Source organism: Zingiber officinale, chromosome 2B (genome assembly GCF_018446385.1).
Source record: "Zingiber officinale cultivar Zhangliang chromosome 2B, Zo_v1.1, whole genome shotgun sequence".
Taxonomy (NCBI): Eukaryota; Viridiplantae; Streptophyta; class Magnoliopsida; order Zingiberales; family Zingiberaceae; genus Zingiber; species Zingiber officinale.
Genome location: NC_055989.1, coordinates 105,269,258 through 105,329,126, shown reverse-complemented (window position 1 = coordinate 105,329,126; position 59,869 = coordinate 105,269,258). Strand labels below are relative to the sequence as shown.

General features: G+C 41.1%; 3 protein-coding genes, 1 non-coding gene and 1 pseudogene across 5 annotated transcripts; 1 reads left to right on the top strand and 4 right to left on the bottom strand.

The window, feature by feature from the left end:
* Nucleotides 1-1,686: 1,686 nt before the first annotated feature.
* Nucleotides 1,687-1,843, bottom strand: LOC122049776. Its single transcript, XR_006131033.1, has one exon. It is a non-coding gene; the product is annotated as a U4 spliceosomal RNA (small nuclear RNA).
* A 17,922-nt stretch (nucleotides 1,844-19,765) lies between these two features.
* Nucleotides 19,766-20,652, bottom strand: LOC122048519 (swi5-dependent recombination DNA repair protein 1 homolog). The gene is made up of 2 exons (XM_042610078.1): nucleotides 20,531-20,652; nucleotides 19,766-20,429 (listed from the first exon to the last, which is right to left on the bottom strand). Exons 1-2 carry the CDS (start codon nucleotides 20,650-20,652, stop codon nucleotides 19,766-19,768), a joined length of 786 nt encoding a protein of 261 aa, XP_042466012.1.
* On the top strand, nucleotides 20,541-22,321 carry LOC122049382 (syntaxin-81-like). Of its 2 annotated transcripts, XM_042610766.1 has the most exons (5): nucleotides 20,541-20,894; nucleotides 21,217-21,300; nucleotides 21,397-21,501; nucleotides 21,604-21,736; nucleotides 22,217-22,259. In XM_042610766.1, exons 1-5 carry the CDS (start codon nucleotides 20,863-20,865, stop codon nucleotides 22,256-22,258), a joined length of 396 nt encoding a protein of 131 aa, XP_042466700.1. In that variant the 5' UTR covers nucleotides 20,541-20,862; the 3' UTR covers nucleotide 22,259. The 2 variants fall into 2 exon arrangements, with proteins under 2 accessions (XP_042466700.1, XP_042466702.1); XM_042610768.1 differs by lacking the exon at nucleotides 21,604-21,736 and having other exon boundaries at nucleotides 20,542-20,894; nucleotides 22,217-22,321.
* A 1,633-nt stretch (nucleotides 22,322-23,954) lies between these two features.
* Nucleotides 23,955-25,982, bottom strand: LOC122046644 (galactoside 2-alpha-L-fucosyltransferase-like). Its single transcript, XM_042607429.1, has 2 exons — nucleotides 25,616-25,982; nucleotides 23,955-25,542 (listed from the first exon to the last, which is right to left on the bottom strand). Exons 1-2 carry the CDS (start codon nucleotides 25,770-25,772, stop codon nucleotides 24,080-24,082), a joined length of 1,620 nt encoding a protein of 539 aa, XP_042463363.1. The 5' UTR covers nucleotides 25,773-25,982; the 3' UTR covers nucleotides 23,955-24,079.
* Nucleotides 25,983-27,809: 1,827 nt separating this feature from the next.
* On the bottom strand, nucleotides 27,810-46,795 carry LOC122048518 (annotated as a pseudogene).
* Between the last annotated feature and the right edge of the window lie 13,074 nt (nucleotides 46,796-59,869).

The window sequence follows — 59,869 nt, the reverse complement described above, 5'->3', positions numbered from 1 at the left end:
GTTTCAATTTCTTAAACCTCTCTGGATGGTAGCTAGCGAATGGAAGTTGATTAAGAAATTAACGAGCGAGATGGTCGCAGAGCATGTAATAGGGCTCCAGGTCCCGAGGGATGCTTGCTATCGATTCCTTTTCAGTACCCAATCGATGTGATGTTTGTTTATATTCTGAAGATTTGAGAGAGAGATATACGTATATTAAGAAGAGTTGCTTTTCCAAGGCCTACTTTTTTCCTTCTTCCGTTCAGCTTCGTCCTCCTCCTCCTCCGTTGTGACAGTGGCAGAAGCAGAGCTCGCGCATTTAAGAATCTGACATCCCTGTTCAGTATTTGACTAACCAGAATCATATGATGAACGGATATAAAAAAAATCTTTTGATCTTTTTCTCCTCCCCGATATTAATTGCACAGACATGCAGCATTCACGTTCATGATCAAAGGGCATGGAAGTTGAATTCCTAAGAAGGAATCTCGTGTAGAATGGCAGGTAGCAGGACGATGGATGGTGCAATTGGCAGTATGCGGACGGAGTGAATAATTTCGCCTTGTCTCCAGTGCGTAGAAGACCAACGCAGCAGTGGCAAAGAAAGAGCAGGAAGAAGGGCCCCACGGGCAGCATGTTCCCAGAGCCGGCGTCCGTAGCGTTGTCGTCCACGTGAGGCGAGAAGAAGATTTGATTCTAAATTCTAGAAATCCAACATCATCTCTTTTTCCCGCGCTCTCATTTTTAAATTTTATTAAATCATATAATTATGATAATATATATTTTTAAATTATATTTGTATGTGTAAAATTATAGTGCACTGTAGCAAGTTACCTGGGAGAATTACTATCACGTGAGAGGGCAGTGATAAAGATGGGGAGTGTCCATGGCTCGGTAGCCGAGAAGAGGGGCAAAGGCTGTTGCCATCACATGCTCATCACCTTCTTCCTATTTCCGCTTCCCCGTCATTTATTTTATTCTGCCACGCATATGCACTGGAGACAACAGTGGAGGTGTACAGGGTGTTGACCATCATACATGGCAAATCCTGGCTAGCAACACCAACCCTAAACCCTATTCTAAACCCCAAATCAAACATGACCTAGTTGGTGGCCACTAAACTTGGGCTCATTAATTAAGAGGTTTAGGATCAGACCTGGCCCAATTCAATTTGTTGCGGGTCAAAATGGCCCATCGTTGTAATATGCATTTGGTGACTTTTTTCTTGAGTTGAAACAAATTTGCAGGGAAAATATTTCCAATATATAAATTTTTCTACAATCGATCAATAATCGGATTTAAAATATTGACAAAAGAGATCTAAAGTTAGATGCATCTTTAAGTCAACTCTAATCAATTACTGTAAAATTTTTAAGCAACGTCAACTCTAATAAACTATAAAATTTTTACTCAAAGTCAATCGAAAGATCTAGAAAAGTACATATTAATGCGAATTACCTTTTTACTAGCAGAAAAGAACAAGCCTTAAAAATACTTCTAACGCTAACAAACTTATAATATAATGAAGACCGCCAGAAACTCCCTCCTCGCGTTTCTGCCTCTATCCTCCAACGCCGTCTCTTGTCTCCAGCGAACAACTTCATAAAATTTACACTCATTAAAAAAGTTACTTTATACGTAGGACAATTTAAAAGACTTGGTAAGCTTTAAATTAATTTTAAAAAATATTTATTATTTAAATTGTAGGGCTTTTCCCTTTGTTAGAGGGAACCCTTCCAGAAATTCTCAATGGCGCTGGGCCAAACCCAGGCCAAAGAGAGGGTTTGGAAATAGTTTTCAACCAGCAATTGTCGCGCCTCGGTTATAACCTCACTAGCTGCGACATTGCCCCAAGCGCAAAGATGCTTAATGTAATCAATCTGCTTTCTTTTTATGGATGCAATGCTTCGTGGCCACTCCAATTCTATCGATGTGGGACTAAACTTCAACCAAGAGGAGACCGCGACGGCCAAAATGGGCGGAGGCGCGGGAGAAGGCCATAAAGAACCTCCGGAGCTCCGAACTGCATCCATACCTCGATCTCTTCCCCAGTGGCGGAGACATCCACCTTTCCCATTGACATCATGAAGACCGCCAGAAACTCCCTCCTCGTCCCCGCCGAGATCTGGAGGATGAGCGACCGTCTTGTATTTCTGCAGCGTCCTCCCCTTGACCCTCCTCCACTGCCTCTTCTACACCCCGATGCTGATCGTCGGGCAAGATTACCTCCCGGAGAACTCCAAAGAAAATGGGAATGGAGATCTGAGAAAAGGTAGAGACGAAGCTTCTGAGGAGCCAACTAACAGACGAAACAACATGGGCCCGAGAACACAGTGAGAAGCAGGACGGGCGCGGATAACTCGAGCATCAGCAATGGTTTTCTCCCTCTCAACCAATTGCTTGACTTAAAAATTGAAAAACAAATCACTCTGTTTTTTTTATAATTTCAATTAATCTTTTCTAGCACATGGTGATGACGCTTGTGGTCTGGACGTTTCTTATAATTCATCCCTATATAGATTATGTGAAAAAAAAAATTAAATCACATAACAACGAATCTGTCGCGATCGATTCAGATCGACAAAGGTTTTCCATCCATCATTAAGATAACTCAAAAAGTGTTCACAGCAGACAACTCAAAAGTTCATCATCATGTAATTGCAGTGTTGCACACCTCATTTTGAGAAAAAATTTCTATAAATACGTCTTAGCTAAAGATCGAATTGTGAATGTATGGATGACAATTTGACACTCTTTCAATATGTTGTAACTATTTCTATAAAAAGAAACTTTGGATAAAGATATCGGTCACTGTAATTACTTAATCAGAAGTTACAAGAGAAACTTCTAATTGCAAGTGATTAAATATTTTTCACAGTCCATCCCAAGTTATACGAAAGGAGGGAGATAATTCATTAAAATATCTCTAATATTTCAATTGAGTCCCAATTATATCCCTAAAGTTTTTGCGGAGCCATTTATGTCCCTCATGTTTTACAAAATATCTCAAATCTATGCCCGTCAAGTCTACTGTTTTCTCTAATAAAATCTCTCACGTGAGATATGCGTGACCATTTTTAGTGTCCACCATTTTCAATGTCCAACTTGCTCGCTTGCTCACTTCTAGGTCGGGGAGGGAGGCGAAGGCAAAGTTCTTGTGGCCGACGATGAGCTAGAGGAGGAGCAGCCAAAGTTTAAAACATCGAGGACAATATGCATGGCGTACTCAGGGCCCATGTAGTGATTGGTGTCGATGATGCGGGTGTAGATGTTGGTCTGATCCTCTGAGAACATACGTGCAATGTTGAAATCAACGATATTAGGCGTCCGTTGACTGTCGAGCAGGATGTTGCTAGCCTTGATGTCGCGGTGGATGATGGTGGTGTGCATTGACTCGTGAAGATATAGTAGCCTTTGCACCACCGGTACAAGAAAGACCTATTACGATATTTTCTTGATGACACTTATTAAAAAGCGTACTTATAAAAACTTTATAATAATACTTATTACAATTGATTAATTTTAAAAATAAAATATTCAATTAGACCCCTTTTAATGACATATTTTATAAATAACATTATCTATATAAATTAACCAAAGTTATTTAATTTGTTTAACCTAAATATTCCTAACTTCTCCAGTTGCCCTATATCCTCTGTCGCTCCTTCCCTCTCTGTAACAAAATCTTTTCTCGCTTGACGAGGGAGATGTTGGATATTAGGGCCTTCAATGGACCAAAACGATTTAGAGGAAGGAAGTCATCAATTGTTGAAAGTTGTAATTGACTTCAAAATTGAAATCTACGATTCGCGTAGATAGATTTAGACTATTAATTTGCTCAAAACCGATTAAGGGTGAATGAGAAATTAATGTTAAAAGTCAACCCAAAATAACATTTATTATTCATTAATAAAGTGCATGGGAGAATAGTCCCACATCGGAAATTCTCAATGTGTATTCTCTACTTATTAATGAAGATGTGTTAATGGAGTTAACACAAAAATAAAAGGACAGGTGACCCCTTAGCCCAGGGCGAGCAGGTGCTCGCACCTGTGAGCCCGCCACCCGCCACGTGCGCAATGGGCGCTTTGTAGGCGCACTTTGCACTTCGCGGCACTCGGGTGACGTGTCATGCTCATACCTGACGTGGCAGTACCTATGCGGCATCCTCGTGGGCAAAGGGAGATGACTGGACAGTTGACTTAGGGAATGGATGGCTACCGTTCCGACCGCCATTTCGACAACCATTCCGCACGGAGAAAAGCCGGAGAAATTCACCGGAACCGACTTCAAAAGATGGCAGCAGAAGATGTTGTTTTATCTAACAACGCTAAACCTTGTACAGTTTTTGCACGAAGACACGCTAGCCGCTACGGAAGGTAGTAAGGCTGCTAGCGATGCGTGGTCTCATGGAGATTTTCTGTGCCGCAATTATATACTCAACGCCTTGGACAACACGTTATATAACGTATAATGTTCTCTGGAGACGGCGAAATCTTTGTGGGAATCCCTTGAGAAGAAATACAAGACCGAAAATGCTGGATTGAAGAAATTCATCGTCGGTCGGTTTCTGAATTTCAAGATGGTGGACTCAAAAAGCGTCTCATCTCAAGTCCAAGATATGCAATTAATACTGCATGATCTGGATGCCGAAGGCATGAAGCTGAACGAAACATTCGCAGTTGCTACGGTAATTGAGAAGCTCCCTCCGTCATGGAAGGATTTCAAGAATTACCTAAAGCACAAGCAAAAGGAGGCAAGACCTGATCCTGAGGCTACGAATAGAGGAGGATAATCGAAAGTTATCCGACTCCAGAGGAACCAAGCGGACTATAGACGAAATGTCCAACCTGGTCGAGCCGAACGCCAAAAAGCCGAAGCAATTCAAAAAGAAGGCTCAAGCAAAGAAGTTCAAAGGCTCATGCTACAACTGTGGAAAGGCAGGACACCTATCTAAGGACTGCAGACGCCCAAAGAAGCCAACCAAGGGGCCAAAGGATGTTGCGAATCATGTCGCAACCTCTCTTGAGGACTTGGATCTCACTGCGGTTGTATTTGAAGCCAACTTGGTGGATACCAACCCGAAGCAGTGGTTCATTGATACTGAAGCAACTCGTCATATCTGTTCCGATAAAGCGATGTTCTCCAAGTATACTCCGATAAATGGCAGGAAGCTCTATATGGGTAATTCCACGACGTCGCCAATTGTTGGACTCGAAAAGGTTGTTCTGAAGATGACGTCCGGAAAGGAGCTAACACTCATTGATGTACTCCATGTTCCTGACATCAGTAAGAACCTAGTTTCTGGAGCGGCATTGGTCAAGGCCGGATTTAGGCTAGTGTTCCGGTCAAACAACTTTGTACTCACGAAGAATGGTGTCTTCGTAGGAAAGGGGTACCTAGAAAAGGGTCTATTCAAAATGGTTGTAATGCCTGTACTCCGAAATTTTGATGGTAATAAAATAAATGCTTCCAGCTATGTTGTTGAGTGTTTTAATTTATGGCATGATCGACTCAGACATGTGAATAATAATACTCTCAAACGTCTCGTCAAATTAAATTTATTACCAAATGTCAATGTTGACGGAACACACAAATGTGAAGTGTGCGTGGAAGCGAAAATGACGAAACTACCTTTTCATTCGGTGGAAAGGACAACAACTCCTCTAGAATTAATACATAGTGATCTATGTGACTTGAAATTTGTGCAAACTAGAGGAGGTAAAAAATATTTTATTACTTTTATCGATGACTGCACAAAGTTCTGTTATGTCTTTCTTTTAAGAAGTAAAGGCGAAGCCCTAGAGGCGTTCAAAACCTATAAAACAGAAGTTGAAAACCAACTTGACAAACGAATTAAAATAATTCGAAGCGATAGAGGTGGAGAATATGGTGCACCGTTTGATGAATTTTGTACAGAATCTGGCATTATCCATCAAACAACGGCGCCTTACTCACCTCAATCAAATGGTGTTGCCGAACGTAAAAATCGGACACTAAAAGAAATGATGAATGCCTTGTTGATAAATTCAGGCTTACCTCAAAACTTGTGGGGGGAAGCAATATTATCGGCAAATCATATTCTCAACAGAATCCCTCATAAGAAAAATGATAAAACTCCATATGAACTATGGAAAGGCCGCGAGCCATCGTACAAATACCTGAAAGTGTGGGGGTGCTTGGCAAAGGTCGAAGTACCTAAACCAAAGCAAGTAAAGATCGGACCTAAAACGTTCGATGCGATATTTGTCGGATATGCCCATAATAGTAGTGCATATCGTTTCCTAGTTCACAAATCGACATTCCTGATATACATGTGGGAACAACCATAGAATCTCGAATGCGATTCTTTGAAAACGTATTCCCAAATAAAAAGGGAAAGTGATAACAACGGAAGTTTAAACAAAATGACGTTACCGAACTTAGTTGTTATAAAAGGACTATCGACGATCAAAGTGAAGAGCCACGTCGTAGCAAGCGGGCTAGAGTTGAGAAATCGTTTGGGCAGATTTCATGACTTTCATGTCGAAATGGAACCAAGAACATTAAGTGAAGCTCTCTAGACCCGATGCTCCATGTGGAAAGAAGTCATCAATAGTGAAATTGAGTCTATCATGAATAATCATACTTGGGAATTAGTAGACCTTTCTTCTGGTAATAAACCATTAGGTTGTAAGTGGATACTAAAACGTAAGTATAAAGCTGATGGATCAATTGACAAGTATAAGGCCAGACTTGTAGCCAAGGGGTACAAGCAAGAGGAAGGCCTTAATTACTTCGATACATACTCACCGGTGACAAGAATTACGTCCATACGAGTGCTAATAGCCATTGCAGCACTGTATGACCTTGAAATACATCAAATGGATGTTAAGACTGCGTTCTTAAATGGTGAGTTGGAAGAAGAAATTTATATGCGGCAACCCGAAGGGTTCATGGCTCCTGGAAATGAGAAAAAGGTGTGTCGACTTGTTAAGTCGTTGTACGGACTTAAGCAAGCGCCTAAACAATGGCACGAAAAATTTGACAAAGTAATGCTGTCAAACGAATTCAGAATAAATGAATGTGACAAATGCATTTATGTCAAAAACACACCTGAAGGCTATGTAATTGTCTGTCTATACGTAGACGACATGCTAATAATGGGCAGTAATCATGATATAATCATGACTACAAAGAAAATGTTGACCAGAAATTTTGATATGAAAGATATGGGTCAAGCAGATGTTATATTGGGAATTAAAATTCTCAGGACATCAGAAGGGATAGTTTTAACACAATCCCATTATGTAGAATCTGTATTGAAAAAATTCAATGCGTACGATCTCTCTTCAGTGAAAACACCCATGGATCTAAGTCAACACTTAGCGAAAAACCATGGTGAGACCATATCGCAGTTGGAATATTCTCGGATAATAGGCAGTTTGATGTATCTCACAAACTGCACACGTCCGGATATTGCCTGTACGGTCAACAAACTGAGTCGTTTTACGAGTAATCCAAACGACACCCATTGGAAAGCATTGATGCGAGTTCTCAGATATTTGAAATATACTATGAACTATGGATTACATTATGGAAAATATCCCGCTGCTAATTGAATATCAGATACAAAAGACTCCAAATCCACTAGTGGATATGTATTCATGATCGGTGGGGGAGCAGTATCTTGGAAATCCACTAAGCAGACTTGCATTGCTCGGTCAACTATGGAATCCGAGTTTATAGCACTAGACAAAGCAGCTGAGGAAGCTGAATGGCTGCGGAATTTCTTGGAAGATATTCCTAGCTGGGTGAAACCTGTGCCTACCGTACTAATCCACTGTGATAGTCAATCGGCGATTGGAAGGGCACAGAGTAATATGTATAATGGGAAGTCACGACATATACGTCGTAGACATAATACCATTAGGCAGTTGATCTCGAATGAAGTGATTGCAATCGACTATGTTAAGTCCAAAGATAATTTGGCAGATCCTCTAACGAAGGGGTTGAGTCGAGATCAAGTATACTGCTCATCAAGAGGAATGTGATTAAAAATCTACAACTAAAACGACTGTAGCGGTAACCCAACCTTGTTGACTGGAGATCCCAAGATCTTGGTTCAATGGGACAACGAAGTTACAGAAGTTATGGTCCAGCACATTAGATAGTTTATCTCTATCCCAATCCTAGGATGAATTTGTGCTGTCCTACCTCATGTAGTGAGGTTAAGCTTATGCTTTTAGTGACTTCTATACCTGATAAGGTGAAGTATGGTAGGATACTTTTGATAGAAGTGTCACCTATGTGAGTGTGAAGACAGGCCGCTTCAATGAAACACTCATGAATCCAAGATGGTATCCATGGCCGAAACGGAACCAACCATGAGAACCTAAAGTAGGTGAGATAGATCTCTGTGTGGGTGTTATTGTCTAAGTATACACCAACAGCTGAGCAGTTCAAGACATCACGTTCACTGCGCAGCCTAGTATACTCGATAGCATTTCACTACGGAAGGTTCAAAGCCACAAGCTACCTCTCCCGATGCAGTGACTTATCGATTGGACTCTTGTAAAATGTCAGCATGCATACACGCATTGCATTAATTTCCATTCATGTGGGGGATTGTTGGATATTAGGGCCTTAAATGGACCAAAACGATTTAGAGGAAGGAAGCCATCAATTGTTGAAAGTTGTAATTGACTTCAAAATTGAAATCTACGATTCGCGTAGATAGATTTAGACTATTAATTTGCTCAAAACCGATTAAGGGTGAATGAGAAATTAATGTTTAAAGTCAGCCCAAAATAACATTTATTATTCATTAATAAAGTGCATGGGAGAATAGTCCCACATCGGAAATTCTCGATGTGTATTCTCTACTTATTAATGAAGATGTGTTAATGGAGTTAACACAAAAATAAAAGGACAGGTGACCCCTTAGCCCAGGGCGAGCGCCCGCCACGTGTGCACGTGTGCAAAGGGAGATGACTGGACAGTTGACTTAGGGAATGGATGGCTACCGTTGATCAACGTTGATCAAATAGGTATGATGGATCGCTTGTGATGCGATCTAGAGCGTTAGATCGCAAAGAGTAACGATCTGACGGCCTGGGATGAGACTTGATCTGAAGCATCGAATCAATGGATCCAGATCCGATGGCCGATGACAATAGGCGGGATCTGAGGGTCACAACTCCTCAGATCTGATGGATGAGATTGAAGTGGGCTTGGTGAAGGGTTACAACCCTTCAGAATAGATGATCTAGATCGATCCAGCCCAAGGAACACATCCACTCACCCAAAGGACACTCAACCTATTCTTTCAGTATAAATAGAACCCTCCAGATGATGGAATACTTACTCAATCCTCTCTTCTCTTCCTCAAGCATTCATCTCATCTTGTGCATTCAAGAGTCCAAGAAGTCTACTAAAAGGTTCGCTGGTCTCGGAAGTCGGAGTGCTACGATTCCGAGACGTTCGTCGTCGTTGTATCTTGGGAACGAATTGCAACAATCCGTTAAGCACCGTAGCGGAGCAATATCGTTTACGGAGATAGTGTCGAACACTAGCCTCGACGATCAATTTACATACTCCAGAAGTTACCCGGAGATCAACAGGAGATGTCATAAGGACCGTTCTTAACATTTTGTAGGTACACAATCATAGTTCGCATTTCTTTAATTATCCCTAGTACTGCATGATGTATAACCTTGCAATTTTCATATAATTCAGGCCAGAAGTAATTGCTGTTTGATTCCAACATTGATATCCACTATTAAATATCCATTAAATTTGTGATCTTTCTATATAAAGAAACTTTTTGGGCAATCCTTAATTCTTGACATTTTATTTGATAGTAACATGTATTTTTCTAGTGGGAATTATAATAGAACTGTACTTATGCATTTTACATGTAGAAAATGACTATTTTAGTTGCATACAAATTATTCATATATAATTTCATGATGCTCTTTAAATTTTGTTATTGCACAATTGATGTTCATATCACATGGAAACTAATCCTATTTTTTTGTTGGTGCTTAGCAGACAAATACTAGTGCTGCTAGTTCTCTTGGAACATATTTCTTCCCACAAATTTTCCTCATATTTTTGGATATGCTTAAAGCCTACATGTGCATTTTAGTGTTTTCACTTTTCTATTTTTTGAGGTCTTTTGTGTTTTACCATACAGGGATGAGTATTATAATCATTTTTCTTCTTAAACTATACTAATATGTTCATATCTAACTCTTCTCCACAGAATGTACAATGAAATAATATTTAACAGTATTGCTAGGTGGTCCTTTTGCTTCAAAAATATCTTTTGTTAAGATTTGATGATAAGATATGGGCCAATAGTTTGCTTGTCTCGTTGGATTAGATTTCCTAATCATTCAAATTCCGAAGAATAGTCTTCATTTTCGAGTATGTACTGTCAATATATAAAACGGGAGACCCTCAATCTGATTGAGACATTTATAGACAAAGCTGAAGATCATCCAAACATTGGCAAACAGTTTGGGCCACCTATGATAGATCCTGTCCTTAGTGACTATGCCAGAAACTTGCCAGATGCTAGGGAATCTGATGTATTATCACTCTTTGCAACCATTATGAACAAGTATGCATAACTTTACATTTTTATCTGCATTATTCCTTGTATGTTATTTGATTTTCTTTCAATGGGCAGTTCTACTTCATATTTTTTAACCAATGATACTCGAAGGTTTAGCAATGAACTGTAGAACTATTTCTTCTTTCCTCATGTGGAACTACTTTGCTATGTTCTAGTTTGAGCAGGGCACTCTTTTATGCCTGATAAGCTTCTTATTTACAGAACATTGTTCTCCATGGGGTTTGTTTAGTTTTTTAGATAATCAAGATAACTTGGAGTTGTGAGGCCGCTTTACCTTTCTAAAGTTTGTATATAACCCTGTTCATTGGTGAAATAGTTAGCTTCTATATTCTTTGATATTTTAATTCGTTTAACTACAATCAATTTAAAAGGCATTTTTCTTTTGACCTCTTGATGGTAGTCTTTAGTCCTATAGATGAGCTATTTTCATCCTTTCATCATCTTCATTTATAGAAATTAATAGGGGTGTAATCGAGCCAAGCCGAGCCGAGCCGAATTTTTGAATATTTGAGCTTGACTCGTTTATAATTGAGCCGAGCTCGAGCTTTATTTAACGAATATATTCATGACTCACGAGTTTATTCGAGTTTTTATCGAGCCTAAACGAACTTAATAAATATAAATCATTAATTTAAATATTCATTAAAAACTAAATTATATATTTAGAGAAAATTATAATAATATTATTAAAATTTATAATTTTATTCTAATAAATAAATTTAATATATTTGTCTATATTTTTTATAAGTAGAGTGTAAAATTTATAAATTCAATACCAAAACTATTATTATTTTTATTTAAAAGTTACTTAATGAGCTTAACGAACGTGTTCACGAGCTAACGAGCCGAATATTGCGAAGCTTGAGCTTGAATTGTTTATCTTAATTACGAACCTCATTAAACAAGCTTAAACGAACTTTTATCGAATCGAGCTTCGAATAACTCGCGAGCGGCTTGATTTATTTACACCCCTAGAAATTAGTCTCTAGCTCTTTGGAAATGAAGTAACCGAGTATCTTTATCTCTGAAGTTGGATAATTTAACTCTGTTATTTTTTTTATAAGCTAAATGGATACTTTCATCATTTCATTCATGGCTGACAGTTCTGTAGAATTTTAAATTTCCCATTTGAATGTTTTAATCCTTCAAAGATGTTCTCTCTCTTTCTTATGACTTTTGTTATATAGTTCTCATTTTAACAGTAAATTCTTATTATTTTGAAATGCAAAAATGAAGAAGCTCGTTAGCCTCTTTCTAGAAAAATATATATTTCATCTTCTACGATATGGTTTATAGTTCTCATTATCGAATCAAAAATCTTATCCGTAATGCATATGCTTTGTGGTTATTATCTGTAATATGTGACATATGATTTGCTATTTCTTAGATACTGGATTAGGTCCCTAAGTGGTTCCTTGTGAATCGTGAAACTTATCTTGACAGACTGTCCATAAGATAACCGGTGCTATCACAAATTAGTAATTTTTCTTATTCATGTTAACTTTGTATTTTAATTGTTTTATTTCACTTACATAAATATATGTATTGTATTTGTATGTGACAAATACTTAGATTTTTGTGAATCAATATGATGATTGAAGATGATCCACTTAGTTAAGTTTTTATTTTATAAAACTTTACTAGTTCTAAAATTTAATATTTTGCGTATAGTATGTATTTAGTTTTGGATGTAAATTTGACTTACCATTTGTATTGTATTTGTAAATTTAACTCAAATTATTGTTAAATGAATAAAAATATCTAGCATGTAAATTATATTTTAAAATTTTTTTTCTAAATGTTGGATGAATTATGATGATATATAAATATTAAATTCAGATTATATATTTTAAATAAATATTAGTAACATTGATTTTATAAATTATTATAGTGACATTTATTAATATCATAATATATATCTTAAGTTAAGATGACATTTTTAAATGAACTTATAAATTAGTATATAAGATAATTATACATGTCAAAATAAATGAATTTATGTGACATTTATAAACATCCTTAAAATATTTTTTTTTGCCATTTTAGACTATCGGTATATACTTATTATTGTGACGCTTTTGAAGTTAACATTGATATTATATAATAACATTGTGACGCTTTTGAAGTTAACATTGATATTATATAATAACATCGTAAAATGTCATGAATACGAAGAGAGTCTAAGACGATATCACTATATAAGATGTTTTTCAGTAATGTTATTAATACTTAAGTGTCACAAAAATACTATAAGGATATTTATGTGTGCCCTTAAAAATCATTTTTCTTGTAGCGACGTACCTAAGGATTACCTTGTACTGCTACACCCAGTCCAGCTCTACCTTCCTCTTCCTCCGATTGACTCCCTATTCTCCTCTTGCTCACTTCTATCAACAACAAAAGCACTTCAATTTAAAGTTGTTGATCGAAGAAGGGTTGCATCTTTGATAACCAAGTCTCAATTTGATGAAGTCATGAAGAATAATAAAAGGAAGAGGAATCCTAAGGGAAGAGGGCGAGGAAGAAAGGGCATTAATGGTGGTGGAGCTTACGGGATAAAAGGAGCTTGTCAAGGCTCTCGTTAGGGATATACTCATAGACGAGGAGCTTGTTGTCGCCATGGGTGCAGTAGCCATAGAGGTTCACCATGTTCATGTGTTGCACCCACTATAAGTATCCCATGTTAGTTTTGATGTGGTCAATCGAGCTAAATTAGGTCAAATATCTTTTTGATGCCTTGTGTTGATGCAATTAACATTAATGGTCAAACTTAGGTTTTGATGAATGACAAATGAATTAAAGTTGAACGTTATGTTGTCTAACATTGTTATCAAGTGTGCAGGAATTGATGGGTCTAGAGGACCTAACACTAGGCTGAAGCCCAGTTAGGTCGGAGGACTTGATAACTGGCACGAAGTCCAGATAGATCAAGGAGTGACCTGATATCTGACAGGAAGTCCAGATTGATTCAGAAACAACTAGTTTTCAAACCTTAAGTGATTACCCCAATCACTTAAGTCATGCTAAAACAATTATCCAGATTAATTTAGCAACTCATTATGCTTCGCGAAGAACAACTCTTAAGCGATTAACTTAATCGCTTACAGAGCTTAAGTGATTACCCTAACCGCTTAAGAATTCTGTAATCGATTACCCTAATTGATTACGGTCCTCTTTGTTCAATCACTAAAGGCTCGTAAGTGATTAAGTAACCTTCCTTAATCACTTACCAACCTTTTTGTTTCCTCACAGAAAGGTTCTTAATGTTAGGACCTTGACGTCCGCTAGAGGGGAGTGAATAGCGTCTCACCCAAAACGTCACTTTCTACACTCGTTAATACGCAACAGAAATACAAAAACAATACTAACAATAGAAAGCTAAACCTTAAGCACTAAGCAAGAAGAAAACAAATCAAACCATAACACGTTTGGTTACGTGGTTCAAAGATAACGTGCTCATACTCCACGGCGTGCTCGTAAGGTGGAAGAAACCTCAATCCGTCGGTGGATCAATCCTCGGAAAACCTCCGACTAGCATGATTTCCTTGTGGGTGGAGAAATCTCACTATAACCTTGATCACGTACACACGGATCACACACAAGAGCTAGGAAGACTACTAATAGGGGTTAACCACCTATATTTCGTCAATCATGCCCAAGTACCCCGAGCTCTATTAAATAGAGTTCGGGAGAAAAATACCAAGCTATTTTCCCACCACCAGTCGATTAGTACAACCACCAGTCGACTAGTCCTAAGTGAAATTCGACCGTTGAAAAATACCAAGTTAGGTCTTATATCTTTTTGATGTCTGTGTTTAAGTGTGCAGGAATTTAAGAGCACAAGAAGTCAAGCAAAAGATGCAGCGAGCGAGAATGGTGGCATGGAAAATAAGTCAATGGGCTCGGTGCATCCGAGGGACAAACAAATGTAGAAGAGTATACTGGTGAACGAGAAGGACATGCACGACACTTCCAAGGGACGAGAAGCCGCAGAGGAAGCCTACATAAGAAGAAGGTCGGAGTTAAGTTCGAGTGAGCTCAATTCCAGACTGTTGGTACCTCGTGATAGTTTTGATGTGATCAAACCAAGTCAAGTTAGGTCATGTTAGTTTTTAACCCTTGTGTCTAAGTATGTAGGAGATTAGGAACACAGGAAGTCGAGCAAAAGACACAACTAGCGAGAAGGATGGCACGGGAGAGAGCAGACGGGCTTGGTGCATCCGAGGGACGAGGTGCTACGGAAGAGTACATCGACGGATAAGAACGATGCACGCGGCGGTCCGAAGGACGTGAAGTCGGGGAGGAAGTCTGCTTGAGGAGAAGACCAGAATTGGGTTCGGGTGAGCCCTATTTTGGTAGACCGACATCATCCAGGCGATCGGAGCAACAAGAGAGCAAAAGAAGGCTGAAAATGCTGCTGGAGGCACCTTCAAAGGGAGTTGAAGGCGCCTCCGAGGTGCCTCTGAGCGCCTCCACACCTTCACTATGGAATGTGCCTTCAATGAACAGTACGAAGGCGCTTTCGACCAAGCTGGTTTTAGCCGTTGCCAAAGGATAAAGCTTTATCCTTTGGTGCCTCGCTGGAGGTGCCTTCCAGCCATATGGAAGGTGCCTTCAAGCCACGGATAAGATTTTTCAGGGGTTATAAAAAGACCCATGGACATAGGAAATGGAAAAGAACTCCAGTATTCTTTTCCTAGCAATAGTCTGAGCAATTAACGAGTGTAAGAGGCTTCTCCGCCTTCACCGAAGGAGATTTTTAGAGCTTTCATTTGTCCTTGGATTAACAATCACCTACGTTATAACCAAGTAAACCCTACGCCTCTTCCTTCATTTTTTTGTTATTTATTTTAATTATACTATTGCCGCTAATCTGAATTGAACTATCAAGAAAGGTGTTGTTTTACTTTTTGACAGATAAAATAATCTCCCTCTTGTCGGCCCTACCTGGTTCAACAAGTGGTATCAGAGTCAAGTTCACTTCAAGAGGACTAACCGTCGAACGAAGTATACGAGATGGTCGGATCAAGCATCTACCCACTAAAGTTCGAGGGGGATTTTGTCAACTGAAAGAAGAAGATGAAGGTATTTTTTCAAAACTAATTTCGATTTACTTTTAATAATGGAATTTGATTTTGTAGCACCAGAAGACAAAGAAAAATGCCACTAGGCCAAAAAGGAGCAGACCAATTTCGTGACAAACAGCAAAGCTGAGTTCTATCTGCTAAGCGTCTTACCACCACAAGAAGTCAACCGGATCGGAGCCTACGAGTCTGTAAAAGAGCTCTGGGAACTACATGAAGGAATCTTGGAGGCGAAACTCGCGAGACGGGATCTGCTTAGAAACCAGATCAGCAACATCAAACTGGAAAAAGGTAAAACCGTTGCGCACCTTCACTCAAGGATCAAGGAGCTCATCACTGGACTCACGAATCTCGGAGAAAAAGGTAAGTAATCAAGATTCGCTAAGGTACACTCTTAACGCATTTCCTAGAAATAATGAATGAGCATCATTAGTAGATACTTATTATATATCTAAGGATCTAGATTCAACTACTTTAGAAGAATTATTTTCAACTTTTGAAGTCCGTGAAACAAGATGTGCAGTTCCAAAGAAAAAACATAACATTGCCTTAAAGGCAAAGGAGGACGAACAAGATTCAGAATCTTCTTTCGATGATAGTGAAACATCACTGATGGTACGTAAATCTAAAAAGTTATTTAAAACTAAAAGATTTAATCAAGTGCAGGGTAAAAAAAGAAGGATAAGATGTTACCATTGCAATGAATAAGGGAATATGAAAGACAACTGTTCTAAATTGAAAGATAAGGATAAGAGCAAGAACAAGAAGCCGATCCAAGTGAACAAGTACAAGAATATGAAGGCGTCATGGGATGAAACGTCGTCCGAATTAGAAATTGAAGACATCGCCGGACTTGCGCTAGTGGTAAGTCACCAAGAAGAAGGAGACGAAGCAAGCTCGTCCGAAAGGAGCATCGAAAGCATCGATGAAGGGGGAGCGACATCAGAAGAAAGCAGTACTTCAGGGGGAGCTTTGGATCACGGGATCGACAAGGTAAGTCAGATACGATCTCTTCCTCCTGACAAGTTATTTCAGTTTGTTAAATTATTAACAAAGAATTATTGTAAATTAAAAAAAGAAGATAAAGAATTAAAGTCAACTCTAGCTAAATCTTGTCGATTAGAAGATTATGATAAAATAAAAAATGAAAATGAAAGCTTGAAAAATGAAATAGAAAATTAAAAAAATTATGCATGCTCAAATATTCAATATATTAGAAAATATAGTTAATTGAATTAGTACCTTAAATACCATAAGAGTCAAATTAAAAAATTTTCAAAGAAATACGTACCTAAGAAATTTTTAATTAATCCAATAGGAAGGAACCTATATTGGGTTCCAAAATCATATTTGGACTGAATGTTTTAAAATTATGACTTTCAGAATAAATTAAATATTAAATTTCTTTAAGAGACTTTGTCTAGAAAATGGTTGTTGTTCCAATATTCAAGAAGTCCTAGTACTTCGCCACAGCCTGGAAGCCAATTATTGAAATAAGTATTTAATTGACTAACTGTTAAGTATTTAGAAGTTATAAAAAATGTCTTAATTTTTTGTTAAAAATTAATTAAATATTTTTTTATTAATTCTTATCTTTTTAAAATAGTTAAAAATTCTTTTTCTCTTAGACTTTTAAATGAACCCATTTTTAATGTGATTAAAATGGGGAGTAGGGAAGAATAGTCTAGAGGTCTAGAGGGTGCTTGCAATTTTTTTCAAATGGTTAAAAAAATTTACTTGAAAATTGTTTTTAAAATTTTTTTTTATAAAAAATTTCTAGCAAATTTTACTTAGAAATTTTTTTTCTTACTTGTAAATTTTTTTTTGCAAAATATTTTTATAACTCTTTTTTATTTGTGGTTTACCCTAACTTAACTTGGGTTTGATCATATCAAAAAGGGGGAGATTGTTGATACCCCGTGATAGTTTTGATGTAATCAAACCAAGTCAGATTAGGTCTTGTTAGTGTTTAACCCTTGTGTCTAAGTGTGTCAGAGCTTAGCAACACAGGAAGTCGAGCGGAAGATGCAGCTAGTGAGAAGGACGACACGGGAGAGAGTCGACGGGCTCGGTGCATCCGAGGGACGAGGTGTTGTGGAAGAGTACACCGGCGGACGAGAATGACGCATGTGGCGGTCCGAGGGACGAGAAGCTGGGAGGAAGTCTGCTCTAGAAGAAGGTAGGAAATTGGTTTCGGGTGAGTCCTATTTCGGTAGGCCGACATCACCCAGGCGATCGGAGCACTAGGAGAGCAAAAGAAGGCTGAAAATGCTGCTGGATGTGCCTTCAAAGGGAGTTGAAGGCGCCTCCGAGGTGCGAAGGCGTGCGCGCGCCTTCGCACCTTCACTGTGGAAGGCGCCTTCTATGGCTAGAAAACGCCTTCAATAAACAATACAAAGACATCTTCCAGTCCTATGGAAGGTGCCTTTAACCAAGCTGATTTTAACCGTTGCCAAATGATAAAGCATTATCCTTTGGCGCCTCGCTAGAGGCGCCTTTCAGCCCTATGGAAGACGCCTTAGAGCCACAGATAAGATTTTTCAAGGGCTATAAAAAGACCCCTGAGCCTAGGAAATGAAAAAGAACTCCAGTATTCTTTTCCTAGCAATAATCTGAACAATTAACGAGTGTAAGAGACTTCTCCGCCTTCACCGAAAGAGATTTTTAGAGCTTTCATTTGTCCTTAGATTAACAACCACCTAGGTTGTAACCAAGTAAATCCTGCGTCTCTTCCTTCATTTTCTTGTTGTTTATTTTAATTATACTATTACTGCTAATCTGAGTTGAACGGTCGAAAAATGTGTTGTTTTACTTTTTGACAGATAAAATCATCTCCCTCTTGCCGGCCCTACCTAGTTCAACACAGACGACCGGAGCATCACCCATCTTGGAGTTGTTCTTTCTCAAATGAACAGTGATTGAGACACCTCCTAGATGGTTGGAGGTGCCCTCGTTCCTCTCTTAGAGGTGCCCTCGCAAGGAAGCCTCACTTGGAAGCACCCTTGCACTTCTCTTGGAGGCGCCCTCGTGCCTCTCTTAGAGGCGCCCTCGTGCCTCTCTTAGAGGTGCCCTGGAGCTTCCATAGAGGTGCCTCCAATGAACAGTAGTCGTTGGCTAACTGTTGAAAAGTGGATATAACTTTATCCACTTTGAGGTGCCCTAGATGGCTTTGGAGGTGCCTCCAAGCAATGGTAACTTATCCTAGGAGACTATAAAAAGTCTCCTAGAGCTAAGAATTAAATGACAATCATTGCACTAATCTTCCTAGCTATTTCTGAGCTTTTCACTACAAGAAAATTGGGAATCTACAACACTTAAACGACAACGTTTTTTATAAAAAGCGTTGTCTATTTTTTTTTAACAACGCTTTTAGTGAAAAGCGTTGTCTATTTCATTATTTTCTTATTAATAGACAACACTTTTTTAAAAAGCGTTGTCTATTAGTGATTTTTACGGGTCAAAGACAACGCTTCGTAAAAAGCGTTGTCTATTAGCCTTTTTTTTAGTGTCTACGACAACGATTTCTAAAAAGCGTTGTCTACTGTCAAGTTATCATCTCAATCTTAAATGATCTAGACCGCTTATCTCAAGATCTGACGGCTGGATCTTCATCCATCTTCATCACAATATGGACGGCCCAGATTAAAGGAGGAGAAAACTTGTTTCCTTTTACCCATGGGACGACAAAGTACTTTCGCGACATCTCCTCTCGCGCGGCTAGGGCACGCGACCTCCCACTGCCAGCCGTCTCTTCTTCCTCACCACCGGCCGACAGCTCTTTCTTCTCTTCACTGCCGCACAGACCCCTCTCAAGAATCGGGAAGTGTGGTGGTGGATTTCGCTGGCGATGACGACACCCAACAACCTTCCCAACGGCGGCCACCACCAGCGCCCACACCCTCCGCCCGACCCTAGGAAGCAGCGCCACTACCTTGGCACGTCCATCGCCACCCCTTCCTCCTCTTCCTCCGCCGCCTCCTTCAAGAGTTGCTGCTGCTACCTCGACGGCGCTCGATGTGATGTTTTAGCAATCGCTCCTTTCTTTTATGTACAAGCGTGTAAATTGCTATAGTCACCTTCTTCACACGACTTGTTGCTTCTTGTTACTTCGCTGCTTGGTGGATCTCTTGATCGACTCGATCCTCTGAAGTCTGATCTGTTCTCTGAATCTTGCTATGAACTCATCCGCCTTCTTGTCCACCTCATTCGCTTCCCCTCCTCCCGCTTCATGGTTTGACGTTTCTTCTGTGGCACCACCAGACGCCTCTGCAACGTCCTCCCCGCAATTATCGGCCTGCTCATTCCTTGGACTTGTTATGTCGTTGGTGGCATCCCGACATTCTCTCCTGCTCGAGTTCTTCAATTCCTCTTTGAGCCTTCTGGCCGTTGCGTGATTTCCGTGCTCATGTTTGAGGTAGTCGGGTGGAGGCGGCGGTGGCGACGGCGGACTGGCCTTGCTTTTGTAGATAATCTTCGGCTTCGACGTGTCGGATGAGAACGACGGCGAAGGAGAAAGATGCCTTGGGGAAGGCAAAGTGGGGGACGCGGGAGTTGAGGGAATGATGCTACTGCCTTTTATGCCGGCCACCTGTTCGACCTTATTCCCCTTCGACCCTGAGCGTGATATCCACGGGATTGGAGAGGGGAGTACTGCGGACTCGTTCTCTGAATCAAACAGGTGATCTTCAATTCCATAGTTAGCTAAGGTAGGCTGCTCATCGTTCTCCTGGTTTTGTTGTTTTATGCTTCGAACGGGCAACAGCAGATGTGATGTTTTAGCAATCGCTCGATGTGGTTCGGCACAAGGATCTAAGCAAGAGCCTGCGGCCTCCTCCCTGCTGATCACCGACGCTTCTGCTCACTACGGTCGACACACTGCCGCCTGGATCTACTTCCGGGATCTTCCCTGTTTTGTACAAGGATAGCGCCTGCGGTCTCCTCCCCTCTCGGGTTGAGCAGAAGCCACATCGATCTACGGCCTCCTCTTGTCTTGGGCTGATCAAAGGTCGAAGCATCACCATAGGCCTCCTCTCCATTCGGGTTGAGCAGAAGCCCAGCAAGCAGCGTTTCTCCTGCGAACCGCTTCCAACCGTTGATGAGCAGGTAGAGATTAGGTGGTATAAGGTTATGTGATGGCTAAGAGTAGGGACAGAACCGAAGATTTTAGGGAAGCTACCCATGCGACAGCTCTCTCTTTTGGCTACGACGAGGTTGGTTATTGGATTGAAACTATCTTAATTTTCTTCTTCCTATTGACGTGTTAGTGTTCCTTGCATTCATTTGAATATTCATGGGAGTTTTTCTTCTTGCTTCACTCTAGGCTATGCATATCTTAAATTGTAATTGTTATTTCTCAACAGTAAAGAATTCCAAGTTTGTTCTGTTTCAGAGTTTTACAGTTTGTGAGTTTGTTTCAATTGAGAACAATTCAACATATGCTAGAAACTGCTACAATGATACATGTAATTCATAAGATTTTAATGGCACCATGCTATAACAGTACATTTTTTGGCTTGTCATTGTCTTTGACAGGCCAAATTGGTTGCGCTCTTGGCATCCTTCATTTTGCGCAAACCCTTGGAGAAACCTCCATTTGAAAAAGCTGCAATTAAGACGGTACATCAGCTGCAGAGTCTCTTGCTTTGATATTCTCTAGATACGTGATATCTCTATCATATTTGATAAATGTTTTGACAATTTTCTTATTTTTAGCTTGAAAGTATTTCAGAATTGGAACACTTCATCACTAAGCATCGGAAAGATTATGTGGATCTGCATCGAATCACTGAACAGGAGAGGGACAACATTGAACATGAAGTGAGTTAGCCTAAGCTTCTGTTTGCAAAAAAGAGAGAAGAAAAAGTGGGGATTTAGCAAATCCAACCATGATGACAATGGTTCCTTTATTCAAATGCATAGACAACAAAACATAATTGAGCGAATACTGGAGGATGTTCAACAATTGAAATCGTCTGCAAGAAAACCAAGGACTGTTCCCTACTATGCCCACATTTTAGCAATCAAAATCCAAGCAGCATATAGAGGTTACAGGGTAAGATCAATCTGTTTGTTTCAATTTGCACACATTATGATTTCATTGACTCATGCCCATCAAGTATTTGATTAAATGTCTTTTCCATTATATTAACTACTAAGAATTCCTACGAGTTTCATCCTATTTCTGTGATGCAATGCTTTATATAATCCAATTCAAGTTCAATTAATAATTTATGATGGTCCTGAAATTATTGTTTGGTATCACATTAACAATGACTCCATTTTAGATTGATTCTGAAGTTATGAGAGTGGAGTGATCAAAGAGGAAGACAAAGTAGAATTATCACAACTAAGAGTTTAATCTCTGTAGCTTATCGCGCTTAGTTTCCTATTGATGTGATGAATTTATTCCATGAAATTAAGAAATTCTCAGTACTCCATGTGTCATTTATGGACTCAATTCAAGTTGATGGTTTTTTATTCATGGTATTATTTTTCAGCTTATGTACCGATTTTGATGTTCGAATTCTTTTAGGTACTTGATCCAACCATGAGGCCGAGTATAAAAGAGCTTTAAAAGGCTTCGAATCGAGTGTTTCTAAACATGTAACCATTATCGGTTGGCTATCAAATGGCTGTTCTTGCTGTTTAATGCCTATATTTCTCCTTAAACTTTGCAGTGTACTACTATTAGCATTTTGTAAAAGCAAGTAGTGTTGTATTTATACACTTCGTTTAGGAATACTTTTATAATGTCAGAATTCTATTATTTTGGTATGAGTTTGAAATCATTAGCTGAGTTGATTATATATAAAATTCGAATCTAGACATGGTAAAAGAAAAATAATAGTTTCGTAAATATAAAAATAATGATTTTTAAATAATTTTTTTTATTTTTTTCTTTAAAATGACAACGCTTTTAAAGCGTTGCAAAAAGTGTTGTCTTTGTAAAAAAAACAACAACGCTTTTTAAGCGTTGTAATAGAGTTGCAAAAGCGTTGTCTTTGCTACAAACGACAACGCTTTAAAAGCGTTGTCGTTGAGCAGACTTTTAACAACAGTGCCTTTAACAACGCTTTTTCAGGCACAAAGACAACGCTTTAAAAGCGTTGTCTATTAGCTTTTTTCTTGTAGTGTTTAAAGACCGTAAGAGGCTACTCCATCTTCACAAAGGAGATTTTTAGTAGAGCTTCCAATTACCTTGAATTGATAACCACCTATGTTGTAACCAAATAAAATTCATTAGCCTTCTTACTATTTGTTATTCTTTTTTATGTTTTCTATTTGTTTTAATTAATATTGTATCCTTACTATGTTAGAAAGCAAGAGATTCTTCTAACTCTTTTTCAGGACTATTCACCCCCTCTAGCTGGCCTACTAGGACCTACACCTGTGACGTGACAACAGCAATGCCTCGTTCTCGAACTCCCTCGCGCTCTGCTGTGACCCTCGGCCCAGCTACTTCACCGCCACCTCCCGCTCATCCTCGAGCCATCCCTACTTCCACATCAACCACAACCCTTATCAACACCCAACTCATCTTCTCCTGAATCAATTCATCAATTGTCTCTGCCACAATACCTTATAGACTGGGTCGAATCCCCCTTCGCTAAGCTTGTGCTTGGGCTAAAGTTGTTGGTGACCACCACCAGCATCTCGTATCAGAACACCCTTTGCTTCGTCGCTGTGATAGCTGCCAAGTCCTCCTCCTCCCCATTTGCAACCACCACTAAGAATTGAGGAATCAGATGGTGACGCAAGCTCAAAAATCCAGTGCGATAAAGGAGGAAGAACAATAACAGATTGACCTTTATAGCGGCGATCTCTGAAGAAGTGCTTCACGATGCCGTTGAAGAACTTCTTGTTTCTCATGGCCATACAAATCGAGAAGGAGAGAAAGTATCGATGATTGACATGGAGATGGAATAGGGAATCTCAACTCGCTCGTTTGATCTTGTAGGAGGGGGTGACACTGAAAATGGTGGGCATTGAAAATGATCACGCGTATCTCACATGAGAGATTCCGTTAGAGAAAACAGAAGAGTTGACGGTGGGGATAAATTTAGGATACTTTGTAAAATATGAGGGGCATAAATGACTGAGTAAAAACTTTAGGAACATAATTGGAACTTGATTGAAATATTAGGAATATCTAATGAATTATCCAAAAGAAGATAAATTACGATGTCAGTCTATAATCAACCATCAAGTGATCAGAAAATGAGAGAATTTTTTTTCTAAAAATATGTATGAGTTGAAAATTGATTGATCCCTTCTATGATTTGCTCGTATTGATTTTGTTAAGAACAAGAACATGAATGAATGAGTTATGCTTCTTATTCACCATCTCACTATGACATTTAACAACAAATAATTAAGAATTGCTCACTGCATTAATCTAATCGAAGAGTTTAAGGCCCCAATCGAAGTTCAAATCCTCGCAGTGGCGGACGTGCGGCACCACCTTCCCCTTGTCCACGACCCTCCCCGCCTTGCAGTCGTACGTCGGCGCGAAGTGGAAGCACGGCTCCATCGACGACGCCCGCCGGCACGCCTCGCCGCTGCCATTGTCCGGTCGCAGCAAGATCCACGGCCGCAGCCCGCCGAGGGCCTGCGCCACGTACCCGAACGTGGAGAAGGCGCTCGTCACCAGCGTGTCGCTGAAGCTCAGCAGGTAGATCTCCGCCAGCGCCTTGGCGTTGTGCCCCTGCCGCTCCGTCCGCTGCAACTCATCGTGGCTCGGCTGGAACACGCCCACCACCTCGCCGGTCGCCGTCGCCCGCTCGTAATACATGGCCTGCAGCGTATCGGAGTACCCAATCTGGAGGCTGGTCACTAGCACAGCCTTTGGCTTCGTTCCCATCGCCGGCGTCGTCGAGGAGTTCGCCGGCGCTTCCAGTTGAGTCTCCGGCAAGATGCGTTCTTTCATCGTGCAGTTGATGATTTGGTCGAGCATTTGCTCGAATTTGACAGGCGCATTGGGAAAATTTCGAACTTGAATCCCCACTCGATCCTTCGCGTTGGCTAAATAAGCCTCGTAGTACCTCGTCACGTAGCCCCAAACGGCGTTGGTGGGGTGAAGAAGGTACCTGCCCAAGTGGTGGAACACCGTTTCTTTCTCAGGGAACAGCTTCGACAGCTCCTGATCGTATCGGGACATAAGGAACAGAGCAGGCGTGAAGTACTGGTTCGAGCGGAGGAACAACCAGGCGAAGTTCTGTAGCAGGGGCTGCGCGTCGTCGCAGTAAAACATCTTGTCGTAGTCGCTGGCGTCGTGGGAAAGATGGAGGTAGAGGTAGGGCGGCAAGGAGGCCACCTTGTTCTCGAGCAAGTAGCCGTAGCTGCGCGGCGACTTGCTGTAGAAGTCATGGGTGTCCAAGTTGTAGATCGGGAAATCGGACGGCAGAGCCCATGAGCTATCGGGGAATGGCTCGCAGAAGGTGCCGTGGAGGCCCATGGGGATGCTGAGGAGGAGGACCCTGTCATTGAGGAGGGCGTAGAGGAAGGTGGAAACGAGGGCGATGAGTTGGTTGCCGAGGCCGTCAGACGGAAGCCAAACAAGGTACTTGCACTCGGAGTTTCCGGCGGCGGCAGAGCTGGCAGTGAGCTGTTGGAGGCTCCGGTTGAAGGGCTCCGTGTTGGGGCCGCACTTTTTGTGGAGGGCTTCGTAGCTTCGTAGCTTATGAAGGAGATAAGATGAAGGTGTGCGATTGGATTGCCAGAATAGGGAAGATTGGTAGCGGCTCACGCAGGAGGCTTCCTCGAAGTCAGGGCTCAGGAGGCCGCCGAGGAGCTTGTCCGGTTTCGCCGGCGAATCGCCCGTAGATGCTACTGCTGCTTCCGAAGAGCAGTTCTTGGGATCTGCGGCGCACGAGAAAACAAATCTAGCGCATGAAATTTCACAAAGATGTATTGAATTCGATCAACAAACTACCTTGTTCGAGTGCCGAGTAGCTGCCGCTGCGGATGAGCAAATCTAGCGGCAGATTGCGAGTAGCACCGGAGAGAACGAATAGGAGGATGACGAGAGTGAGGGAGGCGGCCACCAGGAACGGCTGCGTGGCAGAGCCGCGGACAAATTTGTCGGCCATGGCTGGGAAGACGAATTGTGACTAGCAATTCTTTCGGTGGCGCTGGCTGTATATATCTAGTCGGTTGTCCACGGTTGTGGCAGGAGGGTGGGCGAGCACGAACTACCAACCGCAAGAGACTAAAAGCCAGGAATAAGAAAAACGAACTACTGACCTAGAAGCCATTCTGAAACGAGGACGAGGTTGCAGACGATCGAATTGGAAATTGATTTGCACATGTCGCGTTTTGGAAACGTTTAATTTATGGGGCCGCCTTCTGCACGTCGATGGTCCAATGATGGGAAGTCGATTGCATTTCGTGTGTGGGGATCACGTTGAGACAGATCTATATGGAGTCAAAACATATCAATCCCTGGACGCATTTTAGTAAAGAAATGACGCGTTATTCCAATCTTACAGCCTTCCCCTTCCCTACGATTCCTCATTAATTGCATGCGTATGGATTCAGAGTTGTACGATATTTCATTCCCTCGTTACCAGCCAAGGGAGATCTCGACGCCTAATATGAGGTGCCAAATCCCTCTGACCCCTCTTTACAAATTGGAGGGACAAGTCGCGAGGATACCGAGAGAGACCGCCCGAACAATGGCGCGACCTGAGCCGTGTTGGATCGGAGAACATGGCGAGAGGAGGGTGACCAAACAATTTTAAGTTCTGAAAAAGATACATCACCAGAACAATGGCAGGGCGTGAGCCAAATTGGAGGGTCAGGCCACATGCTGTCAACCAGAGAACATGGCATGAAGAGGACTCATGGATCCTGCTTGCCCATGACCAGACATTTAATTTAAAGTTCTTGAAAATATAAATTGCAAATTCGAGCCACTCCATCTCAATAAAAAAAAAGAGTTAAAATTGCCCATGGCTTCGATGGCTCGTGGATACTCGTTACAATTAGGATTATAAATAAGAGTCAAAGTTAAATTTTATGATATTTAAACTCATTTGATAAGATAATCAAGTCAAACCAAGCATAAACTTGTCTTGAGTTAATTCGTTTAAATATTATTTAACTCTAAATTTAAATTTGTTTGATTAGTTATTGAGTTTAGTTATTGAGTTTGATAATACAAATCTATTTATTTATTTTGAAATTTTCTTTTTTATTTAACCGGCTGATAAAATTTTTATTGATGAATATAATTCACAAATATTGAAGGAGAGCCTTGGCGCAATAGTAAAGTTGTTGCTTTGTGACCAAAAAGTCACGGGTTTAAATCCTGAAAACAACTTCTTGCAAAAAAGTAAGATAAGACTGCGTATAATGGATCCTTCCTTGAGACCTCGCATAACGGGAGCTTCGTGCATCGAACTGTCCTTTTTTTTTTTTTTTATGATTCACAAATATTATTTATGAATATTGTTCACAAACATTATTGAGCTGAAGACAAATAGTTCAAGATTATTTATTTAGTTTAAAGAGTTATTAAAATTTATTTTGATTTTATATATATTGAATAAGCATAAATAACTTTTACAAAGTCAAAACTATGTTTGTTCACGAACGTTTAATGTATTTACGACCCTACTTATAAATGACTAGACATTTGAAGTCCTTGAAAAAAGAAGTCAACCCCCCAACTAAAGCTTCTTGGATTCTAACGTCAGTCCTGCTTATGGAGCAGCAGACTGAAGAATAATTCTGAATCATTTTGGTGCAGCAGAATGTAAAAAAATTAGCCTGTTGATTAGCAACCCAACTAATATACGAATACTCTCGTGCAGGGAGGGAGCTAGCCATGAAGACATACTTTTATGCAGAAGAAAAAATGAGATTGAAGCCAAAAGTTTGCATAAAAAACCATGTAATTGTGATCATTAAGGAAGAAAAATAATCATCATAATGGCATCCATAAGCCAAAGAAACAGAAAAGGATGTAATTTACTCAATCGATACCCTCTGGATTATAAATTCCCTTTTGTTCTTTCTTGAACTCTCAAGGCACGTTTAAAAACTTCCCAAGCACCCTAAACTGTTGTCGAAGAACAATTTCTAACCCTCACTTAAAAAAAAAACCATATGAGTGCCAAAAATCATAGCCGATGAATGAGCTCGTATGTTAAGAGTTGGGAGACGAGTACAGGGGACTTACACTTCAGGATCCCAGCAGCACCTAATCTATGCTTGTTAGATCACCACCTCTTTGATGTTTTGTGTGTAGCTTTTCCCAGGTGGAATGAAAATCAAATCATCCCATCCAGAATTCTTGTCATTTATCTGTGATCAGTTTGAAGTGAAGTTAGATACAGTAAAACCTTAACCGAAGACGGCTGTAGAAAGACTAACTTTATGGTCTTACCTCCATCTTTTTCAATACGTCTTCGAAACTTCCGACCTGCATAGGAATATTGCAATATGCCATGTGGCTTCTTTACACGACCATAGAACAGACATAATATTAAGAAAACTAATAAGTAGAAGCCTAGAAGGGAAAATTTCATATGTCGGTCACTGTCCCAAAACTATCACTTCACCATTTTCACATAATATGTAAAGAGTTTCAATATCGAAAAAATCTACAGCCTAAATCAATTTGTCCCTCCCACCAACTTCATTAGGTTTTCAATGGCCATTGATGCTATGAAATTTGGTGTCTTCTATTTTGGGACATAAGTGTCTCTGGTGTGATTCATAACCCTGTGAGTGCCTGCACCATAATATAATCAGGGTAGATCCCACATATATAGGACAGAGTGTTGCATATGTTGGGAATAAACCCGTTACAATCTTTTTGTGATCGTCTCAGAAGCTCTGTTTCACACTTCTGAGTCCATACCAAATGCACAAGTACTTACAATCAAGAAGGTTTGAGCAGATAATCTCAAACTGTCGACTCTATTGAGTCGATCCAAGCGCTGAGTAAGTGAGTCGCGGACACCGTGAGTTGTCGAGCAACGCCAAGTTGCTACCGAGAGTTGTTGACAGGATGTCAGGAGCTGCAACACGAACTCAAAGTGGATGCCGAGTCCAGCAGAGCGCTGTCTCCTTAAAACAGATTCGGCCCCTCCACGGTGCTCAGAGGATTAGGTGGACGTCTGTCTCCCAGGATAAAACGGCAGGATCACGAACACAACCGAGCACTGGTTGTCGTAACGATCTGAACTAGATCCGAAAACTATCACGATTTCTGTTGAGCAAAAGAAATGCCCAACAAAAAGGAAGGAAACATAGGGATTCAAAGAGGAAGGAAAGAGCACATGCACACAAAGCTTAGTTTTCCACACGAAACTCACTGAAGCTGTGTTCTTCTTCATTTCTGTGCTCAAGGTCTTATATAGACCTTATGCAAGCTTGGCTTGCAAGCACAGCAAGCCACAACGTAGCTTGCTGTTGGCTGCAAGTTGCCAGCAAGGCCACAACGTGGCTTGTTGGTGGCTGCAAGCAAGCCACGTTGTGGCTTGCATGCAAGTCACTTGGCTTGCAAGCTTGCTTGCCATGTGGCCTTGCTTGCCATGTGGCACAAGTAAGCGTGCCACGTGGTGTGTAAGCAAGCTGGCGACCTTCTTTATCTTGTATGTTGGTCAACAAGTTGTCTGACTGATGTAACAAACAATGGGGTTCACAAAAATACCCCTCGGGTTGATGTCATCCGGGCCCTGGATTTCCAACCCCCTTTGTTCCGAATCAGTCGGAAAGCCTTGCTTTCAATCGTTGTGGGAGTACAACCCACACGTCGCGTTTTCATTCAATTTTTTCCAACAATCCCCCACATGAATGAAAACAAGGATTTGTGAGTCTTCGACAGTTGAGTCGAATATAGGATAGGTAGGTGTTACCCTTTGAACCTTCCCTTGTAAACTTTGTTTACTCACTGGCTGATTAGTGTTGGTGCAACCTTAGGTCAAGGTTGACTTGGTTGACCTGACTCGAGTTGACCTGACTCGAGTTGTGTTTTGATGTTTGACGATGTTTGACGAGAAGAGAGTTGTATTCTTGATGTTTGACAAGAATAGGTGTTCGGGAGATTGTAGGTGCAACCTTAGGTCAAGGTTGACCTGGTTGACCTGATTCGCGAAAAGTCCAAGCAGGGAGCTTGGCATTGGAAAAGTCCAAGTATGGAGACTTGGCACTGGAAAAGTCCAAGCAGGGAGCTTGGCACGCGAAAAGTCCAAGCAGGGAGCTTGGCATTGGAAAAGTCCAAGTATGGAGACTTGGCACTGGAAAAGTCCAAGCAGGGAGCTTGGCACGCGAAAAGTCCAAGTATGGAGACTTGGCACGGGAAAAGTCCTGGTGAGTGAAGCCGGGCAGTGAGAAAGTCCTAACTGGGATGTTAGGCAGTTGGAAAGTCCTGGTGAGTGAAGCCAGGCAGTGGGAAAGTCCTAACTGGGATGTTAGGCAGTTGGAAAGTCCTGGTGAGTGAAGCCAGGCAGTGGAAAAGTCCTAACTGGGATGTTAGGCAATGAGAAAGTCCTAACTGGGATGTTAGGCAGTGTGGAAAGTCCTGGTGAGTGAATCCAGGCAAGGGAAAATCCAGATGGATCAGGGATGATCGGACATCTGGTGTTGAGGAAAGTCCAAGTAGGTCAAAGGGATTGACCGGACACTTGGCAGGGAGTTCTAGCAGGTCAAGGGAGTGACCAGATGCTAGGGATGAAGTACCAATAGGTCAAGGTTGACCGGATATTGGTTTGGAAGTCTTGGGACTTGGTTTGGGCAAAAACCAAGCTCTGGATCGGTCACCAGACCGATCCAGTGATATCTTGTTTTCTCTGATCGGTCCGGTGACCGATCAGATACCGAACAGAAGCTCTCTGTTCGGTGATTGATCGACTCAGTGCATATTATAGAAAACAAGAAAAACCTGATCGGTCCCACAAGCCCTTATTTCCCTTCCTCCCGATCTCTTCTCTGCGTCGAACTCTCCTTCTCTTCCCAACCGAAGCGCCGACGCGGACCACCTCTTCACCGGTCGTCTTCTCCTCTTCTCTCGCACGAGCACCCCAGACGTTGACCGACTCCCGATCCTTTCTTCTTCGAGCTCTCACGCGAGCATCTCCTTCTCGCGATTTCCTCCTCAAATCGCCTCTGTCCACAGCACGGGATCGCGACAGCATTGCTCATCCCGACGTCGACCGAGCCTTCTCCCCTCTTCTCCTCGCGAGATCCCGCAACCACAACCGCTTGCTCTCCTCACGTGAGCACCACAGCACCGCTGTCCTTGTGCCCTAGCGGGGACTCATCCACCGACGGATTGACTGGACTCGTCCACCTTACGGACACGCCGAGGAGTAGGAGCCCTAATCTCCGAACCTCGTTACATCGACGCGTTGAGGTTTGATCCTCTTGTTTTCGTTTCCTTGTTTGTTTTTCCGCTGCGCTGACAAATTGTAGGAAGAAACGCGAGACTTTGGGGTCGGCTATTCACACCCCCTCTCTAGCCGTACGAAAGATCCTAACAAGTGGTATCAGAGCGAAGGTTCGCTCTTCATCGGATCAACACCCGTGGGAGCAAAGCTAGAGAATGGATCTCTATGGAGAAGACGTCACCATTCCACCCTTCTACGAATGCAGCGATTTCGCGTATTGGAAGGTAAGGATGAAGTATTTTCTTATGACTAACATAATGAATTGGTTTTGTGTACAAGAAGGATTTACTCCTCCGGTGGATAAGGAAGGAAAACCACTTGAGAAGAAGGAGTGGACAAGAGAACAAATTCACAAATCCGAAATCAACAAAGAGGTAACGAAAATAATTGAATTTTCATTGCCTACTAACATCTTGTGTAAGATAGGTTACAACAATGCCAAGGAATTATGGGATAACTTGGCCAAATACCATGAAGAGAGCTCCACTTCAAGCCATGAAGAGGAGCCTAGTGAGCCAAGTAGCTCACATCATGAAGAGAGCAAATTGGAAGTTGAGGGTTACTCAACATCTAAAGAAGAAGAGGAAGTGAGTTCTTCTTCTTCAAGATCGGAGCACGAAGAAGAAGCTTCTACCTCCGGGAGGGATGAAGAAGAGAGCATCCATTTATCCTCAACCCTAGGTAACTCAAACACTTTAAGTTCAAGTAAATTGCATATAATGTGTTTTGAGTGTAGGGAATTTGGGCACTACAAGAGTAAGTGTCCAAAGAGGGTAAGGAAGACTCCACCGGCGCCAAAGGTCAAGGTAGCCGGAGTCCCGACACGCAAGGGCAAGGAGCACGTGGTGTGCTTCCAATGCAAGCGAAGGGGACATTATCGGAGTCATTGTCCGAGGGGGAGGCAACCTCACAAGGGCAAGAGACCGAGCACTTCTATAGGGGGAGCTAAGGCAAACCCTAAGGTATCATTTAAGTCTCATTCGTGCAATACTAGTAAGATGCATGCTAGAAATTTTATTGCACTAGTCAATAATGATAAGCATGATAACATTAGAAATCGATACACATGCTTAGGTGCCAAACATGTGAGCCTAGATAAGGATAACACTAGGAAAGCCAACCCTAGAATTACCCCATCTAAGGTTAAGGAGAACCTAGGTAGGAATCCCAAATCAACTAGACACATGCCTAGGAATGCCTCAAAGAAAAATGACAAATCAAAAATTGAGGTACTAGAGAAGGAGAATCAAGTCTTGAGGTCAAGACTTGATACTTTGGAAAATGCTCTTAAGAACTTGGAGAAGTCATCTCTAGGGTTTAAGGGTCAAAAACCAATGTCCAAGGACAAAAAGGGTTTGGGTCACAAACTTAAGTCCCAAGTGGTCAAGCCCACTTATCATAATGTTCCATTCGATTATGGAACAAAACCTAGGGCTAGGAAGACCACCAAGGTCACAAGGGGAGTCACCCCTAGAGTTGACCTTGATGAGACCCAAATGACCAAGGCGTTAAAGCCTAAGAGGGTCATTAGGAGGGTTGCTAGGGAAGTTATCCCTAGTGAATTTTTAGTGAACCCAATGAGCTCAAGTAGGTATTGGGTTCCTAGGAGCATTTTCTCTACCCCATAGATGGGTTAGAGAGTGTCAACTCCAATAAGAAGGGTAGTTAACCCAACTTTGAGGAAATTGACACTCAAGGAGCATTTTCAAGGTTTTGATAACCTTTGAAAATGAAAAAGAATTATTATTTACTCCTTAAAGAGTAAATTGTGCCATATTTGAAAAATATCGATTTCAATCTTATTTGGCACAATTTAAGAAAACCTAGAGAAATACCATAATTGGGATTTTGGTTTTTCTCTTAGGGATATATGGGCAATCTAGGGTTAGATTTTAAGTTAGCAAAGTGGTTAAGGATACTTAGATAGGTAATCTAGGTATATTTATCTATGCTAAATCTTGCCATGATTGTTTGCCCTCACATGTTCTCATTTATGATACCATTTTATGCCATGTCATCATCTCTTGCATTAATAATCAATTGAATTGATTTAAGGATGAAAAACACATTTTGATATTGAGATCAAATTTGTGTTTAGAAAATGCATGAGACCTTAGTCTAAGATACCTAAACCCATATCTCACATCAAAATTGACTTGGATGTGTTTGATACACTTTAGATGTGTGTGAGATATTAGGATCATGAGTTAGGATCAAGGTGCATAGTCCTTGTACCTAGATGACCCTAATTCAAGAAATTAAGGATCATAGGGAAAGCTTGTGTACAAGTCATGTACATCTAGCCCTAAGATTATGGTCCTAAATTCAAATGGTTTTAAAATCATTTTAAAATTGATTTGGAAAACCTTGATGAAGCCATCTTAGTGATTGCATTCATCATTGAACATTGTGATACAAAGTTGACTTAACTTTGAACTATTTCAAAGTTTTTGAATTTTGTATCAAGATTGAAAAATGGAAACTATTCTCATAGAAAACTATTTTTCCATGATAGTATATGTTATGAGGAATGTATCCTCAAAATTTAACATTTTTTCGAATTTTCTGGAATTTTTTAGGAGTTTCTGAATTTCCGGGAAGGGAAATCAGAAATCTCTGATTTCAGAGTGTGGATCGGTCACCGGACCGATCCAGTGATGATCCAGAAAGAGGATCGATCTGGGAATCGATCCAGGGGTTTCTGATCGGTTTGGGGACCGATCAGTGCGTGCCAGTTTCTGATTTTTCAGCTGTTGGTCTGAAATTTCAGCTGGAAGTTGGGTTTTGTGGATTTCTAAGGTTTGGAACTCTCAAAGACATTGTTGGTGCAATGGTCAAGGGGGAGTTGACCTCTAGGGGGAGTTTTACCTAATTGTCAAGGGGAGTTGACTTTTAGGGGGAGTTTTTTACTCCAAAAGACTCTTAAGGATTAGTGATATGGGATTATCACTAAGTTGATTGTTGGGTTTAGTATCAAGGGGGAAATTAAGAGTTTCAAATGAAAGGTATGAGACTTTCATTAGGAAGAAACTCTTGACCTTGATACCCTCCTTTTTGATGTGTGTCAAAAAGGGGAGAGTGTTCATTGGAGAATTATTGGAGAACCCAAGTTAGGTTATCGGGTTAACCTAAGCTAGGGAAAGAATGTCAAGGAATGTTCAAGGAAGAACATTGGAATTCTTTTTGATGTATGTCAAAAAGGGGGAGAATTATTGGAGAACCCAAGTTAGGTTATCGGGTTAACCTAAGGGGAGAATGTCCAGAGAATGTTCAAGGAAAGAACATTGGACATTGGAAGATGATTGAAAACCTAAGTTAGGTTATCGGGTTAACCTAACTTGATTATGGTTTTGTCAAACATCAAAAAGGGGGAGATTGTTGGTGCAACCTTAGGTCAAGGTTGACCTGGTTGACCTGACTCGAGTTGACCTGACTCGAGTTGTGTTTTGATGTTTGACGATGTTTGACGAGAAGAGAGTTGTATTCTTGATGTTTGACAAGAATAGGTGTTCGGGAGATTGTAGGTGCAACCTTAGGTCAAGGTTGACCTGGTTGACCTGATTCGGGAAAAGTCCAAGCAGGGAGCTTGGCACGCGAAAAGTCCAAGCAGGGAGCTTGGCATTGGAAAAGTCCAAGTATGGAGACTTGGCCGGAAAAGTCCAAGCAGGGAGCTTGGCACGAAAAGTCCAAGCGGGAGCTTGGCATTGGAAAAGTCCAAGTATGGAGACTTGGCATCGAAAAGTCCAAGCAGGAGCTTGGCACGCGAAAAGTCCAAGTATGGAGACTTGGCAGGGAAAAGTCACGTGAGTGAAGCCGGGCATGAGAAAGTCCTAACTGGGATGTTAGGCGGTTGGAAAGTCTGGTGAGTGAAGCCGATGGGAAAGTCCTAACTGGGATGTTAGGCGGTTGGAAAGTCTCGTGAGTGAAGCGGTGGAAAAGTCCTAAGCGGGATGTTAGCAATGAGAAAGTCCTAAGCGGGATGTTAGGCGGTGTGGAAAGTCCTGGTGAGTCCAGGAGCAAGGAAAATCCGATGGATCGGGGATGACCGGAACATTGTTGAGGAAAGTCCAAGTAGGTCAAGGATTGATGGACACTTGGCGGGAGTTCTAGCAGGTCGAGGGTGACCGGATGCTAGGGATGAAGTACCAATAGGTCAAGGTTGACCGGATATTGGTTTGGAAGTCTTGGGACTTGGTTTGGGCAAAAATTGCTGGATCGGTCACCGGACCGATCCAGTGATATGTTTTCTGACGGCGGTGACCGATCGGATCACGAAGCTCTGTTGATTCTTGTCGATCGGTGTGACCGTCGGAAGAACAGAGGCGAAAGAGGACCGATCGGTCCACGCCATCTGATCAAAGATGTCCCGACGGACCGATCGAGACGCAGCATCGCGAAGAAGGAAGGATGATGCGTGGACCGATCCACTTTCCGATCGGTGCGTGGACCGATCGAGTCTAAGCTGCTGACGCAACGGCTAGTTTCTTCACTGTTTCTTCTTCGCAGGTATAAAGGATCGAGGGCATCTGCTGTGCGTCTCTCTCCTTCTTTCTCTTCTTTCTGCTGCTGAGCTCTGCTGAGTTCTTGAAGCGTTGAAGCTTTGCGTGAGCTTCCCTTTGGCTGGGTCACCTGCTGTTGTAGGCGCTTGGAGCTGCTGCTTCTTCCAGTCGAAGAGAAGGCAAGCAAGAGTTTTCTTACTGTTGTATTTCTTGCTGTCTTTCTTTGTATTTCTGTACTCTCCTTACTTGCTGTTGCAAGAGTGTGTTGTGGCGAGGTTTCTCCACCCATAAGGAGTTTGTATTAGCCGGTTCTCCGGGGACTCATCCACCGACGGATTGACTGGACTCGTCCACCTTACGGACACGCCGAGGAGTAGGAGCCCTAATCTCCGAACCTCGTTACATCGACGCGTTGAGGTTTGATCCTCTTGTTTTCGTTTCCTTGTTTGTTTTTCCGCTGCGCTGACAAATTGTAGGAAGAAACGCGAGACTTTGGGGTCGGCTATTCACACCCCCTCTCTAGCCGTACGAAGGATCCTAACAATTAGTAGACGTGATGTCTTTGAACTGTTCGGCCCTTGGTGTAAGCATGGACAGATCTTACCCAAGACTCTCCCTGATATAGCTCAGGTCTTATGAGTGTGTTCGTTCTTGGCCATGAACACGCTTAGTTATGTGAGAAGCTCAGAATTGTACCTCCAATTCGCTTCGAAGCGGCCTCACTTCTTTCTCACATAGGTGATCCCTCAAGAGTTGCCATTTACTCTTTTTGATCATTAAAAGCCTATCGGCTTACCCTGGTCTCGTCACTGTTTCATGGGGCTTCCCCTACAGTGTGTCTAGTCAGTGCAGATTAGTTGTCCTTTTGAACCTAGTTCTTAGGATCTCCAGTTAGCATAGGTTGGGTGTCCTCTGTACTGATCGCTGACAACGACATCAAGCTCATTCCCTGTGATGAGCTTGCAACTAACTCTCGATTTAACCCTTTGGTTAGCGGATCCGCTAGGTTATCTTTTGACTTCACATAGTCAACAATGATAACACCAGTTGAGAATAGTTGTCTAATGGTATTATGTCTACGACGTATATGTCTAGACTTACCATTATACAGATGGCTCTGTGCCCGACCAATTGTTGATTGACTATCGCAATGTATGCAAATCGCCAGCACAGGTTTTCGCCAACGTGGAATATCTTCTAAGAATTGTCGTAGCCATTCAGCCTCTTCACCACATTTGTCAAGAGCTACAAACTCAGATTCCATCGTGGATCTGGTTATTACAGTTTGCTTAGAAGATTTCCAGGAAATGGCTGCACCAGCTAAAGTGAATACATATCCACTCGTAGACTTAGAGTCTTTTATATCAGATATCCAACTTGCATCACTGTATCCTTCGATCACAGCGGGATATCTCGAATAGTGCAGTCCATATTCACGAGTATACCTTAAGTACCTCAGTACTCTTGTTATCCCTTTCAATTCAACACCGGGATTACTCGTGTATCTACTCAGTTTACTCACCGTGTACAACTCATCAAGTACATCAAACTTCCAATAACTCGAGAGTACTCTATCTGAGAGACTTTTCGATTTTTCGATAGATGTTGACTGGTATCTATCGCTTCGTGCCAACGCAGTATCACCCTTGGTGAATTTCTCAAGAATCTTGTCCACGTAATGGGACTGACTAAGAACAAGTCCTTCTGTCGTTCTACGAATTTTGATTCCTAGAATCACATCAGCTAGCCCCATATCTTTCATGTCAAATCTTGAGTTCAACATATCTTTTATGGATTTGATTATCTTATCATTACTCCCAATGATAAGTATGTCATCTACATAGAGGCACAAGATGACATAGTCACTCTCTGTGACTCTCATGTAGACACATTTATCACATTCATTGATCTTGAATCCACATTCCTTCATGGCATTATCGAATTTCTCATGCCACTGCTTTGGTGCTTGTTTCAAGCCATATAATGACTTCACCAATCTACAGACCTTGTTTTTCTGTCCTAGCACAGAAAACCCCTCAGGTTAGTCCATGTAGATTTCCTCTTCTAAATCCCCGTTTAGAAATGCTGTCTTGACATCCATTTGATGTATTTCGAGATTCCATAGAGCAGCAATAGCCAACAATACTCTAATGGAAGTGATTCTCGATACCGGAGAGTATGTATCGAAGTAATCAAGGCTTTCTCGTTGTCGGTATCCTTTGATTACCAATCTGCCCTTGTATTTATCGATTGTGCCATCTGATTTCATTTTCTTCTTGAAGATCCACTTGCAACCTAATGGTTTACTTCCCGGAGGAAGCTCCACGAGTTCCCAAGTGTGATTTTGCAAGATAGATTCTATCTCAGATGCAATTGCCTCTCTCCAGTGAGGTTCATCAGATGAGCTTACTGCTTCTGAGTAACTCCGGGGCTCACTTTCCAGTATGAAAGTGATAAAATCCGATCCATAGGATTTTTCTACTCGAGCTCGTTTACTCCGTCTAAGCTCAACCTCCACTGGTTCAGCATCTTTTTCTTCGTCTTGTGTTTCATATGCCCGTTTTGAGGAGCTAGCATCCTCTCGGGTCTTAAAAGGAAATACATGCTCAAAGAATGAGGCATTTCTTGATTCGATTATCGAGTTCTTGTGTATCTCCGGTATGTGTGACTCAAACACACAAAATCTATATGCAGCGCTGTTTTGTGCATATCCAATAAATATGCAATCAACAGTCTTTGGTCCTATCTTAATCCGTTTCGGATCAGGTACCAACACTTTGGCAAGACACCCCCACATTCGTAAATATTTGTAGGACGGTTGTCTTCCATTCCACAACTCATAAGGGCTCTTATCTAGTGTCTTCCGGGGCACCTTATTTAAAAGGTAATTAGCTGTTAACACAGCTTTCCCCCACATGGACTCTGACAATCCAGAGCTTAATAGAAGAGCATTCATCATCTCCTTAAGCGTTCGGTTCTTTCGCTCAGCAACTCCATTTTGCTGAGGAGTATAAGGAGCTGTTGTTTCGTGTTTGATCCCATGTTCAGCACACAACTCAACGAACAGTGACACATATTCACCGCCTCGGTCACTTAGAACCACCTTAATCTTTCTATTAAGCTAGTTTTCAACCTCGTTCTTATAGAGAGCAAATTTCTCTATAGCTTCATCCTTACTTTTGAGAAGATACACATAACAGTATTTTATGTTATCATCTACAAAAGTGATGAAATATTTATTACCACCACGTGTTGGCGTACCTTTTAGGTCGCACACATCAGTGTGGATTAGGTCAAGTGGTTTATTACTTCTTTCAATATGTTGAAAGGATGACCTTGTCATTTTTGCTTCAACACAAATCTCACACTTGTGTTTTGGGTCAAGGTGGAATGTAGGTATGCTTTGCATGTTTATTAATCTACGCAATACATCGTAGTTAACATGTCCTAGTCTACCATGCCACAAACACGAAGACTCAAGCATATAAGTGGAAGAGCTTTCACTTTTATTTATCTTGGGCCTAATGGCCATTACATTGAGCTTAAACAACCCATCAGATACATAGTCTCTTCCTATAAACACTCCATGTTTGGACAATACAACTCTGTTCGACTCAAAAACAATGCGAAAGCCATGCTTGCTCAACAGTGAGCCGAATACTAGATTCTTTCGAATCTCCGGAACATATAGCACATTGTTTAGAGTGAGATCCTTGCCCGAGGTCATTTTCAGCACCACTTTTCCTTGGCCTATGACGTCCGAGGTTGCTGAGTTCCCCATGAACAGTTTATCTCCAGCGACTTCTTCGAAGTTGTGGAGCAGCTCTTTGTTGCAGCACACATGTCTGGTGGCTCCAGTATCAATCCACCATTGTCGAGGATTGGAACCTATTAGGTTCACTTCAGAGATCACGGCGCAGAGATCCATATCCTGTTCTCCTACCAGGTTGGTCTCAGGCTTTTTCTTCTTTGGCCTTTTACAGTCTGAAGCCTTGTGACCCATACGATCACAATTGTAGCATTTCCCTAAGAACTTCTTTTTCATGTTTTGTCCTTTGGGTTGCGTCGTGGAAGATTTTGGATGCTTCCGTTTTGAGCTTTGTCCGTGCTCAACAACATTGGCTTTTACAGTAGCCTGAGAGAACAGTTTTCTCTCCGAATTCTTGTTGTCTTCTTCTATACGAAGGCGAACAACAAGTTCCTCCAGGTTCATTTTCTCCCGCTTGTGCTTCAGATAATTCTTAAAATCCTTCCAGCCAGTTGGTAGCTTTTCGATGATAGCTGCCACTTGGAAGGTTTCGCTCAGAGTCATATCTTCTGAGTGAAATTCTTGTAAGAGTACTTGAAGCTCCTGGACTTGACTGATTACAGACTTCGAGTCACTCATCTTATAGTCCAGGAAACGACCAACAATAAACTTTTTGGCCCCAGCATCCTCCGATTTATATTTCTTGTCCAGAGATTCCCACAGTTCCTTTGCCGTTTTTATCTCACAATACACAATATAGAGTGAGTCGGCAAGATTGTTAAGGATGTAGTTTCGACAGAGGAACTCAGACTCGTTCCATTTGTCGAGTAGAAGGAGGGTGTTCACCTCATCTACACCCTTAACAACCTTGGGAATTTCTTCGGTCAAGATACGTGCCAGACCTAGCGTGGTTAAGTAGAAGAACATCTTCTGCTGCCACCGCTTGAATTTCACAACTGTGAATTTTTCTGGCTTTTCCCCGTGATTGATTGGCACATTCCCAATCGGGGCGGAGGAGGCCGGCACATGTTGAGCCTGTTGCATCTCAACATTTTCTGCCGCCATCATAACAGAATGAATCTGTTTTAAGTTTTGTTGGGAATAAACCCGTTACAATCTTTTTGTGATCGTCTCAGAAGATCTGTTTCACGCTTCTGAGTCCATACCAAATGCACAAGTACTTACAATCAAGAAGGTTTGAGCAGATAATCTCAAACTGTCGACTCTATTGAGTCGATCCAAGCGCCGAGTAGGTGAGTCGCGGACACCGTGAGTTGTCGAGCAGCGCCAAGTTGCTACCGAGAGTTGTTGACAGGATGTCAGGAGCTGCAACACGAACTCAAAGTGGATGCCGAGTCCAGCAGAGCGCTGTCTCCTTAAAACAGATTCGGCCCCTCCACGGTGCTCAGAGGATTAGGTGGACGTCTGTCTCCCAGGATAAAACGGCAGGATCACGAACACAACCGAGCACTGGTTGTCGTGACGATCTGAACTAGATCCGAAAACTATCACGATTTCTGTTGAGCAAAAGAAATGCCCAACAAAAAGGAAGGAAACATAGGGATTCAAAGAGGAAGGAAAGAGCACATGCACACAAAGCTTAGTTTTCCACACGAAACTCACTGAAGCTGTGTTCTTCTTCATTTCTGTGCTCAAGGTCTTATATAGACCTTATGCAAGCTTGGCTTGCAAGCACAGCAAGCCACGTTGTGGCTGGCTGGCAAGCATGCAAGCCACAACGTGGCTTGCTGTTGGTTGCAAGTTGCCAGCAAGGCCACAACGTGGCTTGCTGGTGGCTGCAAGCAAGCCACGTTGTGGGTTGCATGCAAATCACTTGGCTTGCAAGCTTGCTTGCCATGTGGCCTTGCTTGCCATGTGGCACAAGTAAGCGTGCCACGTGGTGTGTAAGCAAGCTGGCGACCTTCCTTATCTTGTATGTTGGTCAACAAGTTGTCTGACTGATGTAACAAACAATGGGGTTCACAAAAATACCCCTCGGGTTGATGTCATCCGGGCCCTGGATTTCCAACCCCCTTTATTCCAAATCAGTCGGAAAGCCTTACTTTCAATCGTTGTGAGACTACAACCCACACGTCGCGTTTTCATTCAATTTTTTCCAACAGCATATGCAAACAAAGTAGGTATAAGGTAGATTTTTTTTTTACCTCGCCAAAAGCCCGTCCCAAATGCATATTTTAGTTTACATCTTATTGCTCCGCCCCATTTAAGAGGCTAGATGGGGCAGGATGGGGAAGAATTTTATATTCCCCACCCCATCGTCATTCCTACTCAAGCTTATTAACCATTACATATGAGGACCATGTGAACTTTGTCAATGGTGTATTGTAAGAAAACATCATTAACGTCACCCCGTTGGAATCACCTGCATGATAAGAGGAATGAGTTGACTAACCATTGTCCGAGAGAAGGAAAGCCCATTCTCTTCTTCATTCATCTTTTGCTTGCGTAGAACTTGAAACAACAGTACATATGGAACATCACCATAAGGCTTGCTACTTTTGACCCTAAAATCATTGTTTTCCTTTTCTTTATTCCAGAAGCAGTATACTCTTTTTATTGTTAACATAAATGACCATTTAGCTATCATTCTTAGTTGCCAATGAGATTCGTGGGGCCGACCGTGTGGGGCTCTTGGGATGACGGATTCCACCTTTTATTATCATTGGTTATCAATGAGGTTTGCTAAAACTAATTAAATATTATTTAAGTGATCAAAAAAGTCCTCGAGGTAGGGTTGAGTTGGCTACTGTGGAGCAAAACTTACTACAATGGGTAGGGATCGATTCTCGGTAAAGTCGAATGAACAACCCTCCCCGCAGTGACCAACTACAACTTCTCGATTCACCTCCTCACATATGGTCGTGAGGCTGACTGTGTGGGGTTGCTGGGGAGACGGATTCCACCTTTTATTATAATTGATTGCCAATGAGATTTCAATGGGAAAAAAAACCTAAGTGATACTGTTAACATAAATGACCATTTAGATATTATTCTTAGTTTCCCATGATGTTTCTATGAAAATGAATAGCCCTAGAAAATTTGATTGAGATGAACAATCCTTCAAAAAAGTTTCACCTTGGCAAACAAAGCTGCAAAGGAATCATACAGACAAATACCGAAATGATCTTAATGCGAGCGGCTCCCAAATGACAAACCTTTTGCCACAAGTAGAAGAAATAATAATCAGGAATTTCTTCTTTGGCAAAAAAATGTAGGTCATTCTTTAGCAAATTCAAAAGAGGTTAGATTAGTTAGTTTATGTTGGACATAACATGCCACAACTAGCCCACTCTAGTTCTGATGCATTACTGTTTCCTTCATTTCACCAACAAGAATAGAAAATTCATATGCATGACACACTTCTCAGGGGAAACCCATTTGATTAAAGGAGTACGGATGAGTTTCGCTGAGGTTGATTACAAGTATTTTGACAATATTGAAACTCAGAAGGTCTGGATGGAAACTAACATAGGTTTGTAAAGTCAGGAGAATATTCTATAAAAAAAAGGATAATATTTTAAAGGGGCAGGAGAGCAAAGTGAAATTTTCCCCAAATAAAAAGACAAATTTTTTACCATTATATTTTGATATAATCCAGATCCCCTTATGCATTGGAAACTATAAGTAGTTTTCTTTCTATGTCTTCCTGCAAAAGATATAGGTTTAGTAAGCTTCTTTTACAGATTTATCTAGGTGTAGTTTCTGCAGTCAATGGCAGCACTAGCTCACCTTCTGAAAATATTTTGGACAGCAACGCTTGTTTTTCTTCTTAACAATCAAAAGGTCTAACTGCACAAGAAACTAATTGTTCTCACTTCTCACCAATGAGATATAAAGATGTCATATTACAATAAGTCCTAAGACAAGCTAGTTAACTATCCATAAATTGCCCAAAAATAACAGAACATGGAAATAATCAGACAAGAAGCCTTGAGCACCATTAGGAAACATCATAAGAGATTTAAACTTCATACTAATTGTTAGTGATTCCATGCTGTGGATGAACCTAACGTAGTTGTCAATTCAACAACTTCAATTAGCAGATAGAGCAGTCCCATCGATGTAACAAATGAACATGAAGACAGTTATCATAACCCTTCAGAAAAAAAGAAGAGAAGGAAATCTTTTCATCCAAGGAACATGTATTATCATACGTTGTAAAAGTTGATTTTGACCCTATGCTGTTTAGAAATTTGAATTCATCAGTTAAACAAAATTCATCACTTTTTATTTCTACCATCAATTACATCTACAAAATCTTCTAACAAACCTGTGTAACCATTTGATTTTCAGTTTTAAAAGTACATTCTTAGCTACATATGAGCCAGTAATCACTGATTAATTTCAATAAAACGGGAATTGATAGCTGACTATACCTGAAAGACAGGAACTCCATCTCCATCAAAGCCCTGTGAGATATCTGCAGATCGTAACTGAAAATTCAAACAAGAATTTTCAGTCCACGAGGAAAGACAAAAGAGAAACAAGAATCTATTGAGTAAGAAATTAGGAAAAACAAGAACTAAAAGTGAATAATCAAACTTGCATGTTCTAGTGAGTAGAATGAGAAGCACTATCGGTATAAATTCAGGAAAAGAAAAGGACAGATAAGTACCATATAGATTGAGGATTTGGTGATTATACACAATCATTTGGAAAAGAATAATTAATAAGGAAAACTGATGCATAATTCCATTTAATCATGACTAGCATGTACGAGGTAGAGAAAATAGTCTGTGTTTACTTGAGTGGAAAATAGAGGAATGAGATTTGAGGATAAAACATAGGGGTAAAAAAGAAAATATTGTTCCTTGTGTTTACTTAAACTTATGAAAATGGGATGGATGAGATAAATAAGCACAAAGTACAGTCAATCAGGAGACCCATCACAGCACCTACCAACCAGTCATACCATCCCTTTGGATTATCCCTCCTTTTAGTGTCTCGTTTAGGGTAGAAAGGAAATGTGGGGAAATTTATATCTCTTTACTACCCCTCTCTGGTTTTCTTCTAAGTAAACATAGAAGAACCTTTCCTTCCATCCTTTCTTCCGCCTCTTTTCCACATCCTTTTTGTCCAAGCAAACATGGGCTATTCAATGGTTCATTTATCTCAGGTTGATGACAAAATCATGCTTACCTAGACACCAAGTAAAAGTAGATAGAGTTGACATAAAATGATGGCACGGTCTGCCTGATTGTTTTATGCAACTGCAATAAGTTACAAGTGAAATATTAAAAGAAGAGTATCTTAAGGTCACAAGTATATGAAGGTGGTAATCATAATGCATAGTGTGTAATATATGCCAAAAGGTCCTGTTTCAACCTATTAAGATCATGGCTTCATACTACATTAACTGTTACTTTCGTAACATCTCAAAGTATATGGAAGGACACACAAAACAAGATGAGAGGAAACAGTTGGATAAACCATCAAGAAATAGAGTATTACAAGCCTCGATGGACTCTACCTCAGAATAATTAAGTCAGTTATACTATTGTGGCTAATAAAATAGCACCAAATATACTTTGACAACCATACAAATTTACAGTGTGAATAAATGGGTGGAAACTGAAAAGGAAAGGGAGGAGGAAAAGGAAAGGATAAGAAAGAGAATAAAAGGTAATTTACTTGGAAGAAAAAAAAAAAAAACGGAAGTGGAGGGAAGGCCATGCAATTCCCTATTTCTTTCCAGTTCAAATTTGAGTGGAAGTAGAAATAAAACAAAAACAAAGAAAGGCACCCATGTCAACCATCATGAGTTTTTCTTCTTTCCAACCTGTTGTCCCTCTTCCCTTCAAGTATACAAGATAGAAGAAATCACATTTTAACAGATTCTGATTGAAAAAAAACACACAATATATTTACTTCAAGTTGTGTGACTATGATATTAGTTGGCGGAGGAAACAAATAAAAGAACATACTGTTAGAGCATTCTTTATCTGAAGAGGATGTGGTAAAAAACGACATGCAATTCCTTCAAGCTTTAGCATACAAACCTACAACATGGAATGAATAAGTAATATACTGTATGTAACCTGAAAAGGTAGAGTACAATTAGTGACAAAATTGCAATAAAAAAAAAAACAGCAGTCCTTACGCATAGAATCCAAAAAAAAAAACTGAAATCCTTTGAAAATGATATCACAAGAACATGATTTAAAGAAACAGTTCCCTGCACTTGTTAAAATTAATTCAAGTTCCTCAATTAGCAGAATTGTGAAAAAGTTTCTATTACAGCACACAGATGTTGAGAAAGCAGTGGAACACAATTGTAGATGCAGTACATAGCTAGAACAATCACAGGCAAACACAATTTTCCACTGATCGCCGACCTTAGACCTCAATTATGTGACATTATAGAGGCGACTTAATATTTCCAATATCCACAACAAGAAGACATTCTCCCAACTACATATATTTCATTCAAAATGAAAGGTGAAAAAGAATAGATAGAGAAATTATTCCCCTGATTAATCTGTAAGAATGAGACATACATTGTTTCTATGAGATGCCTAGTTGGCTAGATGGTGGTAGACTTGCTACAATGAAGCAAGAGAATGGGCGCATGTTCTCGGGAAAAAATCCCTTTCACTCCCTAGTCAACTTGGCGAATGACTATAAGCTGATCTCGTGATTTACCTCCTTTCACATAATCTGAGAATGAGCTACGAGAGACTTGAGGTGAACATAATCCCCTTTTGTAAGAAAAGAATGAGACGTACATTTTTAAAAATATATATATAGAGAGAGATTTTTAAAGAGACATTACAGTTTTTTATGACACATGTTATCAAACAACATCATTTACCCTTGATCTTAAGATCACCAAGAAAATTTACAATGGCCAAATCAATGTGACTGGGAAGATTTATTTGAGTAATTAAAAGGTAACAAATAAGCAACAGAAGTAACCTGGTCGAGAGCGATGGGTACAAATTTTGCTCCCCTGACCAAATGGGCTGCCGCAACTTAACCTGTACAACGCAGAGTTACAAGATTTAAGCCGACGAGCACATCTATTTAACATAAGAAGGAAAAAAAAAAAGGGAGTAGAGATGGCATCAATAGGCGGAGAGCCGGAGAAACTAAAGGCTGAAGAGATAAGAAAGGAACCTGGGAGAGGAGGGTTGAGCGTCCTCTTGCCGGAAGCAAAGGATCCCAAGGGACCGGAAATTGTCGCTGGAGTCGGAAATGAGGATGAACTCGTTGTTCGAGTTGCTTACCGTGTACACAGACGTCCTGGCCAGCGTCTTCGCCACGTAGCCTCCACTGAGTGCGAGATCAAATGCATGCTTCCCCTGGGCCGGCGACGACGCGGTCGCCGATCCCACGGAAGCTGCCGCAAAAAGGGGTAAGGAAGTGGCCAGGACGAGACGACGACCTTGATCGACGGGAGGAAAGCTCGGAACTGAGGCGGGAGACATGGTGGCGGAGGAAGGAGGCATCTGCGTCCAGAGGGTCAGGGCTCATCGTTGGCGAGCGCGACGCCGACGCCGACGCCGACGCCGAGGTGTCCTCCATCGGGATTGCGGCGGCAATAGGGGAAGAGTACGAGCACCGGATTTGCTCATTTGTATTACTACTACCTTACGTAGTCCTTAAAAACGGTATATAATTTCCATATCATATATCTAAAATTTAAGATAATAATTTACTTTATTAAAATTAGATAAGACAAACACTTTTCGCTATATACTATATTAATTATTTTAAAAATTTTATTATCTTTAAATTTTTTAGAATGAGTAAAGGGAAAGGAAATAAAAAAATATTATTTTATTTTAGGATAGAGGTTTCATTCTCTAAATTTAGAGAATTATTCATCAAATCTAAATTTAAATTTAAAGAATAAATAAAGTAGATGTAAAGATTTTTTATTTACTCTATCTAAAATTTAAGATAAAATTTTTGGATGGAGTAGCTTATGTAGATGTTCTTATGCCCTGTTTATCTTGTATTTGTTAAGAAAGATGGATAAAATCAATTCTTTAAACTATTTAGTTAGATAAATAAAAAAATAATTATTATTGTTCAAAATACTCTATTCTTCTCGAGATAAAGTGCGATATCACCACATTAATGATCTATCATGACTGTCCCATGTCATTAAAAGAGAATTCAATTAAAATTCAAGCTGTCATCCCAATAGTCCCACATGATCAATCTTATGACCATCTTCTCGACCCAAGGGCTAATACTATATAAGCCTTAATTTTTTATTTGAAATTAATAATGAGAGTGAATTCATGTAAATAAGAATAATATTAAAAACGAATATATTATTTTACTTGTAAATTTATATTATAATATTATTTATTTTATCTTGATAATTAAAAAATTATTATTAATCAAAATATAATCTACAATTTAAAATTATCAATCTTCTTTTTAAAAATAATATTGATTATAATTCAACATTAATTGTGAATCAAAATATAAATCAGAAATTATAATTACAAATATTAATTAAAAATAATCTACAAGTATGATAAAATTATTGCCAACTAAATATTGAACTACAAACTTTATATTTCTTGTACCAAAATAAGTAGCACATTCTCTTATACTCAATATTTAGAGCTTTGTAAAATTGTGGTTATTCATGCTGACATAGTTGATCAAAATCAGATAGAGAATATCATCTTCAAAAAATCTAACCTCTTCTCTGATGGGCATTCTATGAAAAACATCATCTTCTCCTTATTCTCTCATAGGAATAGATACAGAGCAAAAATATTTTATCAGGAACATTAGCACAAGCTAGAGTTTTGTAGAGTTTCTCATCCACATTGTGTTGGTGAAATCACTTATTTTCAACTACTGAAGTTGAACGATAAATTGCGGTCACAACTTCCTTGACATTAATGTCGATGACTAAATTTTTCTAACTTCCATATGAATCAATAGATGCAAACTTTCTCTTCCTCGGTTGCTCATCAAATGGTGGACTATAAGGGATCACTTCGAAAATCTTATATTTATCATCTAGTCTAAGATCTCTTTGTTCTTCCTCTAAAATAATTTCAACATTTCTTTCAGTAACCGTGGAAGCTCCTTGACCATTTGCCCTATCATAAGCAAACAACTCTAACAACTTCTCATAATGAGGTGTAGGGGTATATCTTCACTTCTTGCTTGATGGATTAGCCAAGACAAATTTAAACATAATTAGAAATACATTAGTTCTTAGAAATACCGTAGTTCTTAAAATGACTAAATATAAATTAATATCTATAATTAATAATTACATTAATAAGTTGCTTCCAAACCCCCTCCTCAGCATCAAATCTTTTACTTTCAGCATGCCATTAAACTCCGCTTGCATTCTTAAACAAATCATAACATAGATTGAAGTGACTTTTCAGTGGTTTAATTATGTTCTTCAAATTATCCTTCAGCAATGGGATTTCAATCTTCTCACTACAAATAACAACCATATCTTTGTACGAAATAGATGTGAAGTACCACATATTCGGTTACCATTAACTTGTTATTCTAACATAACATTTATAAAAATCCTATCCATCCCTTCAGTTAACTTGATCACGTCTTTCTTGACTTATTCAATTGGTGTGTACTCATTCTTAATCAACACTTGCATCAAATACACACATGAACATGAAAAAAAAATCAAATCTTATTCACAATTGTAATTGATCCTGTCTGAAAGTCGATGAGATGGAAAGCTAGGGATATGGAAGTCCCGTTAACCGCCCGTAGACTCCGCTCCACCCTACAAAATAGATGACGTCAGTGCCAAGACAGGGAAGGGATTCTCAGCGTTGACTCTCCAACGCTAGCTCAAGTCAGTCACCGACGATGATGTAGAAGACAGAGCAACAAGAATGAACACTGTAGCGTAAATAGTGTATATCGTGTACCTCCGCCGATTCTTGGACCCCCTTTTATATAGAGTTCTTGTAGCATGCGTGCACGCTTTCCCAAGCGAGTACGCTTCTTGAAGTTTTTCTTGAAAAGACTTGTCAGCAAAGTGTCTTTGACACAATACCTTAACAAGCTGAACATATCTCTGATGTGACAGTGGAAGCTTCCGTCGTACGATCTTCTTGTCGACCATGCCTAATGTCAGCGGTACTGATAACCATGATTTTACTATATTATTTTGAATCATAATGCATATTTTTATTGGTCTTTTCATAACCTTATCTCACATTTTACATTGTATTTCATAATTACATATGATTTTGGACTTTATTGCAAATTAGTAAATTATCGTGGTATTTGATGCTAATATTGAATTATTATTTTGTCGGCATCAAAAGGGTCATGGACCCAATCAAATCAGACCGCATTTGGGCTCAAATCAAGGGCTTAATGAGGCGATCAAACCTTGGAGCATTATGAACCGTCCATTGAAGATTGGAGAGATCTGAGCCATCCGTCAAGCATCTGGTCCATCCGACCTAATGAGGAGCAGATCTCGTCCATTGATGAATATCCAGAAGTTTTGATCCAGATCTGACTTCAACCAGTCGTTGATCAAGGCCCGGATTGTTCTGGACCATCCGATCAGATGAGAAGGGGTTTAAATCCCGCGAGAAGCTACAAGAACACTTGGGCTCAGCTTCGCGACATTTCCACTAGTCCTGCATCTTCTTCCTCAGCGACGCCGAGTTCCCATTCCAGATTTCCAGATCCGAGAGCAGGTTTTCTTCTCCGACGGCGATTTTGAGCTGCCGATGTTCATCTTCCGACGATCAGAGGAGTGTTAGAGGGAGGTTTCTCAGCACGCCTTGACTCTGCTTCACCGCGCGTTCTTGATCCGGGGAGGTTTCCGATCAGTGAACTTCGTATCCAACTGAGCTCAGAGGGAGGTTTCTTTGAGTCTCAGATCCTTTTCCGCATCCCATTCCACAGCTACATTGGATAGATGCGGCCGTTCGATCTAGTTTGGCAATTCACAGATTCAAGCTCTGTTTTCTCGACTGATGAGATTACCAGTCAGGTGTGAGCTTAAGGGGAGGTTTCTAAGAGCCATGAGCATCACCTAGTAATAGTTGGAGCCTGTACATTGTTCGTTGGGTGTTGAGGGGAGGTTTCCGAAGCACCTCTGTTTCACAGCAGGGTGAATGAGCTTGGTTTCGATTCTGGGTTTGTGGAATGTTAGGGTTTAGAATTCTTTGTTCTTGTCTTAGATTGTTCAATCACTTGGCTCAGATCTATTGATTTGATTTCCTTTCCTTTGCAATTTCAATTTTTGTTTGAGATTTTGTGTTTCCGAGTTCAATTTCTTGCTTATAAACCCCATCTTAGATCTAATTCTGATTAGTTTTGCGATTCTGATACTAACAGGTTGTAGAGTTTTGTGATTTAGTTAGCAATTTAATCTTTGTGACTATGATCTTGTTTAGGTGTTGGATGCTTAATTTGGTGTTTAGATTGCTACTTCTATTCTATGTTATTGTGAATGAATTCTTGAAATGGCTGTTGAAGTGATTGAAATTAAGGATTGTATGTAATTTGGTCAATTAAATGGTGTCTAAACTTTGAGTTTACTTGAAGCTGTGATTGCTAGTTGAAGAAATTGATTTTATGATTCTTGATTGATGAGAATGCCTAATAAACTTTGTCGATGTGAGAAATCAATTTTAAATCAAATCTAGAGTTCGTACACACGTTTACTAGTTAGCCCTTGGAAAAATATGACTTGGGACTCGTTACTACTGTTAGGACCAAAAGTAGCTAGAGGGGGGGGGGGGTGAATAGCTCGTCGCGTTCGCTCGTTGCTCGGCGTTGCTTGTTTCTTCAAGGATATGCAGCGGAAGATAACAGAAACAATCACACAACGCTAACAAGGTTGGTTTACTTGGTATCCACCTCACAAGAGGTGACTAATCCAAGGATCCACACCACGCACGCACCCTCCACTATGAAAACACTCCTTTTCGGTAACTACCGAGGGCGGAGAAGCCCTACAATGTTAGGACCAAAAGTAGCTAGAGGGGGGGGTGAATAGCTCGTCGCGTTCGCTCGGTGCGCTTCGTTGCTTGGCGTTGCTTGTTTCTTCTTGGATGTGCAGCGGAAAATACAGAAACAAACACAAAACGCTAACACTAGGATTTTACTTGGTATCCACCTCACAAGAGGTGACTAATCCAAGGATCCACACCAACGCACACACCCTCCACTATGAATAACACTCCTTTATGGTAACTACCAAAGGCGGAGAAGCCCTACAACACTCTCAATACAAGAAGAAGAAAGGGAAATACAAGTTAAGCAAAAGCTTACAAGATGTGCAGTAAAAACCCTAACCCTAACTTCTTCCTCTTGCAATAGATCCGCCTCTTGACTTGGAAAGCCTCCAAGAACCTTCAAGAACCGGTGATCACGTGCTTAGAGAGAGCTGTGGAATGAATCTGAGAAGAGCTTGTAAAGGATGCCGAAGACCACGCTCGCCTGCGGCTTTAAACCCGACGCAACGGTTGGATCCCGATCGATTCGAATGTTCCGAATCGATGGGAGGCTTGGATCGATCCACGGATCGATCCGAGCGCCTGCTTTCAGAACTGCCGATCGATCCACGGATCGATCCGGCGCTTATCGCGCGAAAGATCGCCCGATCGATCGGCCGATCGATCGGGACCTCGGATCGATCCACGGATCGATCCGAGCTTCTCGATTGAAAGAATCGGATCGATCCACCGATCGATCCACGCACTGAATCGACGGATCGATCCAGCACTTGATTTTTGCCCAAAACCAAGTCCCAATCCTCCCTAACCAACATCCGGTCAACCTTGACCTGTTGGTACATCATGCCTCGCATCTGGTCACTCCCTTGACCTGCTAGGACTCCCCACCAAGTGTCCGGTCAATCCCTTTGACCCACTTGGACTTTTACTCGTCGTGCCAAGTATCCGGTCACTCCATTGACCTACTTGGACTTCCACCAGATGTCTGGTCAACCTTGACCCATCTGGACTTCCTTCCTTGCCAAGTATCCAGTCAATCCTTTGACCTACTTGGACTTCCCAACACCAGATGTCCGATCATCCTTGATCCATCTGGATTTCCTTCCTTGCCTGGCTTCACTCACCAGGACGTTCACCTAGCTTCACTCACTAGGGTTTTCCATCTGCCTAGCTTCACTCACTAGGACTTTCACCTGGCTTCACTCACCAGGACTTTCACCTAGCTTCACTCACTAGGATTTCCTTCTGCCTAGCTTCACTCACTAGGACTTCCTTCTGCCTAGCTTCACTCACTAGGACTTCCTTCTGCCTAGCTTCACTCACTAGGACTTTCACCTGGCTTCACTCACCAGGATTTCCACCTAGCTTCACTCACTAGGATTTTCCATCTGCCTAGCTTCACTCACTAGGACTTCCTAGTCAAGTATCCGGTCAATCTTGACCTACTTGACTCTTCTTCGATCAATATCTTATTGTCAAACATCTAAACCCAAACCAAGACTCAGCTTGGTTAACCAGGTCAACCTTGACCTGAGGGATTTTGCACCAACAATCTCCCCCTTTTTGATGTTTGACAATACCACAATAACACTTACAATCCCACATGTAAGTTAGGCTAATCCTATAGCCTTCTTCTTCATGCCATTAGGTAATGAACACATAAGTTAAGCTTTTCATTCTCCCCTAAGAGGGCAAACTCCCTCTAGGTAATGAAAACCTAACTTACTTTTTCATTCTCCCCTATTGGCACACATCAACCCCCTACTCATAAAACACATCAACCCGTCTTTGGACACACATCAACCTATGCTCCAATTTTGGGCACACTTCAACAACTTCATCTGTTGAAGACTCTCCCCCTGAAGAGTTGCTCATCGTGATCACAACTTCACTCATTGTGATCAACACAATAATGAAGGTCCCATACCCTTCATTTATCCTTAACTTCTCCCTCAATGTAGACAAATACCCAACCTTGAGCATTTTCTAACCACTTGAGTTCCCCCTTGAGTTCCCACTTGAAATAATGAGGATATCCACTCCCCATTTCAAGTTCAACTGCTCATCCATGAGCATTCTCTTAACAGAAGGTTAACCACCTTCCAAGGTTTATGAAAAATAATTTTCATGTCTTTAAAGAGTCCCTCCCCCTAAAGACATGGTGGTAACTTCTGTCATTGCACCAACAATGACTTGGAATCCCTAAACCTTTAGGAAACCCAATTGTAGAAGTTTTGAGGTTCAAATATTCAAAATTTGAAACAAACCTCAACCTAAACTTCAACTTAGCCTTCCTTAACCAATCCATCCTTGTTTTCACATGAAAACACCCTCCTATGTATACAAATGTATATTTAGGGGTTTGGAAAGGTTACATTGACTAAAATAGGTTCAAAGTGCTGAAATCAGGCTTTCCCAGCCAAAATCAGCAACTTGGATCGATTGGAGTTGGGTTCTAATCGATTGAACCTGGCTGAATCGATCCACTGATCGATTCAAACTACCCTGGATCGATCGACTGATCGATCCAGCGAGCTACTGCTCGCGAGAACTGCCTTCTGAATCGATCCATGGATCGATTCAGACACTCCAATCGATCCATGGATCGATCGGAGCTCTGATAGTTGCTGAAATTCTATTTCAGTCAACTTCAGAAACCCCTAGAAAATTCTACAAAAATCCAAAAATTATGAAATTTCGTGTAGACTTTAGTTAGGGCATATACTATCAAGGAAAAATAGTTTTCTATGAAAATACATCATATTTTCAAAGATTGACACAAACTTGAAAACTTCCAAAAACTTTAGTGTTTTCTTCAAGTTTGTGTCTAACTATTCAATGGTGATTACTATCAAAAGATAGCCTTCACCAAGGTTTTCCAAAATCATTTTGAAAACATTTTCAAAACCAATATCCCACCATATTCCTTGGGCTTAATGCACATGACTTGTACATTAGCTTTCCCAATGATGGGAAAACACATAACTATGTGTTTTGATGAACCTAAAACTCAAAAGAATGCACTAAATCAACATCTTGAGTTTTGTTCATCATCCTAACATCTCACTTGTATCTAATGTGCACTAAAACACATACAAGTCATCTTATAGGTCTTGTGAGATGTAGATTTTGGTTTTGCCCTAATCTAGGGATCATGCATATCTATCTAGGCATTTTAGATATATATTAGACATCCACCAAGGATGTCACTTGTTAATAAGTGTTGTTAAATGCCATTTGTCCTTAATTACAAGGAATTAAACTTAATGCATGATAATGTTATGGCATACATCAAAATAAAATAACTTTCAAAAGAAAGATATCCTATAGCTACATGATGTATGAATGTCATGACATGGTATTTTTGTCTTTTTCATAATAAGTCATGAATGCAAAAATAGACATGATGTCATGGCATATGATGGGCAAACAATCATGGCAAGATTTAGCATAAATAAAATATACCTAGATTAACTATCTAAGTATCCTTAAACCATTAGCTAAACTTACAACTTAAACCTAGATTGCCCTAAAGTGCTTCAAGAAAATGCCAAAACCTAAATTGGCATTTCTAATTCCCTTGATTAATTTATGCCAATTGAAATTAAGCATATTCCTCAAATGTTGGCATATTTCATTTTTCCACAAGAGTAGCACTTTTATATTAAGGCTCGGATTGCCTTAAATTTTCTAAGAACATACCAAAATCCCAACTTGGTAGTTCTTATGAATTTCCCAATATGTGCCATTTAAAGATTAAATCACTTTTTCACCACTAGGCACATTTTACTCTTTCAAGGAGTAAATAATAGTCCCATTTCATTTTCAAAGGTTAACAAAAACCTTGAAAATGCTCCTTGAGTGTCAATTTCCTCAAAGTTGGGTTAACTACCCTTCTAATCGGAGTTGACACTCTCTAACCCATTTATGGGGTAGAGAAAATGCTCCTAGGAACCCAACACCTATTGGTGCTCCTTGGGTGCTCTAGGTACTCACTAGGGATAACTTCCCTAGATACCTTCCTAGTGACCTTGTTGGGCTTCTTAGAAGCCTTGGTCACATTTTCTAGGTCAACCCTAGGGATAGCCTCCCTTGTGACCTTGTTAGTGACTTTCTTAGACTTCTTAGAAGTCTTAGTCACTTTGGTTGCAAAAATACTCTTAGGGATGACTTCCCTAGTATTCTTGACTTGACCACTAAACCTAGGGTTTGTTCCATAACTATATGGAACCCTATGATAACTAGGCACATCCTTCTTAGCCTTTGGTTTGTATCCCAAACCTCTATGGCTATTTGATGGCTTTGACTTTCCTAGCCCTAGGTTTTGCTCATTTTGCCCTTTTAGGATATTTTCCATCCTTTTTAGGGTCTTTTCAATTTTATCAAGTCTTGATCTCAAGACTTGATTTTCTATCATTAAATCCTTAGAATTTGGTTTTTCATTAAGTCCATGATCATTTTTGTTTCTAGGCTTGTATCTACAATCCTTAGAGTTCTTGCCTAGACTTTTACCTACATTCCTAGCCTTAGGTGTAGTAGTTTTGGCATGTAGGGCCACATGCTTTTCCTTAAAGCCCTCATGCTTCCTATTCTTATGGTAAATCGCATTAAAATGATAAAATTAGAACTATCATGCTTTTACCATAATTTAAAGGGGTAGGCTCAATAAATGTTACCTTCTTCTTTACCTTGGAGACTCCCCCTTGACTAATGCCTCCTTGAACCTTGGCCATCTTCTTCCCTTGAGGCATTGACTCGGTAATGCCCCTTTTATTGCAAGAGAAGCATATAATATGCTCCTTGCTCTTCTTTGTGTTGGGGATGGTCTCCTTGGGCTTCACCTTGCCCTTTTGTGCCACTTGGCCCTTCTTCTTGGCTAATTTAGGGCACTTGCTCTTGTAGTGCCCATGTTCCCTACATTCAAAGCATATAATATGATTTTTATTATTAATTGAAATATTTATACCTTTGCTTATAGGGGTGGCATCTTTTTCTTTGGATCCGGAGGTAGAAGCTTCCTCTTGATCGGACCTTGATTCTCCTCCATTTGATTTTTCTTGACTTGTGGAGGTATAAGCTTCTTCCTCCTCTTCTTCTCTTGACCCGGATGTAGAAGCTTCTCCTTCTTGATCCGGTGTCACCAAGGATTGCTCCCCTCAATCCTAGAGGTGGAGGCTTCATCATCTTGAATATGAAACAAGGAGTATGCTCCCTCCTTGTTCCCTTCGTTGCATTCCCTTGAGGATGAAGCTTCTTCTTCGGAGGTTGAGCATCTCTCAACCTCGGAGTCCTCCTCTTGATCTTGCTCCAAAGAGTCACCCTCTCTGGATTCTTCATGATCTTGTACAGTGGAGGGGATCTCTTTATGAAGCTTGTCCAATTTGCTCCATAATTCCTTTGCATCTTCAAATTCTCCAATTTTGCAAAGGATGGTGCTTGGCAGTAAATTGACCAAAAGCTTGGTCACTTTGTCATTAGCCTCGCACCTTTGGACTTGCTCTTGGCTCCACTTGCTCCTCTTGAGAACTTTACCCTTTGAATTTCTTGGAGCCTTGAAGCCTTCCATTAGAGCAAACCATTGCTCTATCTCCATCATAAGAAAATTTTCGATTCTTGATTTCCAAAAATCGAAGCTCGTGGAGGTGTATGGTGGAGCCACCCTCGTGTCAAATCCAAGTCCATCTTGGAATTGCATCTTGAAGTTGAGCTTGTGAATTCTTTGACTTTGATGAATTTGCTTCAACTTCTTCACCCTCTAGCTTTTCTTGTTACGCTTGACCCTTCCGGCGATGATTCCGGTGAAGAGCGGCCTCGCTCTGATACCACTTGTTAGGACCAAAAGTAGCTAGAGGGGGGGGTGAATAGCTCGTCGCGTTCGCTCGTTGCGCTTGGCGTTGCTTGTTTCTTCTTGGATGTGCAGCGGAAAATACAGAAACAAACACAAAACGCTAACACTAGGATTTTACTTGGTATCCACCTCACAAGAGGTGACTAATCCAAGGATCCACACCAACGCACACACCCTCCACTATGAATAACACTCCTTTATGGTAACTACCAGGAGAAGCCCTACAACACTCTCAATACAAGAAGAAGAAAGGAAATACAAGTTAAGCAAAAGCTTACAAGATGTGCAAGAAAACCCTAACCCTAACTTCTTCCTCTTGCAATAGATCCGCCTCTTGACTTGGAAAGCCTCCAAGAACCTTCAAGAAGCGATCACGTGCTTGTAGAGAGTGTGGAGGAGCTGGAATGAATCGAAGAGCTTGTAAAGGATCGCAGGCCAACGGCTTTAACCCGCGCCAGCGGTCGGATCCCGATCGATTCAATGTTCCGATCTATCGGAGGCTTGGATCGATCCACGGATCGATCCGGAGCGCCTGGATCAGGCGCTCGATCGATCCACGGATCGATCCAGCGCTTATCGAAGACTCGCCCGATCGATCGGCCGATCGATCGGGACCTCGATCGATCCACGGATCGATCCGAGCGCTGATTAATGGATCGATCCACCGATCGATCCGATCGATCCACGGATCGATCCAAAGACTTGATTTTGCCCAAAACCAAGTCCAATCCTCCCTAACCAACATCCGGTCAACCTGGACCTAGCCTAGCATTCGGTCACTCCCTTGACCGCTAGGACTCCCCACCACAATCCCTTTGACCCACTTGGACTTTTACTCGTCGTGCAAGTATCCGGTCACCCATTGACTTGGACTTCACCGGATGTCCGTCAACCTTGACCCATCTGGACTTCCTTCGTATGCATCCAACAATCCTTTGACCTACTTGGACTTCCCAACACCGATGTCCGATCATCCTTGATCCATCTGGATTTCCTTCCTTGCCTGGCTTCACTCACCAGGACGTTCACCTAGCTTCACTCACTAGGGTTTTCCATCTGCCTAGCTTCACTCACTAGGACTTTCACCTGGCTTCACTCACCAGGACTTTCACCTAGCTTCACTCACTAGGATTTCCTTCTGCCTAGCTTCACTCACTAGGACTTCCTTCTGCCTAGCTTCACTCACTAGGACTTTCACCTGGCTTCACTCACCAGGATTTCCACCTAGCTTCACTCACTAGGATTTTCCATCTGCCTAGCTTCACTCACTAGGACTTCCTAGTCAAGTATCCGGTCAATCTTGACCTACTTGACTCTTCTTCGATCAATATCTTATTGTCAAACATCTAAACCCAAACCAAGACTCAGCTTGGTTAACCAGGTCAACCTTGACCTGAGGGATTTTGCACCAACATACAAGACTCTCAGTACAAGAAGAAAGGAAAGGGAAACAAAATACAAGCGCAAAGCTTACAATGAGTACAGAAAACCCTAACCCTAGCTTCTCTTCTTGCCTTTGATCCGCCTCTTGACTTGGAAAGCTTCCAAGATCCTTCAAGAACTGGCGATCTGATCTTTGAGAGCGCTGTGGAGGAGTTGGCGAAGATGCCGAAGGAATCGTGCGCCTGCGGCCTTTATCGACGCCAACGGTCGGATCCCGATCGATTCGAATGTTCCCAATCGATCGGGGAGGCTTTGGATCGATCCATGGATCGATCCAGAGCGCCTCTGTGCTCTGGAAAAACGCCTGGATCGATCCACGGATCGATCCAGCGCTTATCGCGCGAAGCAGCCGCGTCCCAATCGATCCACTCTCTGTTCGCTGAGTAAGGTCTGGATCGATGCACGGATCGATCCAGAGCCTGAATCGATCCACTGATCGATCCAGCACTTGGTTTTTGCCCAAAACTAAGTCCCAAACCTCCCTAACCAACATCTGGTCAACCTTGACCTGTTGGAACATTATGCCTGGCATCTGGTCACTCCCTTGACCTGCCAGGACTCCCCACCAAGTGTCCGGTCAATCCCTTTGACTCACTTGGACTTTTCTCGTCGTGCCAAGTATCCGGTCACTCCCTTGACCTACTTGGACTTCCACCAGATGTCTGGTCAACCTTGACCCATCTGGATTTCCTCATGCCAAGTATCCAGTCAATCCTTTGACCTACTTGGACTTCCCAACACCAGATGTCCGATCATCCTTGATCCATCTGAATTTTCCCTTGCCTGGCTTCACTCACCAGGACTTTCACCTAGTTTCACTCACTAGGGTTTTCCTTCTGCCTAGCTTCACTCACTAGGACTTTCCATCTGCCTAGCTTCACTCACTAGGACTTTCACCTGGCTTCACTCACCAGGATTTTCACCTGGCTTCACTCACCAGGATTTCCTTCTGCCTAGCTTCACTCACTAGGACTTCCCAGTCAAGTATCCGGTCACTCCCTTGACCTACTTGACTCTTCTTCAATCAATATCTTATTGTCAAACATCTAAACCCAAACCAAGACTTAGCTTGGTTAACCAGGTCAACCTTGACCTGAGGGACATTGCACCAACAATCTCCCCCTTTTTGATGTTTGACAATACCATAATAATACTTACAATACCACATGTAAGTTAGGCTAATCCCATAGCCTCATTCTTCATGCCACTAGGTAATGAACACATAAGTTAGACTCTTCATTCTCCCCCTAAGAGGGCAAACTCCCTCTAGGTAATGAAAGCCTAACTTACTC

What these genes read in the sequence shown, in the direction of transcription:
- LOC122049382 (XM_042610766.1), top strand. Translation starts at nt 20,863, where the DNA reads ATGCGACAGCTCTCTCTTTTGGCTACGACGAG. An exon ending in AAAAAGCTGCAATTAAGACG is followed by an intron (nt 21,301 to 21,396) that starts GTACATCAGCTG and finishes TCTTATTTTTAG; the next exon opens with CTTGAAAGTATTTCAGAATT. An exon ending in GGGACAACATTGAACATGAA is followed by an intron (nt 21,502 to 21,603) that starts GTGAGTTAGCCT and finishes TCAAATGCATAG; the next exon opens with ACAACAAAACATAATTGAGC.
- LOC122046644 (XM_042607429.1), bottom strand. Translation starts at nt 25,772, where the DNA reads ATGGCCGACAAATTTGTCCGCGGCTCTGCCACGCAGCCGTTCCTGGTG. An exon ending in CTACTCGGCACTCGAACAAG is followed by an intron (nt 25,543 to 25,615) that starts GTAGTTTGTTGA and finishes CGTGCGCCGCAG; the next exon opens with ATCCCAAGAACTGCTCTTCG.
- LOC122048519 (XM_042610078.1), bottom strand. Translation starts at nt 20,652, where the DNA reads ATGTGGCTTCTGCTCAACCCGAGAGGGGAGGAGACCGCAGGCGCTATC. An exon ending in CGTAGTGAGCAGAAGCGTCG is followed by an intron (nt 20,430 to 20,530) that starts GTGATCAGCAGG and finishes GCCCGTTCGAAG; the next exon opens with CATAAAACAACAAAACCAGG.